This window comes from Oryza glaberrima, chromosome 2, assembly GCF_000147395.1.
Source record: "Oryza glaberrima chromosome 2, OglaRS2, whole genome shotgun sequence".
In the NCBI taxonomy this organism is placed as follows: domain Eukaryota; kingdom Viridiplantae; phylum Streptophyta; class Magnoliopsida; order Poales; family Poaceae; genus Oryza; species Oryza glaberrima.
The window spans coordinates 18,256,284-18,320,343 of NC_068327.1; the positions used below are offsets into that span (position 1 = coordinate 18,256,284).

At 44.6% G+C, this 64,060-nt stretch overlaps 6 protein-coding genes, 1 long non-coding RNA gene, 1 other non-coding gene and 1 pseudogene across 8 annotated transcripts in view; 4 read left to right on the forward strand and 5 right to left on the reverse strand.

Annotated features, from left to right (window-relative positions):
* Positions 1-2,137, forward strand: part of LOC127762842 (ATP synthase subunit a) — a 4,568-nt gene extending 2,431 nt beyond the window's left edge. Inside the window, exon 1 of the mRNA XM_052287348.1 lies at positions 1-2,137. This exon is cut by the window's left edge and continues 2,431 nt beyond it. The gene's annotated coding sequence lies outside the window, so the exon portion shown is untranslated.
* The window catches only part of LOC127762852 (uncharacterized), a 36,252-nt gene extending 25,904 nt beyond the window's left edge, over positions 1-10,348 (forward strand). Inside the window, exon 2 of the long non-coding RNA XR_008015603.1 lies at positions 10,236-10,348. This is a non-coding gene — a long non-coding RNA (uncharacterized LOC127762852). The remainder of the gene's footprint in view (positions 1-10,235) is intronic.
* Positions 8,694-12,434, reverse strand: LOC127762850 (cytochrome c oxidase subunit 2). Its single transcript, XM_052287354.1, has 2 exons — positions 11,702-12,434; positions 8,694-10,460 (listed from the first exon to the last, which is right to left on the reverse strand). The coding sequence occupies exons 1-2, from the start codon at positions 12,087-12,089 to the stop codon at positions 10,033-10,035; spliced, it is 816 nt and encodes a 271-aa protein (XP_052143314.1). The 5' UTR covers positions 12,090-12,434; the 3' UTR covers positions 8,694-10,032.
* Positions 12,435-23,523: 11,089 nt separating this feature from the next.
* Positions 23,524-24,786, reverse strand: LOC127762843 (NADH-ubiquinone oxidoreductase chain 4-like; annotated as a pseudogene).
* A 653-nt stretch (positions 24,787-25,439) lies between these two features.
* Positions 25,440-26,610, reverse strand: LOC127762847 (NADH-ubiquinone oxidoreductase chain 4-like). Its single transcript, XM_052287352.1, has one exon. It carries the CDS (start codon positions 25,997-25,999, stop codon positions 25,472-25,474), a length of 528 nt encoding a protein of 175 aa, XP_052143312.1. The 5' UTR covers positions 26,000-26,610; the 3' UTR covers positions 25,440-25,471.
* Positions 26,611-34,596: 7,986 nt separating this feature from the next.
* LOC127762840 (uncharacterized) lies at positions 34,597-39,460 on the forward strand. Its single transcript, XM_052287347.1, has one exon. It carries the CDS (start codon positions 37,927-37,929, stop codon positions 39,412-39,414), a length of 1,488 nt encoding a protein of 495 aa, XP_052143307.1. The 5' UTR covers positions 34,597-37,926; the 3' UTR covers positions 39,415-39,460.
* Positions 34,947-35,020, forward strand: TRNAM-CAU (transfer RNA methionine (anticodon CAU)). Its single transcript has one exon. It is a non-coding gene; the product is annotated as a tRNA-Met (tRNA).
* Positions 39,461-47,582: 8,122 nt separating the features above from the next.
* Positions 47,583-48,891, reverse strand: LOC127762845 (NADH-ubiquinone oxidoreductase chain 3). Its single transcript, XM_052287350.1, has one exon. The coding sequence runs from the start codon at positions 48,399-48,401 to the stop codon at positions 47,730-47,732; it is 672 nt and encodes a 223-aa protein (XP_052143310.1). The 5' UTR covers positions 48,402-48,891; the 3' UTR covers positions 47,583-47,729.
* Positions 48,892-49,155: 264 nt separating this feature from the next.
* LOC127762838 (ribosomal protein S3, mitochondrial) lies at positions 49,156-53,094 on the reverse strand. The gene has a single exon (XM_052287344.1). The coding sequence runs from the start codon at positions 50,960-50,962 to the stop codon at positions 49,301-49,303; it is 1,662 nt and encodes a 553-aa protein (XP_052143304.1). The 5' UTR covers positions 50,963-53,094; the 3' UTR covers positions 49,156-49,300.
* Between the last annotated feature and the right edge of the window lie 10,966 nt (positions 53,095-64,060).

A 64,060-nucleotide genomic window follows, 5' to 3' on the forward strand; every position in this document is an offset into this window, starting at 1 on the left:
TCTAGGTCCGTTCCATCATCATCGTAATAGTATGGTCCCAGGTGTCCGAGCTATAGATCAAGATCATATTTAGTCACATTTCTACCGGTGCACTTCTCATGAAATAATTCCCTTTCCAAGGAAAGGAAAACAAGAACTCGAATACTCGTAATAGCGATCCCGATCCACCTACTTTTTTCTATTCTTTGATTCGAAACGTGCTAAAGCACAAGCCATTTTATGCATGGGGCATAAGAGTGGACAATCTATGTTATCGAAGGAAGTAAATAACAACACTTCAGCGTTTAGGTCTACCTTCAGTAAACCAATAGTTTTGCAGCATTGGAATTTGAGTTGGCCAGGTAAGGTCCTCTAAAAAGAAAAGAAGAAACTACTTAGAATAGATAAATGCCATTGGTTTTCTCGTACTATACGATCTTTTTTTGTTTTGTTTTTTGGCCATGATTGTGCTGCTCCTGTGAAGGCTAGTGGGAAAGCTCACCGTTCGTTGTGATGAGTGGGGGCCTTGTATCTGTATTCGGATCAGCTCCTTAACAGAGTTTCCTGCTTGAACCCTGGCTGGGAGCTGGGAGAGGTGTCCCACTACAGGTGCAAATAAACCATTTGACCTTACAGGGGAAAGGAAACAAACCACTCAATAATCGGTAGAAATTCCTCCTACTGAACAGCTTTCCTTTTCTCGCCTTAACTACTACTTCAAAGCAAGGCGGAATATCACGGGATAGGAATGAAAGAACTTCTTACTCAACTTTCTAGCTATATAAAAATAGTTAGCAATATGAAACGAGTAACTTAAGCCCTAGTAAAAGGCTACTCTTTGAATCCCCTCTTTAAGGCATATAAAATTAGTACTCTTCCTGAGCTAGCTTAAGCATATCTTGAGCGAGTGAGTTGTATTTCCCTCCATCAAGTTCTAAGCGATCAAATAAGGTCCTTGCTCTCGAGCCAATGCCAATACCAATAGAGAGGGTCTAAACGAAGGATTCAAAGGAGGTTACCGGTTAAGGGCAAATGCAATCTCTAAGCCAGTTGGAGAAGAAAGGTAATCAAAGAAAGTTTCAGTTGGACTTACCCTGCCAACCCTACCCTAATTTCATACCCTGCGGTTTTCGTTCCTCTATTGATATTTCGTTCCTCTCCTTACGTCGAGCGACCTGGATTATTCTGAGCACTTCGCACTTCAGAAAATCGTATAAAAATGTGTGGTTCCGAATGCGCTAACGCGCAACGGCTTTCGCGCTAGTTGCTCAAAAAATCGTATAAAAATAAAGCAATCAAAAGGTGAAGGCAGGGCAGTGGGCGTGGGACTGTAAATCCTTTTTCGTTCGCTGGGCCTGGGCCCTTTGGACTCTAAATCCAAACGGAGTGAGTGGTTCGATTCCACTTTAGAACGAAAGCAAATGCAAGTGAAACGAGACGAGAATCAAAGATTTTTCAGTGCCGCTAAAACCAGATCTGGAAAAGTGTTCAGTGCATCCTAATCTGAATCTGCGAAACCTTTCTATTCTAAGACGGCTAAGTCGAGGGCAGACACAACAGGTCCCGAAGAGGTTCGAAAAGGCGTACATGAGTTCCTCCTACATAAGGGGCTCATTGGTTGTCAACCAAGTGAGAGGGGTCTAATAAAGCTGAAGGATGAGTATAGATACCTTCAGCCGAGATCGCTTGGGAGGCATAGCCGCCTCTACCAGGAGATTCTCTCTTATTTCTTAAGAAAGTATGAATTGCCATAGAATTCTTCGAGGCCTGATTCAAGATCTGAAGTATGAATTGAACATTGGTTTTTGCCTGTCAATAATATCCCTTAAAAAGAAGAGAGAGAGAGACTGCCATCGCCATCTCTCTCTCTCTGTCATGTCAAATCGAGATTGTGTGGGTGTTCAGTATCACAATCCCTGTATTCTAGGTTCTGGCTGGTTAGAGCAGAGGACTCGAAATCCTCTTTAGCTTTGCGCGTTGGACTCTAAATCCTAACAGAGTGGTTCGATTCCACCTCAGAACGACCTTCACGAAAGTGAAAAATCTTCGTCCTACCAAAACCGGATCTTGAAAAGTGTTCAGTGCCCAACACATCGGTGAAACCGGGGAGAGCTGAAGAGAAGGGAAACCCCAGAGGCATTGATCATTTGGTACAGCCGCTAATTCGGCATTTGGTACTGCCACCATTTCTCGAAAGGGAAAAAACATACTTAACAATTCGATTGGGAGGACCAAGGGATAGATCGATTGCAATATCAGTATCATACAAATAGAAATAGACATGAGTACATGAATAAGGAAACGCAAAAGACACAGAGTAGGGGTAGTCAGAAGCGTCAATGCAGACGCCAATGGGTAATCAGATCCATTCCACTTCTTCAGATAGCAGTCGATCCTGGATCGTCCTCGCTTCCAAACTCCGTAAATGAATGAAACTCCTTCCCCGGTCCATTGCTCGGGTGTGATACAAATACTTCTTTGAAGTTGTAGGATGCGGGTCATCGATCTTCCTATCGGTCCAGAGGTTATGCGCCAGCTTGGGAAAGAAAAAGTAAGATTTGTTTGTCATATCACGATCGGAACTTAGATGTAACTCTTCTTGAGTAGGGGGAAAAGGACACCTATCACGCGGTCATGCCTTGAACGCAGTAAAGAAATTAATAAGCTTCGAATAATAGCTACGCTAGTCTCCAATAGCGTCTTAAGCGTTGGTTTTCTTTGCGGGCATCGTAATGGATTGGTGGTTCGTTGCCTCTATTTTAAATAGGGTACGGCATACTTGCCTGAATCTTCTCTCTCGGTTACTCAGTGGAGTGATCTCTCTCTTAAATTCCCATAAGGATAAGGAAAAGTAGACGGTTCGAAACCCGTGCTTAAATCCTACTCAAGGCCCACTACGGGTAGCGAGCAATTAACAAATAGAGACAAGGATGAGGAGAAATGACGCATATACGGCCGGCCTGGGTCACTCATGATGTTGGTAGTTCAAGTGAATTGTCGTAGTGTAAGGAAGATTGATTGGTTTTCTGATTGCTACTTGGCTGGCATAAGAAAGAAGGCGCCCCGGCAGGAATTCTGTAAGCTTGACTTGCGCGCAGCGTTTGGGAATCAAAGATAAAAAATAACTCTATGGGACTTACGGAACTGGAAAGAAGGTAGCACCTAGGCGTAAGAAAGAAAGTAAATAGAGACAGCACCTACTACGCTATCTATTGAAGCTTACTATATAATATATAAAAGAAAAAAAAGGCCATATAAGTGAGATCCTAGCCAGAGAAGAGCAACAGGAGCTATAAAAAAGGAACTTATGGACTTGAATCAGAGATTGGGTTGACATCCGAAACAGAGAGGAAAAGAGGAAGCAAACATAGCTAGCTCACGAAAGAAAGCTTGCAACTACGCGTTATATATTTTATTTTCAACTGCGCTAATAAGGGCACATCCGCTTTCTCTGTATGTAGATTAAAAAAATACATACCATATTTTTTCCCTTGCTTTGCTATTTGAATGCTTACCTCAGTGCAAGAGCAGGGAAGAGGTTTGATTGCTAATAAAATGAGTGGAAGAAGGCCGTCATGGAAGAGTTTGGGGTCCAAAGCCACACCTTCTTTCTCCCATAGGAACAGAGGTCAGGAGCTGCCGGCAGGGCGCTGCTTTTAATCTGACTGATGGCTCAAGATAAGTTGGAGACGTACTTGAGATAGATAATTTATGTATTTCGCTATTTCGAATACCTAAACTCAAGCGGTGCTAATTTGCTAATCCAAGCCTTATCAATAATACCAACACGCCGTCTGATCCAAGATTAGCAACCTCTCTTTCTCTCATAGAGGGAACCTCACTGACGCATTCAGGGCTCTGCAGTTGAAGCGTTCCTACCATCCATATATAGGGAATCCATACCGTCGGCTTGTCGATCCGGGATCGCCCAGGATCGGGTGGAAGGTCGGAGAAGCCAGTCTTCAGTGGTGCTTCCATGGCAGTTGGATAGTAGATCAGAGAGGCAGGCCAGTAGAATATGGAGTTGTTTTTGTTCTCTTGTTATTCTTTTATGGCTATAAGTCTTTCTGTCTTGGATTCGTAATGTTTGGCCATTAGGTTTGAATTGCCTTCTCTTTCTGTCTTCCATTTGAATTCTGTGACTTATCCTGCAATTTGGAGAGTAGTTGATATGGTCTTTCTTGGCTTTGGCTTTCAAAGTGCAGTTCGAAAAGAGTGAGTTGCTGTCAATGGCGGGAATGAAATATATAAGGATAGGGTGGAAAAGAGTGCTCCATATCCATATATGTGCTTGGAGGGAAGGCCACATCTTTAATTGTATTCTTTTTCGAGGTCATCCTCTTCAGCCTGTGTTAGTAGTGCTAGTTTTGAGTTTCTTTTTAGTACCTTCCCTACTTAGGGGTTCTATAGAAAGGCTTAGAGGATCCTAAAGTGTCAGTTTATGTTGGAATTGCTTTGCTCTTTTCTTTCTTTGATGCTTGGAAGGAAGGCCTATAACCAATCAATAGTAAACATCCCTCACCCAACTACCAGTCTGTTTAGAGAAATGAAGAAGCGACTTGGGTTGATTTAGACAATGTTATGTATCGAGAAACTCAAGGCCACTCTTCCTCCGGGCTCGACCAATCAATAATAGAACAACTCACCAACACAAGCAAGTTGAACGAGTAGATCAATCCATCTGCCTACCCGCTTAATCAGCGTAGCAGGCATGCCCACGGGAGGCACCCTCCAAATCACTAAAAGCAGCACTATACCACCACAAGTAGAGAATCCCAATGCGCTTTTCACTAGGAAGACGAGGATGCTATTCTTTAAAGAACCGAGCTTGACAAGCATTTCCCATCCATCTTTCCCCTTCTTGATGAGCGCACCACGACTCATTCAAAAGAGAGAGTAAAAGGAAGGATTTCCCATGCCAAAGGATCGGAACAGATCGGGTCTCAATCCATCCGTACTTGCAATTTCATCATGATCCTTATCAACAGAGCTAATCGATACATTTATAAACAATGATACCTTGCTTTGTGTTTCCCATCTGTTCAAGTGGATAATCCCGATTCGGTTTTCGAGGGTTCGCTCGTCATTTATTCGTAGTAACGTCGTATTGCCTATGCAGCTAAATCGATAGGAATAGGATTTCTCAAAGGAAAGGGCGGGTGGACATACGTTGCGGGTGTCCAGTTGGCATGGGTCTGGGTTCCGCTCATCAACTCGAACGGTCAATGCTGGCCAGATACCTGCATCGTTATACGTCACAAGTTGGGGTGGTTGAACAGGAAAAACAACAAGGCAGGCGATAGGCACACACACCTATGAGAAACAATTCCACAGGAATTGGGCAGAACTATTAGTTCAATATAAGGAATTTCATATCACCATGGGACTTACTAGTAAAAAGCGAATATCAATTCATGACAGCGATGGCCGCTTAGTTGGTACTAAACCCCATCATATTGGGGGAGATGAGTTCAAAAACTTTGGCCATACGGCCCATCGAGCTTTAAGCAGTGTTTTAGATGAAAACGAGGTACTATTGAGAGAATTGTCGAGCTTGGCTGATCATAACACTCCCAAAAGTAGTGGAAATGACACTAACCCTAGCCCGAAGGAACCGTAGAAAAATAAACTACGATAAGTATCGAGAGTAGAAGTCGAGAACAACTGTGTGGAGTAGAAGCTGGGATAGAAAGGGTTGGAATTCTCAGCGATCAGTGGTTGATCTGATCAGTGAACTTTTGGTGAGTTCATTGGTATCGGGTGGTCCGTTTCATCCTCTTTCGGCAAAGGAAGTTGGACTTTAGTTAGCTAAAAAAACAGTACCAGCAGCCTGTCTGTGCCCTTTGAGTCTATAGCCGCCAAATCTAAAGATTCCTTAAGTTGTCGTACGGCTTCTTTTTCTTCTTTTGTCAATGATCGGTGACAATGAATGCTACGAATGTTCGCTTCCACTAATGTCGTCTAAGAATTGTGAGGTGCCCATAGCTTCCCGGAAAGAAGAAGAGTCATTGTCGTTTCCTGACCGATATGAATGCACATATTTACCCTCGCCTCGGGGAATACCACCAGTAGAGTCTGCAGAAGGTGTCGTTCAGGAGAGATGCTGGGCTCTAGATATGCGAGTGAGATACCCACCCTCGGTCATGACCTGGGTTGAAGAAGGAATCTATTTTCTTGGAAGCAAAGAAAGAACTCCGGTATTCCGACCTTAGATTTTTGCTCTGTAGGGGCTACCCTATGGGCTGTTATCTCAAGGTCCTGGTTAGGCTCTTCTTTTTGTCTCTTAGAGGCTAAAAAGAATTGTCTCTTGTGGGAGTGCCCGATAAGGATGAAGAGACCTGGTTACTTGAAGGTACCTTTAAAAAAGAATAGTGAAAAGGTTACCTAGCCTATGATCCTCCATATCCTCCAGAGATTGACTACGAGTCATACCCAGCGGGATACATATTGACCAAATTTCACCTAAATGAAAATCCTCTTACTTAACCCAGCATCCTATCTATGATCAATATCTATCTCAAGTGTTCAGTCAAAGAGGAGAGTGAGAGAGTTTTCTCTTTTTCTGAGGAAGCCGCCGCCCCGCCGGGCAAAGGTTGTTGTCCCTCGCCTCTGGCTTGAAGATTGGCATTTTTGGCCTTCTCTTTGACAGCCATTTCTTTGTCACGCTTCGACGCATCCTTTGGTAAAGAATTCAATCCTCTGCCCTCCCTCTCTATAGGATCTTGTACACATATGCCATCGCATCCGCACTTTAAGTTAAGAAGCATAGTGCTGACTTTACAGAAAGCAAAGCGGCGTAAGGAAGTAAACTAATTTGCCAGCTCACAGACCTACTATCTTATCTGATAAAATATATAAGGAGAACTCCGGGGTTTGATGTGAAAACAAACCGTGTCAGGATGAAAGTTTTGAAGTCAAGTGTTCGGACGAATAAGAGTTGGATATTACCTGCTTCATGCTTCAGTACCAAATGAAAAACAGCCTTCCCAGCGAGTGCCAATGTAGTAAGTTTAGCCTCTAACGCCAGTTCAACTACAATTCGAGAACTCGCAGCAGCTCCTTCAAAGTCAGATATTCCACTTGCTAAACTCACTCGTGTAATGACTTCGATTCCATTAATTGGAACTATTCAAACAGCGTGAAGCTATAAAGGGGGTTAGGGAACTTGACAAGGAAGATGGAGATATTGATGAAATGTTGATAAATGGACCTCGCTTTCTTGTTGCTGAGAGATCTTGCACGCATACAGAGAAATGGACGCGGAGAAAAATATTTATTTAGTAATATTTATTATATATTACTGATGGTGTGGATTGAAAATCCATGGATAAAATATATTTAAAACAAAGAAATTCTGGAATTGTCACACAGAAGCTATGACAAAATAGCTTGAGAGCCCTATTCACATGAACTTTGACTCGTCATTCAACACTGCATGTAGACTGAATTCTTCACCATATACAAATGGAGAAGAGACAATAGGGTTACTTATCTCTTATTTACGTAGATTTACACCACATTCCGTGTAGATTTACCTTTAGTATCTATGTGCGTAGCGGCACAAGTAGAGAGAAATCCGCCCCATCCGTGCATTATTTTCATCTCAATTGTGTATTTATGGGCATAAAGTGCAAAAAATGCCCATAAGTGAAGTAAGATCTTGTGTTGTCCAGCCAGAAGCCACTTTTATGGTGAGCACTATCCTAAGCAGCTGGGAAACCGCTGACCACCCTATGTATGCTTACCCTTTCACTACCCAGACATACCTGCTTATTATGCAATGTCAGGAAGTGAATTCAGTCTATCTGCTTACACTTCAATTGGGTGTGCGCAGTAAGCCGACCCTGATGTAAAACGACATGATTTTCGATATGATTGGGATCAGTCTTCCGTACTCTAGAGTTGTTATAGGTTCATAAATATTCGGTGAATTATGCATGCAACTCCCCTTACGAATGAAGCTCATATCCGATGGCGGAGAGGCTCGTCGGTGCAATACGGAGTGAAGGAAGAACGAAGGGGATGAGGACAATAAATACGAAAGACATGTGTTACTAGGTATGGAGAGAAGGGGCAGCTAATTCCATTTCAAGAAGAAAGAAGAGAAGGAGGAGCTACTGAGACGGTCAAGCTGAAAAGTGATCTCGCTTTACCCGATCCCCAAGCACTGACATTGATAGAAGTCTGGTTTGCAGCATCGGCCAAACAGCTGACTCTTCTTTTTCGGATAAGATTTTCCAACTATTCATTCATAGCGGACGACCCTCCTCGGGTTTGTTATTTTCCTTCCAAGCCTCCGGTGTGCTATCTACCAACGAAACGCAGAATAGAAGATCCTGGAAACCCAGGAAGAGCGAATTCACTTTTCAGAAATATGTTCATTTGAAAGTGAACACGGAAAATAGGATTGGGGCTATAAATTGCTCTCTTTATGAAAGACCTCCATCTGTTTACTTTTGTGGTTGGTTACTAGCGATATTATGAGCATTTATCTCATTCTCCTGAGTAGACTACTTTTCTTCTATATCTAATCCTTTTAAGAAGTAATCGAACGGGTGGGGAAAGACCATCAAGTTCTTCGATATGATATGGTTTTTTATAAACCCACAAGGAAGTATTTGGATCTTTTAAGGCCAATCTTTTCTTGCCCTTGTGCTTAGCGGTGGTGCCAGGCATCGGTTGGCTATTAAGGATTAAGCTTCGACCCGACACATCTACTGCACGATCCTTTGGAGCCGGGGGCTGGATAAAACACAGAACTAAATCGACTTCCTTACCAGCATGTCTGGGATTCCTGTGGTTCTTACTGCCCCGGTGAATGTGTAGGTACGAATGACTATCAAAGAAAGTGAGACCTATAGGTTGGATTTTACTCCCTAGTCGTATCTTTTAGCAGGTTCGCTTTGGTCTTCTTTGTTGCCGTAGACCAGATTGAGCTACGATTGGGTTCTCATTCTCCCACGTGTCGCTCTAGCACATGCTGTATGGACGCATGCTACGGCGGATAATCCGCACAATGAGATTCTACTTTTATGGATTCCACTTTGGGGAAGGGTCCAATCTCCGGCTACTAAAAAGGTTTATGTCCCATGGGAAAAGTTTAGGCTTGTCTTACCTCTCTGCTGCGTTCGGACTCCCGCTACATAGTACTTCTGACACCGGAGAAGATGTAAGATTGATCCATCTTTTGAACTTCAGAGGTGAAAAACGACTTCCAGTTCACGAGCTCCTTCAATCGATAGAGAATCCGTATCGGTTGTCGATATCAGTTATAGATGGTTGCCGTTCGGGGGTGCTTAGGACCAGAGGTACTTGCATGCAGACCGGAGAGGAGGAGGAAAACTTAGAATGTCGTCTTTTGCGACATAACCAGGGCCCTCTTGCCCAAATTGAAACGTTAAATCCACGATGCGATGTCCATCTTTTTCATTTCATAATTTCCTGGAAAAAAAGAATTAACTAATGAATCAAACTTATCTTTATGGAAGATTCGGGAATATCTACACGAGTACTCATTTTGCAAACATAGCAGAAAATCTTCTAAAGAAATGGACATATTGATTTTATCCATTTTTGCTCTTGGGGCGTTGAACATGATAAAGGTGGAATGTCAGAGCAATTCAAATTATGTATGTAAGGCCCGTTGAAGTCCCCGAGAAAGAGTCTAAATAGGGCTATAAGTAGGCCGTTTGCTATTGCAATAAGGGCTGCTCGCCTTTCCTTTTGACGGCTTGGCTTCCTATCGCTCCTATGTAGTGGTCGGCCTTAAAAGTATCTTTGGACCCTACCATACCATCATGCATGCCTATGTTATAGTGCGTTAAGCTTCGCCAGAAGCAAGCAAGATGATGAAGCGAAGCTTCGTAGACAAGGCTCGTTCCGTGCTTGACTTACGAGCTCGTGTAGTAAGGCCTCGCCCTACTTCAATAAGGGCTTCTTATGCACTCCACCCGTAAACGAGCGTTAGAGCTTTTTGAGCGAGCGAGCGAAGCCTTCCTGGAGCTTCCCCCTTCCCTCACCCGAGAATTGCATTTCCGCTTCAGCTTCCCCGGTTTAGTTGGTTTGGAGGATTAATTGATTGGATACCCAATCCGCATAATCTTTCAAAGTCACCGCTTCTACGACGATAGGCGTAAAGGCATGATTAGTTCCACAAATCTCACTGCACTGACCATAGTAAACTCCTTCTCGTTGTACCGAGATGGAGGTAAGATTTGAACGACCAGGTACAGCATCACATTTGACACCTGAGGAAGGTACAGCCCAACTATGAGGTACATCAGCGGGTGTTACAATCATACGTAGATGAGTTTTGGCTGGTACAACCACTCTATTGTCAACTTCTAATAAACGTGATTGACCCAATTCTGGATCATCTTCTGGAATCGTATAACTGTCAAAAGTGAGTGACTGTTCATCGGAACTGTTATAGTCCGAATACTCATAAGGTTGGGTCGACGCCCGCCTCCCCCCAAACTTTACTTGCAAGTTTCCCCGCAAAAAGCTCTCCACGCCTACTCTTATTTATAAAGAGCACTATTCTTCTTTAGTTAGGTAGTTCTCCCCCCTCTATGAGACCGTAAGACCCCGGTGGAATCGAAGGCCCGCTTACTAATAGGCAAGAGGGGACCCTTTCTCGCCCAGCCCTACCTACATCAGTGAAGCTGGAACCGAGGAAGACAATGTTCAACACACATGAGACAAAATGAAGGTATGGGACGGCCAGTTCACCACGGAAAGCGAATTCGATCCTTTAGTAGTCTTCTTTGTTCGAAAAATGCGCAGTGGAAAGGGATGCTAGTCGGCTTTGGCGAAGTTGTAGGCCCCAATAGATCAGATCAAGAGTGATTCCTCACCTATCCTGTCAGGGGCCAAGTCGAAGGCTCGAGTATAGATTCCCTATGCTCATGTGAACGGCCGGCCCGTAGATCTAAAAGGATCCATAGGCCCGACCGGAAAGTATGTTTGTCCACGAAAAAAAGTCGTTCATGAGACCTCGAATTCCCACGTTCCAGCCTGCATTATGCCAGCAGGTCCCACCCCCAATTTCTTGAGTCACCCTTATCTAAAAAAAAAGGACGGAGTCTATCTAGATCATAGGATCACTGTATTCAGAGGTCAATTCTCTTTCTTTGACCTCCCACCGTTCACGACATCCCTTGCTTCTCGCAAGAACGGCTCCTCGGTGGAGGAGTAGAAGCGCTGGTCCCCTTCGGTCAAGTGCTTGTGCGTGCTCTTACCTACCGTAGGACCTCCGTCCCCGAAGCGAAGAAGGAGGAGCAGGAACAACAGGTTGTCCTCTCTTGGCCCAGTAGTTCCGCAACTACTACCGTGGTTGTTGCCAACGGGGATCCCCCATTCCGAAAGGTAACGGGGCCGGCCCTTAGGTCCAAAGTTGTATGCCACTGCTGTGGTGCCGATAGATTCACTACTAAAGCCCCGTTATCGGACATTGCAGGCTTAGCATCTATTTTTCGTATATCGCTCCACCACACCGAGAAGAGGTATGTGTACCTCCAGCAATAACAAGAATGGAACCATAGGCTCCTATGCTGGGAGCATTTCGGGGTATAGGTCTAACCACCTCAACTCTCCGTTTCTGGCATGCTATAGTTCTTTTAGTCTCTCGACGACGGGAATGGGAGATGACCGGTAAGCCAGATGCTTCGCGAACCACCGGTACATTTCGTTGCACTTAAATCACCCTCGTTAAGAGGCGCACTCCGATACCATTGATGTCCAATAGCTTTGATAGTAATGGCTGGATCTACTAATACCCCGTCCATTGAGTATAACAGAGCAAACGATGGTATAGCAATGAACAAAAGAATGACACTAGGAAATATGGTCCGAATAATTTCGATAGTAGTTCCATGAACAATCCTTTGCGGGATTGGATTAGTTTGCTCGTTGAAATGCCATAAAGCGCGAACCAACATCCGTGATACGAAAACCAAAATCAGAATGAGGAAGAAAAAGATATCGTGATGTAAGTCAATGATTCCTTGCATCATAGGTGTTGCAGCGTCTTGAGATCCTAATTGCCATGGTTCCGCAGCATCACAAAGAGCGATTGTGAGGAATCGACATTCTAATGAACGAAGAATCATTGGAATTTCCCATCTTTTTTAGCTCTGCTCCTAGAAAGGAGACTGATCTTGACGTCGGCGTTGGTTTTTCCAACGAAAAACGAGAACATACTTTCACGAACTTCTAATCCAAAATGCTAGTTGCCTTGTAACGCATACACTGGAGCGTTTGTCCCATCGACGAAGGCCAATGAGACTACTATACGCGTTTTCCGAGGAGCAACATGATACTTTCTTTGCCGTTGGTTCCCAACTCTCCTTCCTTTTAATTTCCTTCCTCCCTTAAAGCTGAATCTCACCATTCGAGAAGCTATGGAATCGTCGACCCCCTTACCAAGTAGACTATGAAGTCACTTTCGTTTTTTTGGTTGTGTATGCTATGTGTTTGTGCCCCGTCATCTACGAAGTAAATTCGACAAGAAAGCTATCCGATGTATATTCGTTGGATATGATAATGAGCGAAAAGGGTGGAAGTGTTGTGACCCGAATACGAACCCTTGCTATACATCCCGAGTGTGGTCTTCGATGAAGCATCATCTTGGTCCCAAGCTGTAGTATTGCCAGATTCTGGAAACTTAGAAACTAGCTTGCAAGAAAAGCTAGAAAAGGAATTGCGGCCGCAGACATCAGCTAACCTACTTTAGTCGACTTTCCCCTTCCCGTAAAGTGGATCTGCCTTCTCCCGCTCAATAACACAGCTATTATCGTATCGCAAGCAGCAAGCGCTAAAAGAGAAGTGCCCAGCACTAACGCTATAAGAAGACCTTATCATGGGGATGAGTCTACTTCTTAGCTGCTCTTAAAGTTAGCGCTTTATGCTATTCAAGAAGGACTATAACACGAGTACTGCTCTCTTGCTCTTTCCTACCCTATAGAGTCAGACTAGACTTCCTTAGAAGTGATCCAAGGATCTCCCCTACTGTCTCTAGTCCCGTACTGACATAGTATAGTCTATTGATACAGTATCCACCCAGGCTCAAATCAAACCTGATTTAGGGTATGGAAAGGGAAAGGCACGTACACTTATTACTCGCCTGTCATAAAATAAAGGTCAAAGCCTGATAATAAATCAGGATGTCGACTTCTTCCTTTCTTTTATGATTGTCCTTGGCAAGGAAGTTCTGATCATTGCATTGGCATTCCATGTTTGCAGGCAGCTCTTATTGAGCCGGGGAAAGCTACTTTACCCCGAAATGCAAGCACTAGGTAGGCCCTTTCTAGCTTTCGGAAGAAAAAAACGATGATGACATAGTTGTCAGATACGCTTCTGTGGATGAAATAGTCGAGGTGGAATGTTTTTAAGGTTTGTCTTGACGATAGCGGAAAAGGATGAAAGCTTGATTCTTGGGATCGAGAAATGGCTTTTTTCATTTGGGACTGCCCTCTTCCAACACTAATACTATTAAGACTAAATCAGTCTATTGGGAACTAGAGGAAAGAGGAACTCGGGAACAAGAAGGTAGTTGGGGCTAAGCATGAGAGTAGTTAGCCTGAGATGGGTGTTTAGAGACTGGTAAGATATACGTATTTAATAGCTAGTTACGTGGACCTATGTTGTTTCAAAGCAGCTAGGTTTATGCCAGGGCCGGGAAAAGCATTCACTTGTAACCAAAACGGTTATTTCAAGAAAGGATACTCACACACTCCCTTTTGCTTCTTCTTCGCTTATCCAGTGGTGGGTCTCATCCTTGTCTTTCAAGCAAATATCCAGTATCTTTGTACCATAACCACTATCAATCACAGTCATAGAATGTTTCATTGAAGAATACCGAATCAGGTTATCATAAATCAGAGCCTGTTGACAATATACAGAGGTTCGAGTAGATTCATGAAGCTTACTGTGTAGAATGCTGGAATTTTCATTGCATTCAAAGCATTAGTTATAAAGCAGTTGTGTACAGTGTAGATAGGAATATTCCAAATCATACAACATTTTGTAACCCATGAAGCTAAAGAAGCATCCAGTTGATGAATGCAATTAGCGAAAGTGGCCCTCATACATAGATTTCAGTCGATCCCGACTTTCTGTAGGCAATTTCAGCGTTATTTGATGTCTCTTTTTCGTCTGACCCAAACAAACATTGATTGATTTCGATTTCATGTAGTCCTGCACTATAGTAATAGACCAACCTTCATAAACAACTGGTATATCTGGTATATCCATGTATCCTGCGAACCTTGTTGACTAGATTCATTAAGATGGAAACTTATTGTTCCAGTGGTATAAAACACCTGCAACCTGCTCTCACTACGTTTGATGATGAAATCTAGACTTTTTCGCACATCTTCAGATGCACTATGTTGTGTTTTCCCTCGGAAAGCAGTAGTTAGTTCAGTAGAGAATGCAATCCCGGGACTAGTTGATCGAGCAGTACTAGTGTAACGAATAGTTTGCAATGTTGCTTAGTGAGATGCTGCAGCCGGAAAAACGACTGCTCCCGGACTTGAGTTGTGAAGTGATAGCTCTCTTGGCGAAGAATGAATAGTAGGGACAGCAGGTAAAGCAGTTGGGACGGCCTGTGAAGCTTTCGCCCTTGCTTGTCTTGTCCCAAAGCCAACTCTTTCTTTTAGGCATGCAGGAAAAGCTGTTCCAGGACTACCAACCCCAGCTACTGATTTCTTATAAGCATCCCCCGACCCAGCGAGTGATTTGTAAAGTGCTTTTTCCCCTGTCTCCTAGGATACCCGGCTGGCTTGATTTGGTTGGTGGAATTGTTTCAGGCAAAGGAAGGATTCTATATGTACAGGGAAGCGCGGTACCATACTTAAGTGGGTGACCTTGCTTGGGAATTGCACTCAGAGGAATTCTGCCCGCTAGTTCGCTTTCATTGAACGAAAGAATTCCCTTGGATTGAAGTGAAGTGGGTGCATTGCCTGCAAATATGAACTTCTTTATTGGACACTAAAGGGATGAAATATCCTAAGCAATAAAGATGTTACTATTGATACTAGCACTAGTGGGACTGGGAACAGCTATGGTGAAAAAGACAAACATTCGGTAATGTATCTTGCAGGCTTTCTAACACAAATAAAATAATAAGTGAAGCCTACGCATGCATAAGGATTGAGGAGTCATATTACAGGTATGAGTGGAATTTGACCATATTCCCACAAGGACTTATAATAGGTAAACTAGGTATGGAGTATGTTTTTTTTTAACGGTGTAAGTTTTCCGTTTTTAACTCCTGGTACTGTGCAAATCCAGTAAGTTGCCCACATCCACAAGTCTTTTTTGTCAAGATATTGTTTCAAGTGTGGTGTCATAGTTTGATGGTGTTGCACCTAAGCATGATGCACTGCTGATGCACTAGTTTGGTTCATTTGTTAGACCGCTCTCTATATGCGTTCAATGAAAGCAGGATCACCGACTCTATGCCAAGTTCTCAAAGTGTTTTCTTATATAGAAATCACCAGAAAGCCCCGACCGACGTTCTTTATTTATAGAAGTAATAGTAGCCAAAAGTGGGATGATAACCTTTTTCGACACCAATCGGGCTCTACCTTCCTTCTTTCCCTCCTCGGCCTCCGCCTCTGCCGGATCGAGATAGATGCCCATCATGCCCTTTCCTTTCCTTCACCAGTAAAGTAAGTACTTCCCATCCTCGTCCCTGAGCCTGGTGTGGATGATTGCTCTTCAAAAAGAGAGTGAAAAAAGCATCAATATGACACATCAGCCAATACATGAAAGCACAAAGCCCCACGATCATTTAGTGAAAAAAATATGTATCAGCCTCCCAAAAGAAGTTGATTTTGTCGAGTTAAGACAAAGAAACCGAAAGATTTACAGAGGAAGAAAAAGCATATCGACACGGGCTCCTACCTATTCTGGTGTTTACTTCATCATAGCTTGAAAAGATGAGTGCTGAAAACAAGTCGTCTTCCGTACACCTGGTATACAGTGAGTACAGACTGAGACGTCATACGCAGAGACTGATATGGCCGGTAATAGACAACAATGAGAATAAGACGTAAGAGAGAGAACGGAAAGAATGAGCCGCCCCCACCGTTCACATTATTCACCGCTCGTTACATGTCTTGAACTTCCTCATTCGAAGCCTGAACCTATAGGTTCGTTCCATGTCTTCCACTCTATACACCACTCCAGGCCGCCAAGGTTTTACTTTTCACATTATTTATTATAGGGAGGCCTTGTGGGATCTTTCAATTGGTGTACTGCTACTACCTTAATTCAACAAAGAAGCCCATTGCAACCAAAAATACATCGGTGCACGAGCTTTTTTCATTTCGAATAGAGCTTCGTGAGATGAGAGAAATCGAAGTTGAACAAGCGTATCACGTAGCCACAGATGATCTTGTCTCTGCCACATATCCTTTCTTGGAACAAGGCGCCTCTTCTAACTCAGTCGGCTAGCGTGCCTGGGAGGGAGGCAAAGTCGTACCCGAAGAAAGTCTATTGAAGAAACTTGGGAAGTTTGCCGTTGGACACTAACGGGAAACGCAAAACAACTCTAGATACTTGAATGTGAAGACCAAAAATGCCGAACATGCATTCTTTTCTCGGTTGCGGTGTACTTGGAGTGAAAAGAGGGAAGAAGCCGGAAGAAGAAGCCCCCGAAGAGATAGATGGAAAGCTGTGCATGAGATGTGCTTTCTAAAGATTGTTGGGTATGTCTTGATGAGGGGGTTAACCAAGGATGTCAATCACAGGTTTTTGGGGTGGAAAAAGTGAGGAAGTGTGTGGGGCGGCGGCACCTCCTGATGAGCAAGGAAGGCTCTCTACTGGACTGGAAAAGTTGTTGACACCTAGTAGCGAAGAACGAAAACATAGTAGATTTTTTCCCTTACACCTTCACCTATGCACTATTCTCTACTGTTTTAAGCATATGTGCTTGGGTAACTTGCTATAAGAATTCTTTCAAGACTTGAAGCCTATTTTCTCTTTAGGCCCAGAAAGAAGATTTCTTTTCTTTGCTAATTCCTCTCAATGAAATTTGCCATGTTGCACTAAGTTACTTACGGATGTATGCATGCAATCCGGGAACACTTTGGGGTGAACACCCATCCGAACAAGTAGGGTCAATAGTTCAGCATTTAGGCCGTAACATTTAGCAAAAAACTAATCTTAAACCCAACAAGTGCTCTCCGAACCAAGCTAGATAGTCTCCTATCACTAGGCTCACCAACCAACCTGGACTTAGATTCTTTCTTATTATTCTAACCGGATATAAAAATCATAAGGATTGTTTCCAGCCAAGAGTTCCCATATGACATAAGCGCTCTTGGGTGGGGTGGGCCCTCATTCGCCAGGTCTTTGAGTGCCCGTCGTACCACGTGGTTGGTACACTAGGCTGATAGAGACTTTACTTTAAGGATCTGGCACCTGCGCCCGACTCGGTCTGCCAGTGAATTTTGGCTCTACGTCCGGTCGGGTATGTTCGCATTCGTACAAATGGAAGGCATCGCGTACGTTAACCTTCCTTTATTGGGCTGGGCCATTCCATCTTTGAGAAGGGGCCCAATCTCGTATTTGATGGTCGGCGTGGCAATAGGCTTCGCTTCGTAGACTGGTTTCCCAGCCGTTGCAAAGACTTCGCGAGAACGGTCAGGGGCGCGGATTCGCCAAGCTAGGGCAAACAAAGCCGTCCGGCCCTACCAGATTAAGAATGCGAAGGCCTTTCCTTCGAAAGGAGAAAAAAAAATAGCTATGCTATTGACCGACCCTTTCGTATTTACTTCGAATCAATAGGCCTATCATTTTTCATGAGGCGGGCCAAATAGAGAATGAAATGCAAAAAATAGGGGAAGGGGGGATGGTCGCGCCTTTGATTTTGTTTAAGGGCTGCTCGCCTGACTAAAGTACCAAAGGCTTTCACGGCTTCCACCCCTACCTTAGAATCTAAGCCCTTTGAAGCGCCAGTAGTTGTAGCTGTGGGTAAGGTTTTCGTTCAACTCGCTCCGGGTTCCGATCTATATGACCCCCAGACAATACAAAGTACACCTCTTCCGTAGAGGCAAGCTGGTAGTAACCTAACCTTTTAGAGTCGGGGGAGCCGAGCCCTTAACTCTATCAATAGAAAAATCTTCGTGCGTGGCGTGAGTTGGAATCCTAGAAAAGATCGATTGAGACTCCCTCCCCGGTTCCACGAAGATCTCTACGTACTTGTCTAGTCCAGGACAACTGGGATCTTCCGGTCTGCGTGCGTGGGAGCAGCTGAAACAAAGAAGAGTCTGGTCCGCTCTTCATTCAGGCCCGGCCCGCCCATCTGCTGCTAGGTCCGAGAATGGCGCCAGGCGAGGGTGCCGCTATGCCCCGCAGCTCTGCTGCGGCCGGCCCCCAGACTATGCAAAAGAATCGAGGCCGGGGGATGTCGTCCATCAGGGCCCCCGCCTTACAAATGGGCCGTCCCCCTTAATGAATCGAATGGTCCTTCGACCCTCGTTTGATTCCGACGGCCGGCATAGATGAAATCCCATGAGACCCGCCCACTATTACTACAAAAAAGCCCTGCCCCTGGCACCTTCGCTAGACGGAGAGTAAGCGACTTCTATTAGCACCGGACCGTCGAGTCGAATTGATCGTGTCATGTGCAACGTCCATCAATGGTGGTTCATTAATGTCCATAGATTTAGACTCCTTCCCCCCTCCCTTATACGCAAAAGATCGAGAGGGGCCCAAACCAAACCGAGAACGTAAACAGAATTCGACTCACTCTCGTATGGCTCGCCCTCGAGCCCTGGGCGAGTCGGCCGGGTCTTTCCCTCTTGTTCTGTTTCCGCCACGATAAAGACGCACGGAAGAACTATGGTATGCCCAGCGCAGCGCGTGGAGGATCCGTTGAGAGTGTCCCTTGTCTCGGTAGGGAACAGTACCTATTGTCTTGAAAAAAAGTCAGTGCTACGGTCCCCTATTGTTTGATCCAATATTGACCGGTGCGGATCACGTTCTACTACCTCCGGTCCGTGGTTCGACCTCCCGTAGTGGTCCTTGCTTTTCTTTTTGAAAGCTCCGCGGGGCCAATTTTTCGTACTTGCTCAGTGTGCCCCCCTTTCGTCGAGTGCCCCGCCCGGTTCACAGGGCTGTTGGCCTACCAAGCAAGCACTTGCCCGCAGCTCCTGCCGCCTGCCAAGCGGGCTCCGCGCTCGTTATCCTGACTGTTCTCTCTGCTGGGCCCTTTCCTATTGCTCTAACCATAAGCTATGGCAATTCCAGCTCGCACCCACTCTGGCCCGCCCAGCGAGGCCTGAGTGAGCTCAGTGGTCAGCCCCTGACGTTAGGGGTCTTTCGCTTTTGCCAGATCTATAGAGATATTACGAGTCCTCCGTCCCAGATTCCCTCGCCGCGGCCATCTGGTTCACCGGTACTACCAAAAAGTCTCATGCTTACGTTACTGTGACTGATATATAAGTATGATCCCGGACTACGAAGACCCAGTCGTGCTTCTGGTTTCCATTCTCATCATCATATTGAAGGAAACTCCTCGTGCTCTGCCATAAGAACTTGGAGTCCGTATCATGGTGAAGGTAAGGTAACGCTGTGATTCTTGCTCAAAAAACTGACCGAACACGTTCGAGTTATTGGCTCGTCCGACCCGGACGCATTCATGAGTCGCTCGTTCAACTGTCCCTCGGAGACACGGTCGAGAAGTGCCATGCATGGTCGCCCCCCCCCGTCCTTTCTTTCTCTCGGTCCCACCAGGGCGGGCCCCTCTGGGGTAATAAAAAATGGATAAAAAAAGGGGACTTCTGCTACGGGCTATGCCACCCATTACTTATGAGGGAAGTCGCATCCGTCCCATCGCAAGCACCTACAATGTCATGATCACATTGGTTTACCCTTTTTTGGTAGTTCAACGGACGGTCGCCCCTCCAACAAGAAAAGGTAGAAATATGGAAACTTCTCTGCCATTTAGATCGGAGAATTTATAGAGGAAATCGGGTTTTAAATTTCCAGAAACCACACGATTATATAGCCAAAGGGAATACGCCGCGCCTAAAATCATCCCAAGCGCTGCTAATGTGGCTACTAAGCTATTTCTTTGGAAAGCTCCTACTAAGATTAGAAATTCCCCAATAAAGCTGCTAGTGCCGGGTAAACTCATATTGGCTAAAGTGAAAAAGAAGAAAATGGTAGAGAAATTCGGCATGGTGCTCACTAAACCTCCATAATATCTAACAAGTCGAGTCTTATGTCGGTCATATAGAACACCAACACATAGAAAAAGGGCTGAAGAAACCAGTCCATGACTTAACATAAGTAAAATGCTACCCCCAATTCCCTGTATGTTCGATAGAGCCTAATATTCCCCCAGAGTACGCCGCTTACCCTCCGAACCGTACAAGATAGTTACCACCTATCATACGGCTTTCTAACTCCACTTCTTTTCTGGTCGTTCCGCTCTGTCGGATCGATGGTAGTCTCAGAGATCTGGTAACCTCCGACATTTTTTACAACACGCTTCCTGCTTCCGTTTTGAGTTGCGCATCTTTCCCCCCGGGGCATACTATACTATAGTATCACATCGTAGACCTCCACCCCAACTCTATCTTCCTTATCAGTGAACCGGAACATAGTGCATAGGTACTCTTCGATGCTGCGAGGACGAGACGAGGTGACATACTACGATCACGCACTGAAGTTCTGCCCTTCGGCTCGGCATATGGAACCTCTCAACTGCTCCCTCGGGATAGGTAGGCCCATCCCCCACCCCCCTTTCCCGAGAGGCGGCCGGGCTGTGTTTCCCCAGCGGCCACCCAGTGGCGGCAGAAAACGAAAAAGGGTGGGCTCCGCGCGGTTCGCGTTTTATTGTAAAGAGAGAGCTTTTCATTCTCTTATAGAAGCCCGCGTCCACGCGGGTAAAGCCCAGCGAAGCTGCAGGGAGCACTGAGCAATGGGGGGATGAGGGCGACTCCGCCCACGGGTTGGACCACACCACAGGCAAAAGTCCTTCCACGGCAAGAGAAGGGTGACCGGAACAAGAAAAGGGAGCTAGTCGTTGGAGGGAAGACAAGGCTCGTTCCGTGCGACTCCACAGAAGAGTACGCGCGCTAGAAAAGGCAGCCAGCTTAAAAACGCTAGCTACTTTTTTTTTAGCCTTATTTAGTTTGGTTGCCTACGCTTGCTCCCCGGCGCGCTACGGCAACACCCCCTGCTTGCTTCTTTCTGTTCGACGCGGAGCTCGCAGCCTCCCCACCCTTGCTTAGCGTTCCACTTGTGATCCTGGAGGATTTGGAGAAATGCGCCCGACCATGAAGAATGGATTTTTTATTATCTTTCATGTGAACGGCCCTATCTTGTAAAGAATGGTTTTTCGTGCTATAGACCACGTTGAGAAAGACCAACCAACAACACAAATAAAGCCCGTTCCATTTGGGTACCTCGAAAGGGAGGTGCTCTTTATGATGCTACGGACGGCTGTCCGAAGTGCATGCAATGACGGGCTCGGATAGGATAGGATTGTGCGCGCCGGGCCCTTCGGGTGTCCATATTTTGGCCGACCTTAGCGTAGGCCCCTATGTTATGCGGCCGTAATATTTTTATAACTTCCACCGCTGTTACGCCAGAAATCCAAGGTTCCACACGAGCTCCTGTTCTGCGGCGTGGTGGCAGGACCGCTAGGGGATTGGCTCCGGGTGTAGGTAGGGTCAAATCCGCAGGGGTCATGCAAATACATAGGCCCCTTCCCTTCTGCCGAGTTGTTTAGAAGGCGCTTTCCGTTCTACGGTCCCTCGGAGCGAAGGGTTAGGCAGGTAGTACGGGCCCTCTGACTTCCAGCTATGTGCTGTGTGCGACTCCCGCGAAGCGAATGAAGGGAAGCTCTTCGAGCTTTCTCCGCCTGCGGCTTATGTAGTGGTCGGCATTCCTACGTGCTCCGACTGATCCCCACAGGAGATTATATGAGGGGTCTTGGAAACTGTCGTGACGCTTTGGTGACGAAGGTCACCGGGGTGACTATGGAAGGATTCCGTGGTAGTCTCTGACTCCCTCCAACTCAATCAATATCAAGAACATGTCGTGAGCATGGGGGTTTGGCCGACTACTAAACTATACTATTGGCTAGGGCTAGGCTAGTTATAGCTTCTATAGTGAGTGGCCCTTCCGCTTTGATCTAGTTGTAGTTTGTATTGTACTAAATTGAACACATATCAAAGAAAGGCGATCAATCAATAAGTAGTTGCCCTTCTCCGGCCTGGGAAAAGCAGCGAACTCGTTAAACTAGGGGCTTTTTTATTCATGGCTGTTGTATTGTATATTGTCGGGGGAAGCTACTGCTTCTACGACAGCTCCGCTTCCTCGTCTTGCTTCTACTTTGCTTGTTTGCGCGAAGGCTTAGAGTCCTTTTCGCTAGGTCCAAATTCGTCAAAGCGAAAGATCAGATCCAACGGAAATCCCGCATATTGAGCGCAGCTGATATGTGGCTACTAGGCGCGATCATCTCACATGCCATAAAAAAATACTTCTTTTTTTTATGGCCCGTCATATAAAGATAGAATAGATATGGATAGAGAGACATTCTATTGAATCGCGAAATGGCTCGTCGATCCAAATGAATCATTCTTCTGGTCTCTCTCTGCCCCCCGCCCCAAAACTGACCCACGACACTGCGCCCATTCGTTTCGCGCGCGGGAAGGCAACGAAGTTCTGTTCAAAAGACCGCAGCGGAGTGGAGCAGCCGCGACACGAAGTTCCTTACCTTAGCTGGATCTCGCTGGTGCCACCTAAACGGTAGGTATAGGCGGCGGATGTCTGACGTTTGGAGTTGTCGTTCGTGCACCTGTCCCCAATAGAAGAATGAGTGATCCCTTCCCCTGCGCTGCGGATCATGGCCTTACCACTAGGTCCCCGATGGCCAGCGGGGGATATTCGGTAAAGCAGCTCACGTTCGTTTGCGCTGCGCGTTCCCGCTGGACCGGACACGTGTTAGCTGTAGGAAGTATGGTTACGAAAGTGACTTCGGTTCGCCAGTTCAGGCTCAACTCCTCGCTTTACGTTAGCGGACTTACAGGTCGGGCCGGGGCTCCACGCTCTTTCTTTCTGTGTGGGACGATGCCGGGGAATGTGTCGAGGCGGCGAACAACAACAAGACAACTAACTACATTTGCTTTTTCCCCCCATGAGATGCGCCAGTGCATTGGACCGATGGATAATAGAACTGAGCTGGCCAAAAAAGCGCTTGGGCGCTCTACATACGATGTAGACTCCATCAGATACATATCGATTTCTTTCTGATGGATCCAGAATAGATAGATATCTTGTATCATCAATAGATAGAAAGAGGTCAACCCTTATTATTGATAGATTCCCTTTCGATCTATCAGAACAGATCAGGCCATCTATATCAATCGATTTAAAAGGTTCATCTCGCTTTTCGGTCATTTCAGCCACGCTATAATAGCCGCCACAATAAGAAAGAAGCAAGCGAAACAGCTAGAAGCGCTCGCTTCGCCGCGCCCAACAATTCTTATTCACGGGAACCGAAAGATTCGATTCGGACTTCGTAGAGCCGGTGCTGCTGCTGTCTGCGTAGGGCCGTCCCCCACTCCCGCCCCGGGGCGCTAAGGGGTTTTGTTTTAGGAACAGACGGCGGTGTTTTGCTGACGCCTCGAATCGACGCTTTTGTTGCGACATGCTAAGTTTTCCCCCCTATTGCTAGTAGGTTGATGGGTCGCACGCCCGGCACACATGTTTTGGCCTTGCTTGTGTGTCCATAACTCAAAATAGGTGACCTAACGGCCGCCGCCCGACTAAACATACCAATAGTCACCAAATTCATATGGGCTACTGAGGAGTAGGCAATGATCTTCTTAAGATCGATCTGTCTTAAAGTGGTCAAGGAAGTATATATTATAGCAATCGCGCTTAGAGTATAAATGAAAGGAGTGAAACAAAGTGTCGCTTCGGGAAACATGGGTATTGAAAATCTTAAAAACCCGTAGGTTCCCAATTTTAAAAGAATTCCTGCCAAGATGACGGATCCAGCCGTAGGTGCCTCTACATGGGCTTCGGGTAACCAAATATGAACTGGTACCATAGGCACTTTGACGGCAAAAGAGGCGAAAAAAGCAATCCATAGAAGGATTTGGCGCCGCTCACTAAATTCTGTGGTTAATAAAATTTGTAAATCGGTGGTTCCTGTTTGGAGAAGAATCAACAGAATAGCTAATAGCATAAAAACGGATCCCAGTAAAGTATATAGGAAAAACTGATATGCTGCCTTGATCTTTCTTTGTCTCGAACCCCATACCCCTATAATGATGGTAGAGTCAGGGGTGGCCCCAAAGCGGAATTGACCGGTGGTGGTTGGTCGAAGCTCCAGTGGGTAGCCACTCCCTTCTCAGGGAACCGTACGTGAGACTTCCGCATCATACGGCTCCGTCCCGAGCTTCCGTCGTCGGCCCTTGTCATTAGACCACTATGCTTGTCTTTTCCGCCTTGACTCTCGAATCTTTTGCTTCTCGGGTGGTGGCGAACCATGCTGCTTGCGTAGCGGGAGATGCCCGCCCGTCGGGCCCGGCCTGCTTCCTGCCCGAAAGAAGGCTAGCAGGACTAGTGGTAGGGCCGTCAAAAACCCTACCTTTCGAACCCGCCCGTTCGTTATATCTAACGATAGAGAGATCCGTGAAAGTCATTGCCTTATGTTATGGTCGCCCCCCGACTGACGGCCTTTACGCAACTACGACTACTGTGATGTGAGCGGTTCTATTGGTTTGATCTTTCCGGCCTCCACTTGTACGAAGATGCATGCATAAAGGGACCCGCCCCTTTATTTATCTTTATTTTCTTTATTAGGACAGGACCCTACCCTATTCTCGAACCCTCCGCCGAGCTCTACCCTGCCCGCATTTATTTGGAAGGGGGCCAAAGAAATGTCTCCACCTGCTGCCAACAGTCTTTCTTCGGAATTCTACTGAACGGGTCGATCCTCCCCCCCCCCCCGTTTGTTTTAGCAACTTATCCTAAGGTCTCTTCGCCAAGAACTCTCCGGCAACGACAGAGGAACTAACCTGCCTGCTGTGGCGGGGCGGCTTTTTTTTAAACAATAAGACCTGGACGATTATCCCTACCCTCGGTAGCTTACGAGTTTACGTCCATCCCTGGTCGGGTACAGTTTCCTTTATTTTTATCCCTTGTAGCCGTTACCCGAATTCGCGCAAGTGTGTCCACACCCCCCCCTGACTTGACGAGGAATCCATTCTCGCGAACAAACACACCCCCTACACACACCTAGGAGCACCCCTTCCTGCATATCCATACAAGACCTGAGTAGGCGGGTCGAGGTCCTACGAGGTACCCACTACTCGGAGTACCCTCCCACCAAAAAAAGATGTGTGGTTCGGTGGTTCGACCAGAAATGCTATGCTTACGCACAAGACTACCCCTCTTCCCGAAAGCTTCGCGGGGACCTTTACTACTTTACGACGACGGGGGACCGCCCGTAGGGGGTTTACTGCACAAGGCCCCTGCAGAGGAAAAGCTTGATCCCAGCGAATAGAAGATGCTCAGCTCCGCACAACATAGGGATTGGCACGCTTTCGGAAAGAACATAGAATAGTAGAGGATCCAGCATGCAGGACACGGCGATCATTAGAAATTCACGAATTAGAAATGCTGTAATATACTCTTTCCCAAAACTTCTCATACCAGACCAACCCACTGAAATGCAAATAGGGATCAGAAATGTGGTCAATATCACGAAGAATAATGAAAGACCGTCTATACCCATATACAAATGGATGTTTTCATAAGGAAGCCATCGAAGGCTTTCCACAAATTGAGATTTGGCCGTAGAAGGATCGAATTGTATCCGAGGAACAAGGGGATACAAAAAAGTAATAAGAGAAACGCACAGACCAATCAATCGTATCAGTCTTATTGAAGAATTTGGAATGAAAAGAAGAGTAATGCTTCCTAGCACGGGACAGAGAATAGGACCACTTAGATCGAAATAGCATTCACAGAAATGTTCTAACATAGAGTAGAATCGAACATTGAAAAGATTAGTTGACAACAGTCAATCAAAAAAAAGATGGGGCGCCAAATTACTAAACAATAGGGGTCTTTCTGTGCAAGTCAGCTGAACACCGTAATTGATGAGTGAGTAGGTGGGTTAGGCGCACCCCTCGCCCAGTGGGAAGTCATGAGGCTAGCCCCCCTGAATGAAGAAGTAGTGGGGCCCCCTGCCCGCCCACGTATGCGCCTTTATTTAGATTCTAACTAAATATTATACTGAACTTTATCCGGGAATCTTTCTAAAGAATCCATCTGGCAAAACGCAATTTGTCGATTTCAATCTAAGGTGCACCTTGCCTTTTTCAGGTAGCTTTGTTACGCCTATTCAGCTAGGTGGGGCATTGGTCATAGCCGAAGTCGAAGGGCAAAAATAAGGTAATGAGATGATGGTGCCATCAAGAAGTTTTCGACGAACGTAGTAGCGGCCAAAAATGAAACTCTTGCATGAAAGACCGGACGCAAGATGAATGGCGTTGGGGTTTTTCAAATGAAACCCGTGATCAGAAAGTCACCAACGGAGCCATACAATCTATCTAGTAGTGTGCCATAGCACGGTATAATGGTCAACGACTTTGATTTGTTCGTACCATTCTGTCATCGATCACTGCTGGGTCGGTTGGTGAGTCACCCAAAAAAAGCATAGAAAAAGGTCAAGCAAAATGATCAGCGGTCTCATTTATGCTATGCCCTGCATCGTGTTCGTGTGTGTTTTTGAGCTTTCTTAACTTTCAGCGCCATGCGCTTTGCTCCGCTTTATAGCATAGAGAGACCGACCGTTGTCTTGAGAGTGAAAAGCAAGCGATAGAAAAGATAGTCCCTCGCGCGAACTACTATGGTGAGATCATTAGTGAAAAAAGGACCAACGACAATCAAATCCTAAAAGAGAAGGAGGAGTCAGTTTTCTTTAAAGATCGAGGTGTCAATAGGACAGGACAATTATGCCATTCGGAAGAAGTCTTATACAGAGGGAAAGCCTGTTACGAGTAAGTGGAGAGGAAAGATCTCCAGAGATTCTTATCCAGTGGCTCGACCAGTAACCAAGGTCGAAAACTCGACCATGGTTTCCCGGTAGAACCCCATTTCGCCCAAGTTGTTGCGGAACCGGAAAAAGAAGCGGTTTTTCGCGCAGCTTGCTCATTGTGCTGGTCCCACTTTTCTATTTATTTGGCCGAAAAAGCATCGGACAGGTTGGAGTTCCAACCTTCTTGGGACTCCATGGACCAAGATCTGCTTTCATTATATGGGCAATACCAATCTACTAAAGTAGATCATATGGATGTAGAAAAAGCTTTAGATTTTGTGATGAATTGGAAACATCTCTTTTCCATTTCTATTTACCTAGTTCATATTTTTGTTTCGTGTGTTCTCGGGAGGAATTCTATCTCTAAAGAAAAAGTTTTGGAAGATTTTTTTAACCTCAGCCTAGCGGATTCTCCCCGTTACCTGGACCTGCCTCCCCCGCGGTCAAAACTCTCCTCTCCAGCCCCTCTGGCTGGGCCAGAAGCCTCGTCTCCTTTAACTGATTCAAGTGATTCAGTCAAAATGAAAGTAATCTCACAGAAAATTGGATTATCTAAAACCTCGTAAAAATGACAACGCTAAATCGAAAGTCCTTTATTTATATACAACACACACATATTCCTTTCAACTTACGAACATGAAAATCCAGTGGATGGTTTGGAAGGCTGGAAGAGTGAAGAAAGGTTCTTTACCCCCGGAGACCGGCTTTCGTGAAAGCACCTTTGGGCGATGGTTTCTCGATCCTCTCTCTCACTTGAAGGAAGATAGCCACTATATAAATAGATATATATATATCCATTTATTTATTCCAAATTTTCAGTGATTTTTTAGGTGGCGACTCTAAACCCCTTTTTCTTCTACTTGGTTGCTTAGGTGGCCAAAGTAATGATGATGTGGCAAGCGGTGCCAAAATGCGGGCGTACAGCAGGCGACTCCACAGGGGAATAAAAGCCTTAAATCAAAGGTTTTTGGCTTATAAATATAAATGGCTTGACTTGAAAATTCACCAACATTCCCATTTCTTTCCTTTGTGAAAAATGTAGTTTGTATAAACTAAGGGTTAACCTATTTGCAATAAGCACACACCACCTCACTACACCTAAGCATTGCATGCATATGCGTCTTGCATATCTGGAATTGTCCCCAAATAGGAAAACCTGGTGGGAAGTCTTGGTTGGCATGGTCCAGGGGGCCGAGTCATACTATCCCCAAAAACCCACCACCTGCTGTCAAGTACTCCTCTTAGGAGGGTATACCAAAGTGGGGGTGCATAGTACCGCTTGACCAGTCCGACGTCCTAGAGATGAAGGGCTGGGAGGTATATTTTAAAGCCCTCATTGCTGTGGGAACCTTAACTTGTCTTACTATAGCCTAAATTCCATCATGTAGTGGCCATAGAACTACTGAAGTTTAGGACTACCCAGTAGGATGCACCTGAGCACTAAGCAACACTAAGAGGTGATTTGGTTTTTGTTTTTCCTTGGCATGGGAAAAGATGGATTAGATGCTCTGTGAATGTGTGGCTAAACCTGTGGGGCTGTATGGTACTTTAGCTGGACTTTACACCAGCTCTATTCACTGATAGCGTTACTGGCTCTTTTCCAGCATTTCTTGAAAGCAGCTCGCACTCACCGCTGCGCGCCTAGTTAGGCTTTGAAATAATAGGAACAAAGATCTTCCGCAATCAATGTTGTACTCAAATCCTCTCTGGCCGGAGAGGGGGATCTCTTAAGCAGAGTATTCCGAGTCTAGGGCTAGCGGAAGCGTTGAAGAGGGATATCGTTTTCAAAGAAGGCATGGGGTCCTTTCGTCTTTGTAGAGACTTTCACAATATACCAGTGGATAATACCATCCAAGAGAGAAGGCCCATAAAAAGAAGCAGGCAACAAAACATCTTGATTTATAGGAATCAACGACCTCGCCACTGCAAAGGAGGAAGTCGAATGATTTGGATTCGGACAGGCTGTCTCGACAGTAAGAAATCGACATCATCATCTGTCTTTCATGATGGTGGGAGGCAAGATTTCGTGGTCAAGCACAAACCAAGCATAAGTGGATAGCAACTTATACTATGGAGGCAGAGTCTCCTCCCCTCATTTCTGGGCTGCTTATTCGTCATCACGGAGCAACCCGGTACCTTTTCTTAGGCGAGCGACTGAGACGAGAGCTTTCAATTATGCCGTTTTGGTCAAATCCCAGGGCTCTTTCTGATTTGATTAAATACTTCTATCATTTAGATAGAGAGTGATCTTTCCTTCTTGTCCGAGAAGGCAACAACCATTTCATTTCTTTAACCCGGATTGCATTATTTAATTGATTTACTACGTCGTGTACTACGTATTGGTTCGCGAATGCGTTGCTTGAAGGAAGGAAGCAGCTTTAGAGGAGGGATGCCGTCAAAGGGGTCTGCCGGATTTGGGCTTTGCTAAAGATACCGGTTCAATATGTCATTTCCGAAACCGAGGAGCACACCGCTGGGAGGACAACTCAAGCACCAAAGACAAAGGTATCGCTCGTAAAAGGAGCTCGCATCGTAGTACTCGCTCTAGCGTTAGGTTCAATCCAGCGTTAGGTAGGATAGGCAGGTATTCTAGGGATATGCTCATCCGCTGCCCGCGTAAGGTTCGTATCTGTCCAAGGACAATGGTATAAGGTTCGCATCTTCCCAAAGCCGAAGAACTTCTTTGAACTACAGCCAAGGCAAATCTCTAGTATTGGTACCGGGGGCCGGTGTCTAGGGATAGGAGCCGTCAAAGGGCTAGTCATCGCTAGAAAATCCGAAACAAGGCTATCGCTATCCCGGGGCGTAGCATAATAGGAATCGGGTAATTCGCTCGTCATTTCATATCTCTACTCAATTGGCTAGGTTGCCTCCGAGGAGCCGTTGATTGCCGTTACCGAGCCCCTCTTTTTCTTTCTTTCAAGAGCTACACCGCAAGCTCGTCTCGCAAGTCGACGCATCTAGAAGATAAATATTTCTCGGAAGCAGCTCTTCGCCTGTGGGAACTTGCTCTTTTCTTTTGTTTGAAAATGGATTGGATTGTAGCAAAGACCCGTTTTGAGCCCTTGGAAAGGGTATTATGGGTTGAGTAATAGTGTTAGTATATTTCCCTTGCCCGAGGACAGTCTATCGATGAACGGATACTAGGAATCGTAGGAATAGCTCCCCTTTTCGTAGGAATAGCTCTAGCGCTCGCTACGCCCTCACCTTTTCAATCCCATGTTGATGTAGAGTATACTTCAATTGCTTCGAACAAGAGCTAGGTGATCATCGACAGCTTGGGCGTTGCTGGATAATAGGATAGGGGATTCAATGAAAAGGATGAAATGAAGAGTATACCCACGTCAACTTCTGCTCCTAACGTATACGAATGGTTCTTATGCTCGCCAAGGGAAGGGGGCCGAACCCATATCCGTTACCCGAAACCAGGAGTTAAAAAACTAGGGATGCGGGAAGCCATTGGAAAAAGATATGCGAATCCGCTGGTTAAACCCTTTCTTCAACCCCTTGGTATGATACCTCCTTTCCCTTTGCTTTGCTAAAAGATACCCGTTCCGCTGTTCCATTGGTGCTGTGCCTTGTAGGAGCCGTCATCTTCTTCTTTGCTTCGGAAAAGTCATCTGATTTATTTGCTTCGGGGATAGGAATGTGCACTTTTGTTCATGTGCACATCAACACAATCCGGGATGAATCAAAGGCATGGAAAGGGAAGAGATAGCCCTACCCTTCAGTGAACCACTCAAGGTCAACCTACGCCTGATATCCGCGGTTATTATACGATGCAGTTCGTGGATTGGCAAAACCTGGATGATCAAAGCATCTATCTATGGTTGGGGGCTTCAAGATCGTCATAACATGTCACAGTAGAGTCATCTAGCTTATAATGGGAGGCTGAAAGCGAGGGGAAACCCTTTCTCATGTGGGTATTAGCAAGGTATAAGACAAAGAGAGTCGTTAGTGGGATAGGTTTTTCTTGTAGGAGAGAGATCGGGAATCCAGACAACAGGGCTAGGGTTTGGGGCTAGTGCGGATTAGTTTGGGCGGAAAGAATTGAAGAGAGGAGAAAGCCATGACCGATAGAGCTCGGGTTGGATAGGGAAAGGAAGAAAAAGGGGTAGGGTCAACCTAAGGATTTAAAACCTGAGCTTAGGCTGACGACTGCTTCGAGAGCAGATAGAGGATCCTCTTCTGGGCATGAATCTGGTTTTCAAAAAGAAAAAACCTTTTTACTAAACCAGATCGACGAGCAATGAATCTAATCGCAGAACGAGCAATGAATCCCCAACGAACGCCAAACGAACAAAGGCTCCTCTTCTTTTCCGGTGTATCCTTCGCCCAAAAGTTCTTAAGTAAATTTAGAAAAAGAACCTAACCGTCAGTCTGAACTCCCAGGAAATGAATAGCTGACAGAAGGAGTCACTGTTAAGTGGTTTCTGTGTGTGCTCTTGAAAGCGCGGCTAATATAGCTCGGTTAATGTAGTGATTGTGTTTCCCTTTTGTCTAGTGGATTAATCATGGTGCAATTGATTGGATTATATAAGCATGGGAGTTCGCTAAAGTTTACACCCTATTGTTAGGCCTTATTCTAGGCTTGAATGCGCAAGACCGAAACTCAAGGCGGGGGAGATAACCTCCGTTTGCTGGATCTTCTAGGCACTTCAAACAGAAAATCTACTTATCCAGTAACAGGGGACGGAACATAGGAAGGAGACACGTGCTACGAAGAAATAGGAGATTGTCAAAAACAGGGAAGGCTACGGATACACATGGTGCTAGGCTAACAAGTATCTTCGTTTGACCCTGGATTGGGGTTAAATTTCCTATGTTTAATGGAGGGGAGAACGAGGGAATGGGTTGACAAGTGCGAGAAGTATTTGAAGTTGTTCCAAATAAATACACTTCAAAAAGTGAAAGGAGTAGTCAGAGAAGGCATGGGCTGGAATGAGTTCTTGAACGAAGGTTTTGATAGGTTTGACCAGGAAGGAGAGTGGAAATTGCTCAAACAGTGGAGTGATGTGGAAAGAACTAGGTGTCGGTCACGAAAACCTTAATAAGAAGTGAGGAGCTGATTGAAACATAAAAAGTGACTGATCGTAATCTTAGGGCAAAGAGCAGTACTCTTATATCAGTATCATCTTCCCTTTCTTTTTTTTATTTAACTGTCGCCTTCCTTTCCTATCAAACTTTTCTCTGGCCCATCATCTCGTGACAAGAACTGCTCGAATCACAAAAAAAAAGGCATGCACTAATAAAGAATAAATTCCTGTCTCTTCTAACAAACCTATTTATTGAACATCTGAATCCCGATCCTACTTGCTTGATGTTGCAGTTACAGCAGTAGGACTTTCTCTTCCTAACGACGAGCAGCCCGATGAGCGTATCAATGGAATGAGCCGTGCCGAGGCAACGGAGTAGTTCACAGCTACTGTTTCCGTAGCGGATTCAATAGCTGCCTATTCATGCCTTCAAACCTCTTAGAGGAAAATGCCATCGTCTGCATCCAACTATAGGGGCTAGCAAATATGTTCCATGCCATTAATTCAATATCCTTACCACGCTTAGAATAAAATACAAAGAAAGATAGAAGGCGTAGTCAGTCTAACGCATGCGAGAGCTTCTAGAGCTGCTTATTCGAGAACAAAAGAACCTAGTGGGGCTATATTCTGCCAAAAAGACGGGCTTTCCATAAACACGGGAAAATTGGCATAAAGGCATCCAAGCTGTGAACAATACTAAAAGCTGCAACTCGTCTGCTATTCCGATCTTCCTCTGATTCAAGTGCTACCAGTTCCTTCTTCAACTCCAGGCCAGGCAAGAGCCGAGAAGCTATCCGTCAAAGAAAAAGAATATGTTCAACCCAACAAGCAACGGATTGAGCCACTAGCGCAGGCTGTAGTTTGATAGCGAGTTCACCTTCCTAGTAACGTTTACTCATTTCATTCATTCTCATTCAAATCTACTTCTAAGGCATGTGAAGTACCAGTTGTAGACAGATTCCTTGGCTTGCGTAGAGAAATGTGAAATTCATTTCTAAAAGCAAGAGTTTCTTTTCTTTAATTAGATTAGAAATCTGCGTAGGATAGGTGAGATGAATGAAAAGGTCCTCTTGTCCGTCGATCCGAAGAACTCACTCGATTCCCCATGATGATATGCGTCAACGTAAGGAAGTTGTTAAACTACACGTGCCTTCAACACCCATCTCGGGCCGGGTGAGAAAGAAGCACCAATAGCTTAATGCAATTGCTATCATGCTTGGAGCATAGATAGAAGAGGTATGGGTATAGGTAAAATGCACACTTCTACCAGGTGTGTGAGACTCTTTCTAAGTAAGAGAGAGCTCGTTCTAGCTTTGTCAATCGTGGAATGAGCAGCTCCATCCTTACTGTCCTGGTGAATTAATTGGGTAATTAATGAGCACACTGACTCACAAAGTCTATAGCTAGTCTCTACGAATATCTCGATGCAACTATTACCAATAGTTGGAGGTAACTTCGTGCTTGAATGTATTAGTGGAAGTTAGTAGCTTGAAGAATGGAAAGAGTCTTTTCGTCCCTCTCAAAGAGGGAGGGGAGTAGTTCACAGCTACTGTCTCAAATAATCTAGTAGGGAATGGAGTGAACAGCAGGGAGTTTAGTGGGTTGTTTTGCTATAATGAGTGCGTACTTCCAGAGTGAAGGAATGAACAACAAGCATAGTAGTGAGTGAAAAGCATCGATGTTGGTCTGATCAATGAGTTAATTTCCAACAGTAGGAGAGCTGACAGCTAGTGGAGAAATGCGTTCGTTTCCAACAAACAAGGAAGTAGTGAGTGAACCGTTTTAGAGTGCGGAGTGAGAAAGGAGTAGTTCAATGAGTTCGTTGACAAGAGTAGGAGAGTGAGTTGATAGGTATACAAACTCAATGCTAGCAACTTGTGTTGTATCGTTCGTCATCAAAGAGAGATTTATGCTGTGCAGTTGACTCGAGCCAATACCATACCTAGCAATAAGAAAGTCACTGGCGGCCGTATTCTGAAATCGTTGAAGAAGTTCTTGGACTTCCTCTTCTGTACATGGCGAAGCGGTCGTCTAATCGAATTTACAAGGAGACTGGATTTCATGCTGATTACTCACTCTTTCAATGCTATGTCTTTAAGACATTGAGCTTTCCTATGTCTGAGAAGGGATGCCATACTAATAGACTGGCCAAGCAAAGCCTAGGATGAATCTCTCTTCTAGTCTAGCTTCCGCTTACACTGAAGCTTCCACTCCCATACGGGCAAGAAGAGCTCCTTCTCTTTTTGCCAAAGCCCTTTCTTCTTTTCCTTGTGCAAGTCAACTGTTCCCTGGCACACCGCACAGTTCAGCTGTGACATCTTGCACTTGTAAGATCACTTGCTTGCCTTTATGCTTGAGTTTCAGCATTCCTTTACTCCATTCAACTGTGATTTGAGCAAAACTTGACAACCAGTCAATGCCTAAAATAAGATCATAACGTTGTACATGAAGCACGCTAACTTCTGTTTCAAATTCATGGTTTTGTAACTTGAATTGAAGGTTGTCACATTTGGTACTGGTCAATAACTTACGGCGAGACGAGCATCCCTATACCACGTGTATCCACACTCGTCTGTCCTTTTCTACTTAGTTGTACAGATCACTTCAGAAAATCGTATAAAAATCAAGCAAGAAAACGTATGCGCTTTAGCAACAAAGCGCTCATCCCTTCTTCTTTCGCTTGGAATCCCCTCGCTTCTTCTTTCGCTTCTACGCTCGTGCTTTCAGCAAGTTCGTACCAGTCGTCAGGAGCTCCAACCTCCGCGCCTAGCCGCAAGGAACCTAAACGCTGGTTCTATCCCGGCCAAGCAAGCAAGGTGAACCCCGGTGGGAAAGAAAGACCAGGGGGAAGAAGCGGGGTAGAGGAATTGGTCAACTCATCAGGCTCATGACCTGAAGACTGCAGGTTCGAATCCTGTCCCCGCCTAATCACGTCAGATACTTCTACGAGTCCTGATCACCTGGGTGAAAGAATCTATGTTCAAGTCGCCTGCCTAACAAATAGACAACTACGTGTTCTAGTTGCTCTGTTCCGTTGGTCCCCATGGAAAGTGTTGTTGTGTCAAATCGAGATTGTGTGGGTGTTCAGTCTACCGCTCATGTTCACGTTCTCAAAATCAGGCTTTCGTTGGAAAAACCAACGCCGACCCCAAACAAGTCTCTCCAATATAAGGAGAGCGGAGCTTAAAAGGATATAGTTACCTATGATGAGATTTAGTTCAATGGATATGAAGGATAGAAGAAATAAAGTATTTTCTACTACTCTACCCACTCGTAGCTTGACAATTCCTCCCCAACCAGTGGTGCAACCTGCTCCTCCTGCTGATCTGAAAGGGATCTTCGTATTGCAAGTTTTGATGCACCCGAGCCAAATCTTACTTTTTTTAGTAAAGCCTTATGATGTTTTCAATTTATTAAGGGAAGGGGCTTCTTTGCAAAGAAAAGGGATAGCGCTAGGAATATCAATAGCGTATGGATAGCATTATTCCATTCCATTGCTATTTTCCTTCGTTTCGTAAAGTAGAGGGGCTCGCAACACCGACAAGGAATGAAGTCAACAGAGCTAGCGTTAGGGATAGGAGCAGTGTCGCAATACGATAATAGAATGCGCTTTATCAAATAAATATCATCTTCTTTGGTTTGGATATGCGATTAGGATTGTTCTAAAGGAAACAAAAGATACCTTTGCCCTGGAGGATTGGACCTTTTTACATTAACCTTCCCCCAAAAGGAGTACGAATCGCTACGCTCTAGCTCGTAAAAGGGATAGCCCTCCTAAAGGGGATAGCGATAGGTCTAGGAATAGCATTTCTCTAGCGTATAAGGGCTCGCGGTCGAGGGAAGGTATAGTTGAAGGTATGAGGATGAGGATTAGAATTTCATTCCATTGCTTTGTTAGAGGGAGAGGAAGCTTCGATTGGTGGATACAATAATTCCAATCTTCTTTGCCAATACTACTACTCTTGCTTGCTCTATCTTATTTCAACTACTACTACTTTGAATCCCGTTTTATTATCTCTATACTACTTCTTATCTCTTGGATTCCACTGCCAAGCTTCAACAGCTGGTCTTGTCTCTACTTGATTGAGCTGCCCCTGCAAGTCTGACTATGCACCAGCGGCATTGAAGGAAATAAAAAACCTGAAAATTGATTAGCCAGATCAAAGATCAATGGGGAAACTCTCACTAGCTGGCTAGAACGATGTTCGTTCTTACCCACAGCCGCAAGGGGCGCTTGAAGGGCACTAAGATCCGCTGGCAAGGAACTGTGAGGAGATGAGATTCTCTTTGCCTTATTTATAAAGTTCTTATATAGAGTTTGGGGCATGCATATAGTTAGGGCATATCCTTTTTTATGTGTTTGTTATCTCGCTGCGCGCCTTTTCGATGATAAGATCATTTTTTATCTGACTTGGTTGAGTAATGCATGAGATCAACCTGCGGCCTTGTGAAAGAAAAGTTGGTAGACTGCTTCTTTTTCAGTATTTGTATTGGATTGGTTGAAGATGTTTATTGATTGTCTTCGGCTTTAACTCTTTCCTTAGTAGAAGGATCCGTGGGTGGCTTGACTTACTTTCTTTCATCGGTAGCGCATTGTCAACCTGCGGCCTATGCTTCTCGTGTGAGGAGAGCTAAGTAGGAAGGAGGGACGGACTTAGACTTTAGGTAGAGCCAGGCAGCCTGATTGAACCTTACAATGAATCAACTATTCCCATAATAAGCAAGTGGAACAGGTACGGCTACTGAGTCGCAACACTCACCTACATTTGACCTGACTTTGATAGTCAAACGATGTAGAGGAACGGGCGTACCTGGAATCAGCTTACCATTGGAACTATGCCTACGCGACGCCCTCCCCGGAACGCAAATGCCCTCTTTCGCTTCGCCCTTGGTCCTTCCACTTCGTGTAACTCCGAATTTACCTGCGAATAAATCGGAAAGGCAAGCTTTCCTCCCCTAAGAGTTCTTTCTTTGTTCCGCTATTCCCTGCTTTCCTCGTTCTCTCCTCGAGACAGATTTTCACTACAAATAACCGGATAGAGATATTTCCTTACTTATAGAGCCAGACTGTGCTTTAACACACGACATCCCAGTCAGAGGGGGGAATGGTCAAAAGAAACTCGTTCCATTGAAGATCTTTTACAAAGCACTTTCAAAAATGTGCATGATTTGTGCAATGCAAGTCAACTTAGAAAGAGCTCTTCTTTTCCAAAAAAAACACTTCTCTCTCGAAAACAAACCACTTGCTTGGGCGGGCATCACTTTGCCTCTTTAACCATCCCTTTACTTACTTGGTTCCTGATCCGCACAGACACATAGTTAGGGAGCTTTCAATCAGCAAATCGTTGCTGTGCGTGGTGGTCCTCTCATGTCTGGGCTGCCCCTCTCTTCTGTTTTTGCATTTCTGTGCAGTGATTAGTGGAAATAGTGCTATGACATTGATTTGTTGCCAATGAGAAAATGCATAGATAATGAGCTGCGCCCCCTCAAAAAGCAATTAAGTGAGCTCAGGTCCATAAAGAATAGAATAGAAAGATCGCGAGAAGAACCTCTGCGAAATGAGAACGTAACTTGTCGCGTGTCCTCGACTAGTAGTGTCTAATTGAAAATGTCTTCTTACGAGATGAGTCTCTGGTACTGTTCCTGTAAAAGTGCCAGTACTAACTGGTAAGTCGGCTCCTGGAAAAGTGAATACTTTAAGGGACTATCGAGCTCTGTTTATGAAATGCTCGAAATAGCTCAGTTCGAGAAAGGGGATAGAGAAGAGAAATAAACTATTGATCGAGGGATGGAGAAGGTGTGGGCCCGCTTACTAATACGGTTCCGTTCCGCATGAAAAAGACCAATCAAATCAAACTTTTCTTGGAAAAACCGACGCCAACGTTAAGATCAGTCTCCTTTCTTTTCGGCGGCATCCTTCCGCATTGGCGGCGAGTGGAAGAGTTGGGTTCGATTCCCTTTATACGCGATGTGGCGAAAAAGACTGATTCAACGAAATATGCCATGCCTGCATTATTACTTACCACCAGTATCTCGGGAAACGGAAAACCGGAAATGACAATCCTTTCTATGGTCTATACTAAATTACTTTGTACGAATGCACATCTCGGCGGGCGTCGGGTAGATGCTCACCATTTCAATGTCTATATCTGTGGTTCCAGAAGTGGAATTGCTATTCTCGATTCAGACAAGACACTGATTTGTTTACGAACCGCTCTTCATTTTATAGGATCTCCCATTCGTAAAAAATGCCGTTCCTTCCTTTTAAAGACCAATCATTTATTTCGATGTGAGATATTGGAAAAAATGGCGAGCTGTATCAATGATTCTCAATGGAAGATCGGGACTTTTTTTAGCAATTATTTGGCTAATAAAAAAAAATTCCGTTTAAGAACGAAAAAGATAAATTTTGGGTTGAACCAACAACCCGATTGTGCGGTTATTCTGAATGCAGATAGAAAGTCTTCGGTCATACTGGAAGCTGCTCGATCACAAATACCTATTGCATTCTTAGTTGATTCCACGATCCCAGGGGAATCCCATAAAAGAATCACTTATCCCATCCCAGCGAATGATCCTATACAGTTCGTATATCTATTTCGTCATTCGGTCACGAAAACAGGGATTCTGGAACGTAAATCTGCGATCACGAAAACAGGGATTCTGGAACGTAAATCTGTGCACGAACCCATGCAAACAGGCTTAAAAGCAGTGGATAGCCTGGTTCCTATAGGCCGTGGTCGACGAGAACTTATAATCGGGGGCAGAAAAACTTCAATCTGTAGCGCTACTTCCAGAGTTACCAAAACTCGAAGTATCTATACTGCGGCTGACAGCGAATTATTTTTAGCTGTCCTGCCTTTCCTTTCGGAAATGCCAGAACAGGTAGTTTCAACTGTGGAGCCCTTCCTTTCTACAATCCCGGAACAGGTAGTTCCAACCTACATTCCACAAATGCAAAATTTTATAGGTGAAACTACTACCAGTCTACCCCAGCTACAAGGGGAGGCTGGCCCGAGTAACTCTACAGGGGGTGGGGCTGCCCCTTCTTCTTCAATTTATCTGGCTTATGCGGCCGAACACGCATCTTTCCTAAAAGCAATTTCTGAGGAGCTTTACCGGAGAGTAGGGGAACAAATCAACTTAAAGAGTCCCCTGGACGAGGAGAATATAAGGAATATAGTCTACAAGATCATGAATGATGATTTTGAACTCTTCTTCGATCCCATAGAAGATTTGAAGGACTGGCTACAATTCATTAAGGCGAATCCCCTTAGTTTTCAGGATCTTATACAATTTTGGATGGCATTAGCCAAATAGTCGATGGGGATGGGGGATCCACCAGTAAAGGATTTCAAAGAAAGAATGGTTGGGATGGGGGTATCATAGATAGGGTTGGGGACTTCAGTGATTCATTTGAAGAGCAGGATTGGGTGGCCGACCGGCCCGCAGACGTAGGAAGGCTTTTATCGCCGACTGAACTGCGTCACCAAAGTCGCGATCTGAAAGAGACGTCTCTTTCAGGAAGGGCAATGCGGGTTCGACTCCCGCTCGTGACAAGAAGCAAGCTAGGTATGCTCGCTAGCTGAAAAGGCAAGGGAAAGAGATTCTGATTCAAACCCAATTCCGGGAGTGAAATAGTCTGCTGTGATAGAACCTGGCAAGGGAAAAGGAATACAACTGAGCAAGATAACTGGATTGAACCAGATGCCGTAAAGAGTCAAAGTAAAATCCATTAGCGCCCAGAGGCAGAGCAAAGAGATTCGGAGATAGAAGAGAGTGGGACCACTTCGAAGTCAACGGGTTAAACATAGTGCGAGTTAGACAGATCCCACATCTCAAACGTATAAAGAAGTCCCTTCTCTTAGACTCCAAAGGCACGAACTACGGCTATGACCTATGAGCTAGGGGGCATCCACCTGTAGTACACCAAACTCTTTCATTGTCTTGAAGCAATCTATATTACTTTAGCTGAAGATTGATTTGGTGGGTGTGCAGACTATGAACCGTGCGGTTCGGGTGAGAGTAGCTGATGCTGGTGAATCGAAGACGGATCATAGCAGTGGAGTGGAGGTTCTATGGCAGAAGCCCCATATTTATGAAGAAAAACAAGTTCTAACCGCATTCTAGGAGTTGCCACGAGTGATTCCCTTCAAAACAGGTGTGGAAAGGTCATTAGAGGCTCCTCTGGAGGCCATACAAGAAGGATCCTTAATTCATTGCAAGGCATTCTCCAATCCCCATTCACACTCTCCTTATTCATACATCAGTTCAGCTACAACAAAGAAGATATCCTCCCATACAATGGAAAGGAGTCGTCGATAGGCACACTACCTTCTCCAAGGCGGTGCACCCATCTCTTCGAGAAAGAAGAACAAGAAAAACAAGAGTAGTATTTCTCCCCGAAGGGAACAAGATAGGTGCCATCAAACAACGAGGGGTTTCACGGTCGTGAGCTCCATTCCAATTCAACAGATTGGTGAAACAACCTAGAAAACCATTGTCCCCTCAAACCGGTAATAACTTGTCCCATTTCTGCATCCGTTAATGATTTAAGAACCGTTCGTTGAGACCTCAAAAGATAAGAAAACTGTCCCTTTTTGTCTTGCCTCGATAAAACAATGAATGGGTAAAGCCGAATTGATCTGACCAACCAAACATGGGATCTTTTGTTTGATACTCAACACATGAGAATCTAGGAGGATACTGATTGGCGCTCAAGAATGGCGTAGTTAATGTTATGATTTGCCAGCATTCTCAGCTGCTGATTCTCAGGCTGATTCTACTTGGTTGGTAGAAAATCTACTTATCCAGGAACAGGCGACGGAACATACGAAGGACACACGTCCTACGAAGCAATATGAGATTCTCAAAACAGGGAAGGCTACGGATACACATGGGGCTAGGCTAACAAGTATCTTCGTTTGACCCTGGATTGTTTCATTCCACCCTTCCCTCTTCTAACTAGTCTTCTCTTATCCACGAACGGATAGAACTCTGATCCTCTTTAGCCCCGAGAAAGGAAGATGAGCTAGGGCAAAGAGATGGCAATACTTACTTAATAGGTATTATGAAGGGGGAAATCAAGCTTTATTTCTCTTTATAGTGAAGCTAGCCTCTTAGGCGCAGTGTCAGACATCTTAGCTATGTAGGGAATAGCGGTCAGTGCTGCTTGATTGAGTCTTTGTCTTGCAGTTGCAGGAGTGATGTCAAACCTCTTGCTTGAGTTGTCTGTATTGGAAGTCGTGTAAGCGGCTTCTTCCGCCTTCCGGGTCTAGTACGTATGAAAAGATGTCAGCGTCGTGGCGATTGCCTTTCCTGGTGGTGAAGGATTCTATTCCCGAGCGGCTAAGGTCCAATCCGGTATTCTATTTCGTCTGTGCGAGCATTAAAACCAACCATTTCCGACGTCAAGATCAATAGGAAGAAAAGGGAGTCTTTTTCTGTCTTGAAGGTTTTATTTTAAATCCAAATCGAAATGCCTAAACTTGATAAATTGACTTATTTCTCACAATTCTTCTGGTTCTGCCTTCTCCTAGTAAGTAGCTCACGAGGAATGGGGGGACAGATTCCCTCAATCTCGAGATACGAACGTATCGTGTCAAAATTTATTGGCAAATTTTTCTTCAGTGGTTTGTGGACCGATAGACCTTACCTTATTTTTATTTTTATTTCCCTCATTTTTTTGGGACTTTATATTGTCAGAAGGAGGAGGGAGGCTTTTTCCTCTACTCTAATTGGATCCTTCTCTGGTTTGTTTTCGTTTTTTTTTGTGGAAGGCCCAGAGGTTGCTTCCGCTATGGAGAACCCACCAGGGCCTGGGCCTAGTGAAGCGGGTCCTTCCGGATCCGCTGCGGGCAAGTCAGCTGAAGCCTCTACTCCGTCGTCCTCTTTTTTCAATGGGCTTTCGGGCCAGATACCCGCACCGGATTCCCCCGGGGAAGAGGTGCCGCAAGGGGAACAGCCCCGTTTTGACCCTTATTCAATTCCGGAAGTTCCCCTGGAACACGTATTCGGGGCTGTTCCAGATCGGGGAGAGCCATCCACAAGCCACACCCCGCCGAACCCTGAACCTCAACTTGGAGAAGAAAATGCCGGGCCATCAAACCACCAAATTCAACATGATGTTATAAGAAGCAGACTTGAAACTTGAACTCCCCAAAGGGAAGTAAGCGACGATGAGATAGACTCAATCATTTTTATTAAGAAAGATATTATCGATCGCATGGCCCAATTAGACCCGGACCGGGATGGATTCTGGAATGAGCAAAAGGACCACTTAGTCGCTCATGGAATCCTCAATAAGGGTAAAGAGTATACCTTACAGGGACTGATAAACCTTTCTAAAAAATTGGAAAAATCCGGTACTAGCTGTAATGTATTCAATAAAATAAAGAAGAATGACCGTAAATCATTTCGAAAGAACTACGAAAGCAACCCTGATCTTTCTTCTATGAAGAAAGTACGTAGGCACTCCTCAGCGAGGACGCGGGTTTTAAAGTAGGTTCTACACATTCGAGAAGACCCAGGCGGATTGGAGTGGTTGTGCGCCGGGGCAATCTCTGCTTGCATTTCGCATTGGAATTTCTTGACTAGCCCGAATAGATGGACTCGTTCGTTCGGTCGGGCGGGGCAAATCTCTAAAGTGGAATTCGTGAAAAGGTACCACACTCAAATCACATATGATATTATGTCAAACAAATCAACTAGCTAAAAAGCTAGGAATTTATGTAGAAGTCTGGGCTGGTCAGAGTTCAACTCACTACTCGGGCTCCTTTTCAGTTAAGGATGCAAGGGAGACTTCCATGTCTGGGGCTGACAGCTTTCGTGTACTGAATTTCTATGAGATTCTCTTGTCCGCGGGAACAAAAAGCTAGTAAATTCAGTACACGAAATTAGGATATTCTAGACAACGAAAAGCTAAACAAAGAAAGGAATGACAATGAGTGTGGAAAATCCATCTACACAAATCCACTCACTACGAGGAGGTAATCAATCTTATGCTCAGGCAATTCATTCGTATAAATCACTACTCGGGGTGTAGAGGAAGGAAATCAGGGGAATCCCCGGTATTAAAGTAGACAGATCAAGACTAGTAGGAAAGGATACTCCACGCACTAGAGCTTTGTCTGGTCAAAGTGCTCATTCTAAGGTTCAATGCGCCGCAGAACGAGTGCTATTCCTTTTATGAAATTACACCGGGAAGGAATTGAGCAAGCCAAGTCATTTAACTCACTCCACTTAAGATTGAACAACCCCAGTCAGTGTTGGTTTTGGGGTAAAGAAAACTATGATAGCTAGCTAATTCAAGAAATTCTATTCCATGAAATTCTTCCTCCGGACAAGAAAGAGTGCGGCATCAAAATATGAAATGAAAAACTAAATAAACTAAAAATCTCTCCTCTCAGTAAATTCGTCTATTCGACTAGGAAATTGAAGACAAAGGAATTTGGAATTACAAGACGGATATCAGCTTGCTACTTCTGACTTTGACTTTCAATAGGGAGGTCAAAAACTAGCACTTTTTTCGAGGAGTGATCATGGTTTGACTTCGATATATTCCGGGAAGATGGCTTGAAGCTAATAGCAAAGTCTATTTCGACTAGCTTGTGGTACTAGCTAGGAAATTCCCTAACCTCGATATGAACAACTTACTCAACTCAACAGAGTAGCAAATGCCCAAGAAAGCCCGAGTCAATCTATTTGGAAATCCAATCTATTTTCTCGTATTCGTGTGGGAAATCAAGCTATTCTAGTTGAAATTCACCAGAAGAAATGCACGCACTTCAATATGCCAAAATTGCAAAGGAAAATCCTTCGATTAACAGTGGAATTCAACCAAGAAATGAAAAGGTATATATAGGAAATGCACTCCAACCACCAACCAATAAGTGATTCCGGGCAATCAATTCTATCCGCGAGTTGTGGAAGTGTTTCATTTGCCTCCGAACTGAAGTCAATCTTTTCCAAAAAAGGTTTAGTAAATGCACATCCTCGCCGCTCGGCTCCTCCCTCATTGCCCATAGTCCCTAAAGTCTGTATGTCTCTTGTCTCTTTGAGACCGGGGATTTCCCAACTGTTCCTTCCCTTACACCCTAATCTTAATACCCCTGTTACCCGCCTGTAGGCGGATCCTACCAACCAAAATAAAGTGACCGAAAGACACAATTGCATCGGTCCAATGAGACATGGAAGCACCAGTAGATATTGAAAGAAAAACTATTGATCGGTATTATTGTTGTAGTTCTTTGTTCCTTTCGTCGATGAAAGTACAACCACCCATTTTCCACACTTTTTCATATTGACTTAAGTCAGCGAATTACCCGCGGCGAGGAGGAGAGATTAGAACTCCTGGATTGAAAAACTTTTTCTTCTCCTTGCTAATTGCCTACTCAACACTTGAACATTGGTGTGTTTCACATTCAACTCTATCTAGCCAAATATCATAGCTAGCCCAATGCATTTCCTCGTCGTAGTGAAGTGAGGGAAGGAATTTACTAGCTTAACTAACAATACCAGGCTTGTCCGCCGTACTTCCTATATATAGTATTGAATTTACTAGAGCATATTTTACTAAGTGGTGTGTGTAGTTTTTACATTTCCTACGCTTTTCGTATCAATTCCTCCCTCTTTCCTCTTTCAACACTTTGGCCCTTTTATCATATAATTGAATTGAATTGTCTTGGCATTTAGCATTTGCTCTCTTCTGGGACCTAAAGAAAGTGAGTGCCTGTAGCGATGAGTGCCAGCTTTTTCATAGATTGACTTGGGTGTTGCATCTCTTTTTCCAACTCGGATTTACCATTGGCTTGTCGTCCTCTCTTACCTGACCCTGTCCTATAGAAAGTAGTGTGTAGTGTGCTTAAAAAAAAGCAAGTTTAAATATAACCCGCAAAAATGAAAGCTCGCTTTGATTGAGTACTCTTCTTGGCTTGTTCAGTTCTTCTCATCTGCCTCGGTAACTAGGTGCTTTTAAGCTACTCTTGTTGGCAATTTCCTTTGGTTTGATAGTCGGATCTTATCTTTTTTTTAAGAAATCAAGCCTTCCTCCTTAGCCTTGAACAGCCACCGCCCCTGGCATCTCCTCTGTAAACTGGATCTCTTCTCTTAGGTTAAACAACCGAATCTCCTAGCTCTCGATCAAACCCTTATCCCAATCGACATCCGGAAAGGTCGAAATCGTCCGATTTTAGCATGAAAGGCGATATTAATCGTTCAATTTCATTCACTCGCAGATCAGCTTCCAGGTCTGCTTCGGCCAATGGTGCTGTTTGAAGCTTTCTTTCTAAGGAACCAAAAGAGGTGGGTAAGACAAGCTATAGAGATGTTCCACAAACATCTTACTTGAAGCTCTGTTTCGAGTGCACTAAGCGAAGAGGCAAGTGATGAGTACAAAACATGGAAAGGTCAGTATAGCTTGAATGAACTACGTAGTAAGGTTTAGTACTAAGCATGATTAAGTCACGGTAACTAAGTACCGGTAACGTTTAATAGATAGAAGTAAGTAACAAGTACCGGTTTAGCACATATGGGTCACATAGGCATACCGATAGGATAATAGGCTTGTACGCAAGGTCAAGTATAGGCTAGAGAGAAAGACCGGTATATGTTTATGTTGAGAAGAAATGCATTGTTTGATTTCCGAAGCAAATAAAGGCGCGCAGCGAAAGGCATGCATGTTTCATTTGCAGGTGCTGCCGGTCCAGGGCTCTTCGGCTGAGCTTACTAAATAAAAGAAAGCACGGCCTGGTTTATGGGAATCGTAAATAGACGAAGTGGTGTTTTTTCCTTTCCTTGAGGATCTATGCTTTTCATGGCTCTCTTTCTAACGTGGATGACAGGTTTCAAATAGTGGATCAGTTTCTTAATAGCCTTTTCTAAGTGCTTTTCGTTGCCTTCTTCTTATCTTTATGTACCCAGGAAAAAGAGAAGAATCTTCACCATTACCATCACCAGTATCACCTCCAATGGTTGGCGTCCCTTTAATTGTCATTTAGTAGTAGATAGGTTTGTTGAGGACATAATCTCCCGGCCTTATTCATGCATGATAAAGGTAGCCTTTCATAGTCCAAAGCCTTTGTGTGCTTTTGTATTGAACTCTTTTCTACAACGTTGAAGGATTGCCTTACGGGATTAGCAATGGCTTAATAAAAGGATTAAAAAAGGGCTTCTCTTAGGTCCCATACTAGATGACCACCCGGAACTGGATGTACTCGTACTAGAACATTTGGTGATTACCCACCGGGACTTCCTACTAAGTATTTGACACTTCCATCAAGAAGAAAACTATAAAGTACTCAATCAATGCGAATAGCAGGAATGGTACTTGCAAAAAAAACATATAGGACCAGAGAAATGGGAACGAGGCTGACCTATCCAGGTAGTGAAGTCTACCTATGCTAAAGAGCAAGTTCAATATTTGGTTCGAGTAGCCAGCCTATTTTCAGGAGTGGCTTATTATAGTATTATTAAAAATCATACGAACAAAGAAAGCCTATTTTAGGAGTCCACCATATCAAGGGAAAGGGAGATCAGGCTTGGCCTTCGCTTTGCTTATTCATCTTTCTTTCTTTGCTTTTGAATGACTTGATGGGTCTGGATAATAACAAGAAGAGTCAAGGTAGCGAAAGTAGCTATACTCTAGTAGCTGGCGGGGCTAGTGGTGAAGGAAATCAAATGGCAGAGAAGACACGGATTCAGACTTCTTTTTTCAAATAGCCCTTGGTGGTATGCAGATTCATTGAACGAAGAAGGCAGTCTTGCTTCCTCACGAACAAGATCGGAGCACCCAAGGTTAGGCACTCGATTGGATGTTCCCGTACGTACTCTAGAAGCAAGATCGCGGGACGTCCCTATAACACATCGCTGACGTCCTCAAGGCTTTCGTTGTCGAAGAGTGAAAGATCTCACAAGTCCTCCATACGTCAGTTTCTATTCCAGCCCAGCAACGAAGTGCCCGTCGGTCTGCAACATTCCCTGGTACAATGCTAGGAATATGCAGTCACAGATAAGTCAAGAATAAGTGAGTATGTACGAGTCAACTCATAGGTTTAGTAGGGCTACTAGAAAGAGGAGCTTGGGACAGAGCTATACAGGACTGCTTCTTGCTACTCCAAGAGATAACACCGCTACCAAGCCAAAATGCGTATCCCGATGTCGACTTGCGTTCATCTGGACCCAAAATAACCAAAAAGTTCCAGAGGCATCTTCCATTCATTTCGATTTTGGTCTTTCTGCACCATATTTAGATCTTCCCTTTCTACGATCCGGAATTCCCAGTAAATCCTTGACTCCTCGAATACGATGGGATTTCACACCTGGCGAATCTTTCACTCTACCTCCTCTGACTAAGACTATAGAATGTTCCTGCGAATTATGACCTTCGCCTGGAATGTGAGCAAATATATCATGTCGATTGCTCAACCGTACTTTTGCTATCTTACGTAGAGCTGAATTAGGTTTTTTCGGTGTTCTCGTCGAAACACGCAGGCATACTCCTTGCTTTTGGGGACATTGATCCGAAGCTCGAGTACGGTCCGTGCGCTGTTTTTCTTCTCTACCATGACGAATCAATTGATTTTTTGTAGGCATCCCTCTTTCCTATGTCCTTCCCCCCTTTGCCCTTTCACTAGTGGTTACTCCCGATCCGAAGCACCCCTTTTCCATTCATAGAGAAATCCAATCGTCAAAATCAATAAAAAGGCCATCATGGACCAAGATCCAAACAGATCAATCTTGTTAGGAGGTACTGCCCAAGGAAAAAAAAAGGTGACTTCCAGATCAGGGATAATAAATAAAATAGGAACCGGATAAAATCGTATATCGAAACGACTTCTGGCATCACCGGAGGGATCGAAACCACATTCGTAGGCCGACAATTTTTCTGGATAGGTCGAACTATTGGAAGCAAATGGAAAAGGAACACCGAGTGGAATCAAAGAAACTAGCGGACTGATCACTAAATAGATACAAATAGGTGCAAATTCCGACAAAAATGCACTTTCATAGCCGTTTATCGCTAAATCTATCCGTATTCCCTGAAGAACTGTGGCGCTTTCATAGCCGTTTCTCGCGTTGTAAACACCAAAAAAAATGTTGTCCATGAATTCACTTTCTTCATTCAATTGAGCTATAAAATCTTTCCATAACTCTTCGCGGGATTGGCCCCCCAAAAAAAGTGATAGCGGCGACTCAATCTTGTCCTTTGGGGCCGGGGGAACGGCAGCACTGAATGCACAAATAGATGGAATAGCAGCAAATAGCATATTTCTTCTATCCTTCTTATCCGTTGAACTAAATCTCATCATAGGGTAACTATATCCTTTTAAAGCTCTGCTCCCAAAACAAACGGGAGACTTTTTCGTTTTGTGGCCGTGGCGTTGGGTTTTCCAACGAAAAACAAGAACATTCTTTCACGAACTTTCATGACACTTTATCATTCGGAACCCTCTCCGTATTAGTAAGCCCACACCTTCGTAACCCAAGGACCGACGAACAGAAATTGAAACAACGCAACCGTACTATCTATTTACGATAATTTGATTGCTGACAACATCACGCTTCTCTTTCTTATTCTTATTTATATAACTGTCACTTTACCGGGCCGGAAAAGTGACACCGTCACGTCTCAGAGTCGTATGCCTGGAACAAGAAGGGTCGTCGTACAATTTCGGCGATTCAAAAAAAGAAGGAGGCGAGCTCCCTATCCCTCTTTGTCTTTCCACTTCCCTCGTTCAGGAACAAACACTTCGCCAAATTCTTTTGAGTCCCGGCCCGGTTTTTCCCCACTAACCAATTACGTTACGACCACTGAACAAACTTGGTTGACGAACATGGTTTATGCGCCGCTAATCTAGCGGCTTGTCGAGCATTTGACAAACTCACACCATCCATTTCAAATGGGATTTGTCCCGTGGACACACGAGCAATCCAACCCGTAGGATTTCCTTTTCCTCTTCCCATTCGAACTTCTGCGGGTTTCCCCGTAATAGGAAGATCTGCGAGAACTCTTACCCATATCTTACAATTTCTTCGGAATTGTCCGCTCATAGCACGATGGAATTGCCCGATTGTAGCCCGACGCGCTGCTTCAATGGCTCGATATGAAAGACGACCAGCTCTACAACTTTTGGTGCCATATCTTCCAAAACCAAGTTGTGTACCATCCGGTTCGCAACCCCTACTACATCTGCATTTACTATATTTACTATATTTCGTACGTTTCGGATATAGCACGTCCCTTCTTATTTTGACTATATGAGATCCGCACTTTGACACCTGAAATTCCGTTACGAGTGGATACTTCCGCAAGAGCATAATCGATTTTCTGGTTAAATACATTACAAGATGTTTTTCCATACTTTCCGCATTCAGTTCTAGCTATTTCCGCACCCCCTAATCGACCAGAACAACAAATACGTATCCCCTCCACCCCTTTTGGCATTATTAATGGAATATCCTTCACTATTTGACTAAAAATGGAACGAAATGAGATTGGATTGTTCCCCAGTTGAAAAGAGATGTCTTGAGCAATCAGAGAAGCACTTTGATAAACAGATTTGATCTTTACCGACTCAATTAAGGTATTAGTGTTTGTTCTATTAGACAAAAAAGATCGCATTTTTTGCACTTCGTTCAAATAAGAGTTGTACCCGTACGGAATTATCCTCTTTCTCAGTATGATCTCTATCATCATCTCTATTCCCTTTATCAATTTGCCTATCCTACCTAGGTAGATGAATTTCTCTATCAATTCCATTACCTTATCCTTACCCATGAGGTTCCTACATTTGATCCTTAATTGACCTAGGAGTTGTTCCCGGGCATACTCAAAAAATGGGTTATTATACACCCCAACCCCATCCCTTGGAAAAAAAAAGGTAGCACCGAAGAAAGGAAAGAGCGAGATGGTGGTTTTTGTTGTTCCCGCGAAGCGAAGATCATTCGCTTGGCGAATGAAGTGGATCAACCTCTTTTTGGCTCGGGCCAAACACTTTTTCTCGCTGGTCGAGCTTTCTACAAAAAAAGCGATGCGAGAGCGTATTCTCTTATCTAAGCTTCCTCCCTTCGCTCCCCCCATCGTAGATGGTTCAGCCACACCCGGTGCCACGAAATGATTGAGAACTACGACGGGGTCGAAATGCATTTTGTTCTTTGTATTAAAAAAGTATTGCATGACCGAATAATTCAAGGAGGGGCGCACAGCGGGGAGGGTCCTTTTTAGTAGATGACTCGTCGGGCCGTCATTTTCTATCAGGAAGGCTATGTCATTTACAACCCCGGCGTATTTCGGATGCTTGAAGGCCCCGCTCACCCGAAGTGATTTAGAAAAATTCTTCTTTCTCGATGGTGATCGGTCATGGTATCCATAACGTTGCATCTTTTTCGGCCAAATCCTGATTTCGTTTTGCTTCTCCCGGTCGATCGACTCGACTCTTTTCCCTGCCCCCCGGCCTCTCACTTCGTTTCGTTCTTCCTCTGTACCCTCGCTTGAATGAAGACACCCGATCGGCCCGACTTTCCCAAATGCCCACCACCGGCCCTTATCCTTTCCGGGTCTTGATTTGTCGCGTCGTTTTAGTCGTAGTGGTCGACGGGGAAGAAAGAAATGAATGAATGTCCTTTTGGGAAAATGTAGAATAATACACCTACCGAGACGAAAGCCAAAGGTGAGTATCGTAGGTGGACGTATCGAACTGAAATAAGATCTAAGATTGACATCTTGATACAATGATTTACCATAATAATAAATAGAGTCAATGGTGACAGAGCCGTGGGAAGAGCCGCTTCTTTTTTGCGGCGGGGGCTTCCATTCACCAGCGCAGACTACATACACGTGCTCTCTGAACCGTGCTAGATAGTCACCCATCACACGGCTCTCAAACCCAACCTGTGGTGGATCCCGGGGGACAAAGCAAAGTCAAAGCGCTTGATCCTTTGCCCCATACTTTTAGATCTTCCTCCCCAACAAGCAACGGGTTGAGCGCACTAGCGCGAAAGCGTTAGCACGCGCATCCGTTTTCTTGCTCCGATCAAGCAGCAACGCAGCTCGTGATAGGCTTAGCTTAAGCCGCTAACGTTCGGTTCGGATAAGTAAAGTCCCTTCGGTTGGTTCGCTCAGGTGGTCTTCCCTTATTTTCCCTAACGTTCAGAGTTGTTCTGGTTTGAGAAAGGAGCACCGCCAAGTCCACTAGGGGCGCCCTGAATGAATAAGAAATGGACAGCTGAGGTCAGGCTTGCATGAAAAAAGAAGATAATAAGTTAGATGTCGATTACACACCTGAGGTTGGTAAGAACTGAGGGACAATGCCCCCCTCACTGGGCCCATCAGCGAAGCAACTGCTACTTAATCGGGCGGTTTGCTTTCGTGCAAGGCCCCCGCTGCTGGAACAGGCGGTTGGCATTTTCAAGTAAACGCCCCGCCCCAGAAGGACGCCCTCGCTCTATTGGCAAAACGCTTTGAAAGAAGAACGTATCGCCAAGGCCCCGACCGGCCGGCCCGCCCCCTTTCTTTGCCCGCCGGCCGCCTAGCTCGTTATTCTTTGAGATCTGGATAGAGTCTCGCTTCGGGGCGGGGGAAGCAGCAAGCGTAGGCTAAAAAGGCAATAGTCTAACGTTGGGGTAGGGCGCGCCAAAACAACTGGGGGCCCCGGAGGGGTCAGTACAAAAGTACTATATTCTTTCCACTTACTTTCATTGGCTAGCTGCCTTTTGTAGCGCGCGTACTCTGATCCTCTTCTACGAATCTACAACTCTCTTTACTGAGCGAGACTTCATCTATATCCCTAAAAGTGGATTTTTATTCCCATTTTTTCTTTGAATGACAGCTTCAACTTGGCTCCACCTTAGAGAGGGTTTTCGGTTTTAATCAAGATAGGGTCAGGGGCGCGTCGGAACGGTAGCTGCTTAGTCTCATCCGAGAGTCCAATCTCTTTGTACTGTGCTTTTGTGTCTTTGAATAAAAAAGAAAGAAGGGGGTCGATTTAGGCTCCTTCCCTTCCACTGCATAGCTGCGCTATCAGGTACTACGAGCCCTCTGCCCCACGCATCTAACCAGCTCGCGTGGTTCGCCGGTTCCACCGAAAACTCTCATTTGTTGAAGCGGAGCATAGTGCGGCGCCGAGCGAGAAAGGTCTCTTTTTTCGGTTTATTCACTGATCTGAAATGAAACTTAGCACTTGTTTTTTATTGATTCCTGGGGCTAGGCGTTCGCAGAATCAGTCTATCCGAACCGCAGACGCACTTTTCAGATCAGTGACGGCCTCTCCAGCGGAGCTGGGCGCCGGGGCCCTGGATGCGCTAGCGATCGGCACATTAGGGGAGTACTTGCCCGGGTTTCTCGGCCTGGTATCCTTATCCTCGCGTTCATGATATCTACATTCAACTGTGCCCCGGAGACACGGTCGAAGCACGCCCGCCCCGTGTGCGTCTTTCACGACATGCTCTGGTCCCGGGTTTCTTCCTGTGGTCTTCTAGCGTTAGAAGAAGTCGTGTCCGTCCCGGACATCTGCAACGTCCTCTCACGCCTTTTTTTGGGGGGACAAACAAAGATCAGGAAAAGACGGACCGAACCCATTCGGTGACTTTCGCGGTCGCCCTCACTGAACCGACTTGGATCTGAACTACGATTCAGATCAAGTCTTACCGAAATTGGATTTCCTTTTCGTGCCATATGTCGCTTAGACTTTACTTTTTCCCCTTTCTGTCCTTTCCTCTATTTGTTCGATAGGGTCTTCGTTCTATTCTAATTCTAAACCCATTGTCGTCCACAGTTTCCTTGTCGACGCGAAGGGGCAAGCAGCCCCCAAACAAAGAACTCATACCGCGGTTGTGGCTTGAAGGCCGCATGCAAGTTCTTCAATATTTAGAGAGTATGTGTTAGTACGAGATCGCGCTATCAACTTATTTAATCTTTCTCGATGATTTAAGACAAAATTGTATCCCTTAGGAACCGTACATGCACCTTTGTTTGGATGCCGATCGAATATTGTTACAATACGAAATACTTGAAGGCCACACGCAATTGACTCACCTACATTTTATGCTCCCGCCCTTTTGTAGACTCAGCCTCTGCCTCTGGGGAAGTGCTCACATCAACTCCAATTTGGATGGAGCTTCTCGATGGGTTAGAGCGTTTGCGAACCAAAAATGGGAAAAACCCATCCTCCAAAGTGACAGTGTGCAAATCGGTATCTAAACAAACTATAGTGAAGTGAGCCAGGACAATAAGACAATAGGTCTCATGGGCCAAGCCTGCTATCAGGCAGTGAGTGGGAATCAATCCTGAAAGAGAGAAGGTCTAGTGCTCTCTGAAAATATTTGATTCGCCGAAAAATTGGCTTTATCAGACCAATCCATGTTCAGGAGCCTTCCATCAAAAGTCAGTGGTCTAGGCCGCTTTCCTTGACTTTGAGTTGGATCTCATTCTTCTTCCCGGCACAAAAAGAGGGTAGACTTCATCCGAGACACATGGGTTCTTTTGCTTCCTTCAAAGAACTCGTCTTTGAGCCTCTAAAAAGATGGGCATAGTATCCCAGCCACCTAGACCACCTAAAAGGAAGGAATTGGTCTTTGGCTTTGAGTGATCCAATCATTGGTGAATGGGTTCAGTAAGGTAGAAGGAAAGGGCCCCTCTCGACCTGGGAAATTCACAGCAGGAAAGACTGGCGCCGATCAGCGAAAGCGAACCCTTCAGTACATCGCATTCAGCCCTCCCTCAAAATCCCCATTTGTTTTATTGAGGAATCACTCTTGATCCTCTAAAGGCTCTTCCCCGTCTATAACTCAAAGTCCATCTGTCTCTCGTGGAAGCGCTTTAGAGTGCCTAGAAGATCCAGCAAACGGAGGTGCCAATGCTGTCCCAAGACCAGATCACGGTAGGTAGCTGCTTTAAAGAGGTTGGGAGACAGACTGGTGAACAATCTTCTTCTTGTTTTCTCCGACCTAGAGCACTCTTTTTTCAATCGTACGAAGAAACTCCGTGAAAAACCCAGCTATCACTCCTATGAGACGGCTAACTCCCAACTCCCGATACATTCTTTAGAGTCGACCAAAGGAAAGGACTCGTTGGTTTGGACATAGTTTCTTTGTTCCTGTGTTTCTGTTTTGCTCTCCCCCTTTTTTCACTTAGTTTAGTTAGAATGGATGGAAAGAGAACTTCCTTCAGCCTTTTTGTTGCCTGGTTCGGTCTCTCTGAGTGGAATAAGTGGGTCCTTCTTCTTTTTCCTGACTGATGAAGGTCGAAACTGAAGATCGAATCAAGCGGAGTCTGGATTCCTATGTTCGTACCAACTCAAATGATTGATGAATTGGATCTTGAGTATGCTCACTTCGCTACTCAGCAAGGGTGAAAGAATGACAAAGAGACTGACATCACAGAGGATGGGAAGGACCCAATCGCCTGCCTCTTTCTTGGTCCACCCCCTGGTGGGTACTTTTTAGCTCACAACACGAGATAGGCAGATATGTGACATAGTCTCATTGCTTTCATTGACAACAAGACTCTCTTCCTGATTGGTCTGTGCAGGATCTCCTTCCCTATGAGACTCTTGCTTCCCTTTGAAAGAGGCAGACCCCTACTTCAATTGTCATCTGACGACTCTTCCCCAGCTGTGGACTCAGACCTCTCACAACCAAAAAAAAGAAAAGAAAAAGCAAACGAATCCGAATATAACCAATCTATCGCCTTTGATGACTCGTTGACAGCCTCCTCAACCCAAGCTTCCATCTCCTGCTCCAGACATCGGCGCTTGCCCGCGCCAGTCCATGAAAGGTGGATGAAGGTGAGTTTGACTACGAACTCGAGGATGCTGGGAACGATCTCTTTTCGGGCTCCCGTCGAGAGGCCCTCTTCCTCCCTTTTTCTGAATCTGGGAGAGAGGCAAAAGAGAAGTCCAGAGAGACCTCGACTCTTTCAGGGAAAGGAGGGGGATCGAATGCGAGATGGAGTCCCTGCCGAATGGAATGGACATCCTTGGGGACAGCTGTGTAAGACTGAATTTACCATAAAATTGGACGGAAAAACTACTACAAAGATCACAAGAAACCCAGCTCAAAGTGAATGGAGAGAGAACCCCTGTGCCTTGGAAGGATCTGAAGCTGTTCGGACACTCATAGACAAGTGAACTCCAATCCAGGATCCCTCGAAAAGTGAAGTGAACTAGCCAGGTAGAACAGTCAGGTTAGGAAAAGAGTCTTTCATGTCAAGGTGAACATAGACAGACAAGGTTAGTTTGTTTTCCTTAATTCTCAGAGAGAAGACTCGTTGCTGGAACCGAGAGCACTGGCGATTGCTTTCTTTCTGACCTTCAGCCGAGAAATTCCATACCTTCCACCGACTTCTTTTGTGTGTGGCCAGAACGTGATGCTTTCCAATGCCGAGTACTTTTCTTCACAATGTATGAAGCCCGTAAAACCGAAATCGATCCAAACAAGCAACGGATTGAGCGCACTAGCGCGAAAGCGTTAGCACGCGCATCCGTTTTCTTGCTGGCCGAGTTAATAAAAAAGAAATCTCTCATAATTAGGGATGAAGCACCAATGACACACGGATATGCTTTCGCTGCGGTTGACCGAACACTTCGCGACATTAGGAGAACTTCTGCAAATGACACTGGTTCAAATCCGCATCACAGACTAGGTATAGTTTTTTTTATCATCATAACAATAATAAATTCAGTTGGATGCTCGAGTAAGATGATAGAGCTTCAGAATGCTATTGAGTCTCTGTCTTTTTCTTCATTTACAGAAGCAGCGTCAGCATATCGTGGATTTCCATCAGTGATGGGTTTGTTAATACGTGAGAGATAACTGCTAAAGATTGGATATTAGCTAAAAGACAAAGCTCTAGTAAGCTAACAGCGGAGGAATTACGGTTTGTAAATGCATTGGATCAATATGATCTTGAATTGATATGCCTTCGTTCAATATCTATAGTATTCTCGGATATGATAGATTCATCGCTTGTTCGCACAGCTGTGTTCTTAAGTGTGATTCATAAAATCAAAATAGAGTATTCACGCTCTAGGTTGGTCTCCCGCGTAGGACTCGAAACGACAAGAATAAACCAAGTTATGAGCTTTTGGTTGATCTAGAAATAGCTGAAACGCTTGAGAATCCTGAAGATTGGTTTAATGCTGAGGAAATTCCAACCGTATCACTTAGTGGTAAGATGGGTATAACTATAGCTTCATATTTAGTGGAGTTTATGGTGATGAGAGGTGTAATTGGTGTGGTTCGATCATCTCTCAGTTCACCGATTCATCCATCCAGGAGGGCAAAGCATGTCTCTTTGTCCAGGTATCTCTTTGTTTTGTTATAAACGTTTATCTATGCTTTTTCTTTTTCTATTAAGTGAATATGCCCAGCTCCGAACCAATCGTTTCTTTATAAAGAAAGAGTACTAAATATGATATTCAAAAAAAGTACTTTTTCGTTGAATAACGAAAACTAAACTTTCTATGAGTTGTTGAAAAGCAGAGACACCCATATTCGCTTTTTCCCTGTTCCTTCCAACGAAGAAATGTATAAAGTATAGGTTCCTCTCCTGATGATCCCTGGTATCTCCGTTTTGACGTAGCCTATGCCAAGCGCATGGAAGGAAGCTAAACTGCTCCAGCAGCTAAAAGGAGTTAAAACGGACAGAAGAGAGTACGAAGGAGAAGTTCATACCCTGCCGATGCGGAGCGGCCGATTCCCAGAAGAAGAAGCCAAAAGAACCGGTGTTGAGAAAGAAGTCTGGTAGACCAAACAAAGACGCTGTATTAACCTTCCCTAGACTAGAAGCTAGCTCTTTACTGATAGGGTACCCTAGGCTTTGATTCGTGGTTTACTTTAAAACAGGGATGACAGTCTTCAACTGCTATAAAAGTAGTGCTGTGAACTAGTAAGAATAGCGCCTGCCAAACCAATGGATCCTGTTTATCCCCAACTGAAGCGGGAAAAAGGCACCTTGTTCAGGTGGATCACCGATGTTCATCCTTGGTGCCTCTTCTGGTTCCTCTATCTGACTAGGGTCGAGCATCTTCATGTTATCTTGATTGATGCACACCTGACCTGTTAGCACTTAGCTTGAAGTGTGTTGATGACTTTGTTTGAGGTTCTGTATATTATTACGAGATTCCGCAAGCATTACTTGAAAGAGGAAGTGCGCCACTAAGACTGATTGCTTTTCTAGCACAGATGAAGTTCGTACCAGTGCATGCTGTCGCAGAGCTAAGAATCAAGTCACTCAGGAAAGCTAATCCATGGGGAATAGAAATCCCCGTCTGAAGACCGAGCTACCACTTTCATAAACCCAGACATCTATTTAATTATACGAAATATGAGGTCAATTAAAGAAGAGGCAGGTTATTATGTAAGATAAGAATAGTGGAGTGGAGACAGTGAACTGAACATCGCACTAGAATAGCGAACTTAACTTAATTAAGCACAGTACTATATGTCAATTGGTCGTTGCATTTAACCTATATTGACTAAGCGGTATGGTATCATTAACAACCTACCTTTCACTAAGAAGCGGTACCAACCCTGGACTTCCCGGAATCAATGAAGGAGTTCATTCAGCACCGAGCCGAGCGAGCGTAGATTCAATATGTTGATTGTACCGAACGAAGGATTTGCCTTATCACGAAAGCCACATTCGTTTCGTTTGAGGAAGTCACACGCCCTGTTCCCTATAAATAAGGAGATTCATTCTTTTTTTTTCAGAAATCCCCTCTTCTTCCTCCTCAAGCCCCTATCACAAGACCAAGCGGATCTCATCCTGCAGAAGACTCAGAGCGGATCTATCTAATGGCATGGCTGGCTGTCGGATGTGATCTATTCTCGTGTCACATCGCTTTCTTTCTTCTCCCTCCATTTTATTCACTACTACCGCTTCTACACATAAATCAAAGAAGCATTGTGGAATAGTGGCATTTCGTTAATGTCGAAAATGTTCTTAGTGAAAGGGTTGCCGCAAAACCGGCAAACTCAGAGCGGTCTCTGAAAGTGAATAGGAGCATAGCGGCATCATCCAAGCCAAACACGTCTCCTCAGTCAAGGGTCTTCTCGCGCAAAGAAGATCAAAAACATAACAACTGATTTCGCTTAATGCATGTCACCCACCCGCTCTCAATACAGCAAGTGACTCTCTCTCACAAGACAGAGAAAGATTACCGATTCATCCAATTTGATCAGAAGTGAGTTCATTGTTGTTGTATAGCGAAACCTTTCCTTGACAAAACCATTCTCAGCTAATAGAAGCCGAGCTATCTATCCAGATCAGGGTTGAACGAAGCGAATGGAAAAGCCAAAGAAAACATAAATCCATTGCGATTAAAAACCTGTGACTCTACAGCCAGGGCTCGATGGCGATGTAAGATAGAAAGAATGGGGAGTTAGGGCTTAGGTTTCCTCTGTAGCCAGTTCCAATTCCAAATCATTTGCCGACATGCGGACTCACTTCTCTTTTATGGGACCCTTATCTAAGTTTTCTATTTACGTGGGTGAATCAAGTACAACAAGTCAGGTCAGAGCTTGTGGTAGAAGATTGGGCTCTGCTACGGCCTTCCTTCAAGATTTTAGCCTGCGGATCTCTCTCTTCAAAACATATCTTTCGGCGCCAGTCTTTCCTGCCTTACCTTAACCCCGCTTTCACGTGGCGAATCGGTATGTGATCACTTTACGGTATTCTTTAAGCTTTCTTGGTCACCGGACAGAGTGAGAACTGCTCAGCTTGCTTTCTTTCCCTAGCACACACTTAGTAGATAGTAGGCACAGGTCCGCTAAGAGCTCATCGAACTTTACTTGTAGAGTAAGACCACAGCTCGATATGGTGAATTTCAGTGCTCTTTCTCCCGGTATGGTTCACCACATGCCTGTGATCGATCTCTCTCAAGCTAGGTTTGGTATCGGTGAAGTCCGTCATTGAATTGAAGTGGTAGAGTGGTAAGTGGGCGTACGGTCTATGTATTTCCTCCTATCAGTGGCATTAGTTCCTTTTCATTCTCTAGATAGATGGGCAGAACAAGCTTCTCTTTATATTCTAAGAATTGTCCGCCCTTGTCATTTTACTTCTTACGCGGGATTTATGGACAAAAGTTAGCCCGGATTACTAAAGATCTTTGTTGCGGGAAAAGGAGGGATTTGCTGAGTTCAAAAGCAAGAGTACTTCAGTGAAAAAGCACAAAATTCATTCCCAGTTCAAAGTGATACACAAACAGCTTGTTGCTAATGAATTCACAAAATAAATGCTTGCTAGGTAAATCGTACTTTTTGCACAGTCACATATGGCTCGTAACTATTCTCGGTGTTATCTTACAACTACTCTTCCTTTCTCTCCTTCGGAAGAACTAGTCTTTGAAGCAAGAGATGAACATATTGTGGGCGGATCTTCTTACCCATTGATTGGAACATCGTAAAAACTCCGAAGATCCTTTTCACTATAGTTAGTGACGTATCCAAATTCTGTATACTATTGGTGGACGGGACATTCCCCGCTTCCTTCTGCTTTGTTTTCACGAAGCGAGCGCTTTCAACAAGCTTCTTTTCTTTGGTAATAAGCAAAAGTGTGTAAAGTCCTCCGTTTTATCACTGGGAAAGCTTTGTTGTCTTCGTTTTCTTTCTGCCGTAGTATATCACCGCATATGATCTGGCCTTTAAAGTGGGTTAGTAAGAAAACTTACCTTTCTGGGTAAGTGCCCTTTTAATGTTTAAGAGCTAGTTGAGCAGTAAAATAGAAATAAGAGCTGCTAAAACAATATCCTTTTTCTTAAAGTTCCTACGATGCTAGTTTTTAAAAGGCATATACACTCAGATAATGCAGCAAGAGTTCCCCACTACCAAGTAAGCTCTTTCTACTTGTTCACCTGGATGAAAACTACCTGGCTTTGTTTGGCTACTTTTTTTATTGGCTAGTGTGATTTTATATCTCAGGCTAGACTCGCTTGAGCTGTCTTACATTAGTGGGGCTATATGTGAATCGCAGAGGTCTGTAAATTAAGGCAATAGGCGGGCACATTTGAAATGCAGCAGTAGTGAGCTCCTATAGAAAATCCAAAATTCAATAAAAGGTCATAATGGTCGGAAGCTGTTCACTACTTCAGAACCATCCAGAAGGCAAGAGAAAAAAGCACCTGAGGTCAGGTGTTTCTTAGGAGTTCAATATGTTTCATGTGTGTTTTTGCAAATCTTTTTTCTTCACTGGTCCTGCACGCTTGATAAAAAGGATCTGGTGTCTATGCCAGGTTGGTAAACCATATAGATCTTGCCCAAACAAGGAGTAGGGGCTAGCTTGTAAGCCACGACTTAGTACTACGAGGATTCGGGCGGAGTTTCACATATAGATAGGTCGGGATGAAGATGAGAAATAGGTTCGGTTGTGAATCTGGGTCAAGAAATGGGGGTTATGCGCCAGCCTATCAAGCAAGCCGAATAGGCGCGCCTGGATGATCAATTCCTTGGTTTTTTCTTACCTGACCGAGAGACGGGGCCGATAGAGCATATTCCGGACAAGTTGGTTCGATTCGCAGTTCACTTTCTATAAGATAACAAAACAGCAGACCCGCCCCATGCTTTTCTTTACGCTGACCCAGCATTCCCCTTTGCATTTCTTCCAGGCACAAAGGGATTCGTTTTTATGAGAAGCGAGTTGTTCTAGGCTGGGCCGATCCCTACCCGTTTTGATCTGACAGCGGACGAACAGAGAAACGTGGGTCTTTTTCTCGCATTTTAGCGATCAATACCGAATCCTCATCTATGCAATTCTTGTACTTATTTGATGAAAGACAAAGAAAGAGATCAGGTTATTTATGATCGGAGAAAAGGAAACGATCAAACCGCCTACACCTATTCCATTGGTTAACTATTCCGGTTCTAATCTGGAATCGTAGTGAGAGTATCTAGCATACATCTGTACATTCTGAACTAAGTTCTACTAATTTCTTCTAAGATAGTGGTGTTCTCATTCCCGCTTGCACTAACGAACTGTGATGTTTACGGATGAGAAGTAGGCTGTTGGACAGATGATGCTTGTATTGCCAGCCTTCATCGGCTCCGAGGTGTGGCCGGGTGAGCAGTCTGCGGAACGTTTCACTGCCTGGCCTCCCGGGTTTCTGAGTGCTAGCGAACCTCCTTAGAAGTAGCTATATTGGAATACCCCGCTGACTTCAGATTCTGATTGGCTGGAGGTGAAGACCTAAGCATTGGCTTACACTGACTCCTCTATCAAAAGAAAGGGTACAGGCACTAGACAAATTACCTACTGGTAATGTAAAGGGAGGACCAGAGCTGCCACATAGGGCAGTTTTACATCGATAGCAGGTAAAGACAGATAGTCAGACCTACCAATATAGTTAAGTCGGACCCGAAAGACAGCTTCACAAGACCATGTAATAGTTTACTTGTTCTTTTCTTAGCACTTTATCGAAGATATATCGCTGATTATAAAAACAAATTGGCAGAGCTTGCATTTTTTCTTCCACTGAGCGAGGTGTAGATAGCCTGCTTTTTCTCTCTACTAAAGGGGTCACACATTGGAGTGTGGATTTTGGGGGAAGTGTGGAGATAAATACTACCCTGGGCATCAGTGTAAAATCAAACTAAACATGCTATTGGGTTAAGAAGAAGAGGTTGGTGAGGATGAGGAAGATCCACAGGAGGAGTTAAGCAATAGTGCAACAGAAAAGCAATTAGAACCTGAAGAAGCATTAATCTCCATGTTTGCTATCTCCTCTAACCCTAATCTCTTTTGTTTGCTACTATGATCAATTTGGCATTTCGATCATCTTTTGTTTTGAAGGTACTTATAACAACCAATTGAGCATATATCTGTACATGCTGGTACGCGTGATTTAGTACTAGAGACACATTATTACCTAATGCTGCTGATAATGTACTGTCTTTTATAGTTACAAACAACCTATGTTTCCATCTTTTTAAAGCTGTTTACTAGTTATCTGTCCGAGAAACAAACTATCACACAATTAAAGCCCGCAATGCACAGAACATAAGGCACATACATACCACTTTAGCACACTTTACAGAACACGAGTGCAACATACCAATTCTAGAAAAAACACATAAACAGAATCCAAACAAAGTCACTTAAGAATAGGCAAGGGACACACCGTCCACGCCACCTACTTGAAGAGCAGAAAAGAGTATAGTTAGTGTAAGGAAAGTATTATAGGAAAGACCCTATAAGTTCAGACAATATGCTACATTCTATGATATCCTATTCAATCCCCAGGTTAGCATGCGTTGCTCGTCGTGCTAATAAATCCTCTCTTCTTAAAGCCCAAGTAGGACAAAGAAATGCAAGTAAATACCCTCGATTCATTCCTTTTATGCGAGTGGGAAAGCTAGCTAGAAATCAATGACAAGGAGTAGAGCCTAGAGCAAAAGGGCCTGGCGTCAGGTTAGTTAAAGCAAGAAAGTCAATGCTGGTGCTCGCTTATTCAATCCTTTTTTCTCTCCTCCTTTGTGCTAATCACTAGGTCAAAAGGAACCCTTAATACGGAGTTTTATACTTGTTCTTACTTGTGTTAGTGAAGCCGGATAGTTCAACTTGCCTGCCCAAAGTCAATCTATGAAAAGTCTTCCTTATAGGCGCACCCAGCTGTAAGAGAGTAGAAGCAATCGGAGTAAATAAATCCCATAGTGAAATGAGCGTTAGATGTTGACTAGACAAAACTAGCTAATACATGTAGTAGGGTAACTTTTCCTTTTTTCTCGGTTATGTGAAAAGGGAGAAAACTCGCTACACTTTATAGGAAATGAACTACTCTTAATGCAAGCTAGTCGAGCTGGATGAGTTGTTAGGAATGGCTCAACCCAGGCAGCGCTAAACCTTTCTTTTCCAGGCAAATCTCTCACTTCAATCTTTCTGGGCTAGCTATGTTCTCGGACCCCACCAGAGTAGGTTTCACCATCGAGTAATGAAGATGTTAACTTCTAGTACAAGCAAGCAAAATCTAATGCCCGAGAAAGAGGGAATGGCATTGAGGCTTCATCCTTGGAAGAAGACGGGAGTGCTACTAGGGACGAACAGAGTTCTGGGGCCAGAGGAAGGGGAACAAAAGGTAGAATATGCGGGTTATCGTAGAATCTCTGAGTGGCGATGCCCTCTACTACCTAATACTAAAAGAAGGGGACTTTGAAAGCCAAAGCCAAGAAAGACCATATCAACTACTCTCCAAATTGCAGGATAAGTCACAGAATTCAAATGGAAGACAGAAAGAGAAGGCAATTCAAACCTAATGGCCAAACATTACGAATCCAAGACAGAAAGACTTATAGCCATAAAAGAATAACAAGAGAACAAAAACAACTCCATATTCTACTGGCCTGCCTCTCTGATCTACTATCCAACTGCCATGGAAGCACCACTGAAGACTGGCTTCTCCGACCTTCCACCCGATCCTGGGCGATCCCGGATCGACAAGCCGACGGTATGGATTCCCTATATATGGATGGTAGGAACGCTTCAACTGCAGAGCCCTGAATGCGTCAGTGAGGTTCCCTCTATGAGAGAAAGAGAGGTTGCTAATCTTGGATCAGACGGCGTGTTGGTATTATTGATAAGGCTTGGATTAGCAAATTAGCACCGCTTGAGTTTAGGTATTCGAAATAGCGAAATACATAAATTATCTATCTCAAGTACGTCTCCAACTTATCTTGAGCCATCAGTCAGATTAAAAGCAGCGCCCTGCCGGCAGCTCCTGACCTCTGTTCCTATGGGAGAAAGAAGGTGTGGCTTTGGACCCCAAACTCTTCCATGACGGCCTTCTTCCACTCATTTTATTAGCAATCAAACCTCTTCCCTGCTCTTGCACTGAGGTAAGCATTCAAATAGCAAAGCAAGGGAAAAAATATGGTATGTATTTTTTTAATCTACATACAGAGAAAGCGGATGTGCCCTTATTAGCGCAGTTGAAAATAAAATATATAACGCGTAGTTGCAAGCTTTCTTTCGTGAGCTAGCTAT

Coding starts and splice junctions, on each gene's coding strand:
- LOC127762850 (XM_052287354.1), bottom strand. CDS start 12,089: ATGATTCTTCGTTCATTAGAATGTCGATTCCTCACAATCGCTCTTTGT. Junction 10,461..11,701: donor TGGACATCAATGGTATCGGA/GTGCGCCTCTTA, acceptor GAAACTTGCAAG/TAAAGTTTGGGGGGAGGCGG.
- LOC127762847 (XM_052287352.1), bottom strand. CDS start 25,999: ATGTTAGAACATTTCTGTGAATGCTATTTCGATCTAAGTGGTCCTATT.
- LOC127762840 (XM_052287347.1), top strand. CDS start 37,927: ATGAAAAAGACCAATCAAATCAAACTTTTCTTGGAAAAACCGACGCCA.
- LOC127762845 (XM_052287350.1), bottom strand. CDS start 48,401: ATGATGAGATTTAGTTCAACGGATAAGAAGGATAGAAGAAATATGCTA.
- LOC127762838 (XM_052287344.1), bottom strand. CDS start 50,962: ATGGGTGACTATCTAGCACGGTTCAGAGAGCACGTGTATGTAGTCTGC.